The 72,089-nt window shown below is 43.7% G+C and overlaps 1 protein-coding gene across 1 annotated transcript; it reads left to right on the top strand.

Annotated features, from left to right (window-relative positions):
• Positions 1-26,212: 26,212 nt before the first annotated feature.
• On the top strand, positions 26,213-71,446 carry LOC141117611 (photoreceptor outer segment membrane glycoprotein 2-like). Its single transcript, XM_073610548.1, has 4 exons — positions 26,213-26,387; positions 44,210-44,825; positions 61,783-62,029; positions 68,497-71,446. Exons 2-4 carry the CDS (start codon positions 44,245-44,247, stop codon positions 68,761-68,763), a joined length of 1,095 nt encoding a protein of 364 aa, XP_073466649.1. The 5' UTR covers positions 26,213-26,387; positions 44,210-44,244; the 3' UTR covers positions 68,764-71,446.
• The last annotated feature ends 643 nt before the right edge of the window (positions 71,447-72,089 follow it).

Below are 72,089 nucleotides of genomic sequence, written 5' to 3'. Positions count from 1 at the left end.
GAAATCCCATTATGGGTATTTATAGAGGCTTCAGAAAATGACCCTCTATTAATATCAAATTTATTATGGCTTGATCCTAAAGACCGCTTTAAAATTCATAATCCCATAACTAAACACTTCTTATCTCTCTGGGATAAACTAAAAATCAAATATCAGTTACAATCTCCACACAATCCTCTCCTTTCTTTTATCAGAAATCCGGCCTTTTATCCGGCATGGATCTACCCAAATTCTTTTAAAGCTTGGACAACATCAGGCATTCAGACACTAAATGACTTCATAGCATCTAAATCATTCCTTTCATTCCCATCGCTTAGAGAAAAATATGATCTACCAAACTCTGAGATATTTAGATATCTCCAAATCAAAAATTTCTATACACCATTCCTAAAGGGGGATACACCATTATCCCAATTATCCATTTTTGAATCAATCTGTACAAAAGATCCATTTGCTAAAGGTACAATTTCATCACTTTATAATCAATTATATGGAGTAGCAAATCTTAATAGACCCTCTTACGTTCAGAGGTGGGAGGAGGACCTGGGACGAACTTTAGAAGACACGGACTGGTCTAACATATGGCTCACATCTAAGTCATCTTCACCCAACATCTTAGCACTGGAGACAAATTATAAAGTCCTAACTCGCTGGTACCTTGTACCCGCTAGAGTGGCAAAATATTCACCTAATACCTCAGCTCTTTGTTTTTGAGGATGCCCAGAAATAGGCACATATTTACACATATGGTGGACGTGCCCAGTAATCCAAACCTTCTGGAAGGAAGTCTTCGTGATTGCATCTAAAATATTTAACAAAATAATACAACCAGATCCATATTTAACTTTACTTAATCCAAAACCGGAATGGTTAACACTCTCTCAATTCAAACTTATGATCCAACTAATAACGGCTGCAAAACAAACAGTGGCCAAGGCATGGAAATCTCCTACATTGGTACTAGCAGAAACAATTCACAGAATGAATAATACAATGTCCCATGCTAAGATGGTAGCCATCGATCAAAATCAAATTCCAAAATTTGAAAAACTTTGGCATCCTTGGATAAAACAACAGTTCCTGTCAAACTTCAATGACTCTGTCCTGTTGCCATGGTAACAGATTAAATGACTTACAGAGACACCCATTCTAAGGCTTCAAAGAGAACTAAAAAGAATAATAAACTGACGAGCGGGACAACCTTGTGGACCATACCTCTACCTTTCAACCCTTTTTCTTCTTTCTCTTTCCTTTTCTCCACCTTACGATTAAAGCTCATTATCAGAATTTATTTGACCTATATACACTCTACTTGTAAACAATATGTATAGTAGGTATAAATCATTTAAATACCTACAAAAGTAACTAAGGAAATTATATATATCTTTAATTTAGGTTTACGTCAACCCAATGTTTAATATTTGAAATTTCATGATATTTACCTATATAAACCCTACTGTAAAACAATGAGCTTACTTTATAGATCCTTGTAAACTTACTTTATGTATCTTTATAACATTGTATACTCAATAAACTTCTTTTGACAAGGAAATATCTGTAGCCTAGCTTCTGCATATTCTATTGGTGATTTTCTCTTCACATTCTTCCAGATTTGATTTTTTTCCTCCCATCTTTCAAAGCGGACTATTACATATCTTGGTGTTTCCGTTGGGAGCCCTTGGGGTTTTCTTAATCGGTGTGCTCTTTCTATCTTTATTAAATTAGATTCTTCCTTTCCCAATATACCATTGAACATATTGTTCATTTTTCCTATTAGATTTTCTGCTTGTTCAGCTTCGGGGAGACCGCGAATTCTCAGATTTTTCCTTCTTTCTCTGTTTTCTTGGTCCTCTATTTTATAGGCTTGTTCTTGTTGTTCCTTTTTCAATATCTTTATTTCCTTTTTCAGATCTTTTATCATTTTTAGGTGCGAATCTACTTTAGTCTCCACTTCTTCCACTCTTGATAGAATATGTCCCATATCTTTGTGTAATGTTGTCATCTCTGCTTTCAGGGAGTTTTCTAGGGCCGCGAACATTTTTTCCATGTCATATTTTGTTGCAAACTGAAGCGCGTGTTGACCTTTCTCCCTTCCTCTTTCTTCTCCCTCCATTTCCAGTTCCATTCTAGGTTCTGAGAGATGGCCAGTTTCTACTACTGTTTTGTTCTGGCCCTTTTTCTCCTTATTATAATTCTCTCTTATGTCTGTCTGTCGGCCCTTTATGCCAGGTTGCCTTTCTCCTTCTCCGTTTCCTTGCAATATGTATCTGTTCATGGGGCCAGGGCTTGGGCCTAAGTTAGCCCTGGGTGATTTGGCAACTGCTCCCACACTTCTTGATGTTTTTCCCCTCATCCCAGTTAACCAAGGAAACCCCAAGAAACCACTTTTCAAATAAATTCTTTAGGGTAATTTCTGAGAAAAAAATAAAAATAAAAAATCCCAGCTCCTCTAGGTGAACCACAACTTTCAATGGCAAGTTACTCTTTCAACATGTAGTGTCAAACAATGAGATTCAATAGCGTATCTTGAAATAACGACTAAATGTGTATACCACAGTCCTTTTATGACCAGTTATTTCCTTTAGATGTCTTCCATTACCCCCCTCTCTTTTCCTCCTTCCACCTTCCTTTCCTTTCTCCGCCAAGTATTCATCCCCTTTAATATTGCCTAGGTGCAGGGCCAGATAAATGACAGTCTCCTAGTATCTTATAATTTCTTTCTTTTTCAGTTTTCTCCTCCACCTCTCCCTTCTGCCTTCTCTCTTCTTCTTCCTGGGCTCTTTTAGCCACACTTTTTGTCTTATGCCTTTATTTATTCTTTACAGCTTTTTTTTTTTTCCTTTTGTCTTCTGCTCCCACTCCCCACCTTACCTCTCAATTAAATTTTTCTCTCCCTTGTTATATACACATTTTAAACATAGTAAAAAAGTAATCAAAAGTGATACTTAGCAGTCCAGAAGGTTCTGAGAGGTTGGGAGGCACTTGGAGACGCTCAGCGATATTCCGTCGCTTTTTGCGGTCTTGCAGCTTCTTCTGTGTATCAATCGGGTGTTTCCGGATCTGCTCGGGTCTAGTCGGTGCCTTTCGAGTCTCAGGAATGCCCGGCGTCCTCTCGTTCCACTCCGCCAGCTCCCCCTCTGACTACCGAGTGCTTCTCATCACCAACTCTGAAGCCGGCGGCCGCTGACAACGTCTCAGTCCGGCGACCGCCACCCACAGCTACTACCGATGGGACACGAGATTTCCGTCCCTCTTGCTCTCAGGCTCACTCAACACAGGTAAAGTCGTCCAGCTTGTGTTATGGGGTTGTCCGGGGAAGCAACAAGGGGCAGAAGAGAACTGAGGCCGCAGATTCTATAGGGGGGGGATGGACGAGGGAGAGCTGCTAACGCTCACTCATCTGCTTGTCTTCCATCTCTGAGGCAGGGGTGAGACCACGGGATCCTCACGGCGTGCAGCACGGCGCCATTACCAGGCTCCTCCTCTCTTCTTCTTTATAACGTGAGAAGAATTAAGTTGTTTTGCTGCTCATATTCACACTGAGTTCTTACAAACATCTTTCTTTATTGTTTATCATGATTTCATCAATATATTTTGATTTGTCACATCTGACAAAAAAGCAATATGTTTATATTTTTTGGTTTGTATTTTTTTCAAGCCTGATCGTGTTTTTTTTATTTATTTTACTCTAGAATAGTTTTGGGTGTGTTTTGTGTGTCAGGTTACCACAACACGATTATTATCTTGTATTATTTAATCTCAAGGAGGTTGCTTGGTGTTGGTGTCTCTTGTTAATTTCACTTTGTATTTTTAAAATGTACCTGCCTCCTCACAAACTGTCCTTTTTGAATGAAAACACACATAGGCAATTATAATTGAAACAAAAAATCCTTTATTAAGGGATCCGAACCAAACAAAGAGGGAGGCAATGCTGGAGAAACAGCAGAAATTGGCGAAGCCTTTGGCCCCCAGGGCACACATCAATTATTTTACTGCAAAATTGGTGCAGTCTGGTCCAGAAGTCCAAGAGATCATGAAAGCAGCAGATGACATCTGTGTTCCCAGGCTGTGGTCATACAAGAGCCTGCATCTTTTGCCAGACCAGACTGAACCCAGGTCATCACTCTCTGGTCTTCCTTCCACGCTTCTTTCCACGCTGTGGCTCTGGTGGTGGAGTTGTGGCAGGAGGAGGAGGAGGATGGTCCAACTCACACAGGTGGGTTTTGGGTGTGATTTCGCCCCTCACCCCCTTAGTTAAGACTTTATAAAGAGGGTCCTCACACGAGGCGTTGGCCCTCCTGCATGCCCTGCAGTTTGGTGGCAGCCATGCAGGCAAAGGCCTCTTCAGTAGTGGGTAAGGCTCTGAGGGACGCAGAAGCCTCCTTAATCAGCCTGAGCACTGAATCCTGCACGTGACTCCCCTTCCTGGGTCTTTTGGTTGGAAGGTGGAAGGGAGGAACCTGTGATTCGGTCAGGCTCCTACTGGTCCCGGCCTTCTCCTGGCTGCCACTTAGGCCCGCCTCCTCCTGGCTGCCACTTAGCCCCGCCTCCTCCTGGCTGCCACTTACCCCCGCCTCCTCCTGTGTGCCACATTCCAGAGCCTCCTCCTGGCTGAGGTCTTCCTGTGTATGAAAAAGGGACATCGTTTGAGTTTTTTTCTTCATCAATCACACGCAATTTTCACCTCATGACTGTTGCTAATTGAAAGTTAACAAATATAACAGACTATTATTCTGAGCCCAGCATTTTTCATTCTTGTCCCAATTATTTTTGCTCACTACTGTCTATTGATATGTAATACACTTTATTAAAGCAGCAATTAGTGATCAATAATAACATCTAGTAAACATCATACATATATTTATTGACCAGAAATCTGTAGAACAATGCTATACCTGGCTCCAGCTGGGCTCCCCCACTTCTTTGTGGCTGGAAGTCCCAGGTTGGACATCGGAAGCCTCAGCTGGGGTGGAAGATAGGGTGAAAGGAAGAGTGGAAGGAAGAGTGGAGAGGGATTCCCTGACTTCAGCCTGGGGACATAAATGTCATCTGCTGCAGCTCCTGATCTCTGGGAATCCTGGACCTCCCTAAGATAAGTGCTCCTCAGGCCACCAATTTTGGCTTTTAAATAGGGGATGGTTGCCGTGGGGACCACCGTCTTCACCAACTCCAGCAGTTTCTCCAGCGCTGCCTGCCTCTTTTGTTTATTGTTGTATTGGGGGTGTTTTATCTGCCATAGACAGGGCAGCTCCCTGTATTTGTCTATGAACAGGGGGTGGAAGTTGTGGTCATTGAAGCCATCCATTTTATCTGCAAGACACAACACAAGACAAACCCTAATGTCAGGCGAAACTCTCCTAATCTTGTTACAATATAGGCCTCAATCTAGAAGCAGTATAGGCCCAAGTTTAGATCTTACCTTCGTTATCACGATCGGCGCCTCCAATACTCCGTGTTATGCTTTATATACACTGCGCATGCGTGAAACTCTGCCCACCCCTGACGTTCTTTCTAGTCTATTCCCCGCCACTTCGCGTTCGGCACCGTGGGGAAGAGCACATGGCGGAGACACAACAGGTGCGTGCTAATTACAGCAAGGAGGAGGAGGAAAGCCCGGAGCCAGAAACCTCCCGATCCCGGAAGAGATGATTTAAGGCCTTAAATATGTCCTTTGGGGAGATGTTGGAGATGGTGGACATCCTGAAGAGGGCCGACTATGACGGGAAGTATGGACCTTACCCCAACCCCAATGTCAGAAAGGCCAAGATCGTAGCGAAAGTAGTCAAGAGTCTGCAGAAGAATTTCGGGGTATGACGATCCAAGGATCAGCTCAGGAAGCAGTGGTCGGACCTCAAATTAAGGGAGCATGAGCAGTACAGAAGGATCAGGAGAGTGCTGCAAAAAAGTAAGTAGTTGTCCTGTGTTCCTATTCTTTATTCTTCTAACGTTCGTGCTGCTCCATGTGCTTTTCTTTACTGTTGTAAAGTTTAAAATGGCAACTTTCATGTTCATGGGCACATTGTTCGTTCGTATGAAACATTGTTCGTTCGGCATAGAAAACCCCATTGTTTTGGCCATATGCATTTGAATACCTTTTTTCTGGCCTACTTCTCTTAAAATAATTTTGAAGTCTAGATGGGTTTGTAACTAGAATGTAATGCAAACTAGATTCTGTGTAAGGAGAGGACACTCAGCAACAGTTTACACATCTGGACGCTGGAGCACTAGTATGGGACACAAGAACACCCTTTTTATTAGGGGTCCCACACAGGTGCTCCAGTGTATACTATAGGGGTGTCTCCATCTCTGAAGCTTGTACAAAACAGGTAAGTATTCAAGCTTGACAAAGGACAGAAATATTTCTTCATCTTGTAACTCTGCCAAACAGACAATTGTGCCCCACTTCCAAGCAATGTTTCATATTCCTATTTCTGCCATTAAATATCTGTGTGCTAAGTATACCTTTTTTTTTGGACATAGGGGAGAAAAGACTCGGAGGACACCCCTCATCAGAGGAGACCACAGACCTCTGGAAGAAGGGGAAATCCCCCAAAGCCAAGCACAGCAGGAGGAGGAAGAGGTGGTGGAACTAGTCACCACAACAGGTGAGTGTCTGCGACCACAGGCTCAGGTAAGAGATGGATGCCGGCATATTTATAATACATGTTTTTTTTTTGTTTTGTTTTTTTGTAGGTGATCGTGATGTTGTGGATCCAGGTCATGTCACCAGTGAGAGTGCCCAGATCCTGATCGGGGAGATCATGGGGTGTAATAGGGACTTGGAAAACATCCAGAAAATCATCAATGAGGTTAAAAACAAAATGAAGAACATCATTGATGTTTTAGGGAGAGTTTAAAAGACCTCCAAATCCCTGACTTTTTGTGGTATTTGTAATGGATTTGTTACATTTTTTGACATTTTATAGAAAAGCCAAATTTTGAAGATGCACACAGTGTGTCAACATGTGCTATCTGCCATCACGGGAGATCAATGTAGGCGTTTTGGGGGTGCAACCCCTTCCTCAATAATAAAGTAGTTGTGAGGAAGGGGTTGCACCCCCAAAACACGTCTATTGATCCCCCATGATGGCAGCTAGCACATGTTGACATTCGGCAATTTGTGTGCATCTTCAAAATTTGGCTTTTCCAGGGGTGACTTCACCCCATCTGAACGCAATATCAAACACAGTTTCTAAATACTCATGTCTGATATTGCCTTCAATTTCTACAAAAGTTGAACTTTGTAAGTTCCAGATTTGTGTATTTCTTGTTTGTTTTAAACATGCCTGTTTTACCTTAAATGGACATTTCTACTTTTATTAATGTGACCAAAAAAATTGTTATACAAAAATCATGTTGGTTTGTTTTAAAAACCTTTTATAAATGCACATGTGATTGTGCTGGTATTAAAAAGATTGATACTCAAGAATGTGTGGATTATTGTTTCAATGCTCCTTAAATTTTGTGGTGGTAAAATTGTGGTTTTCAGTGACAATGGTGGTTATTTCCTAAGGGCAAATCCACTTTGCACTACAAGTGCAGTTTCAGTGCAGTCTCAAGTGCACTTGTAGTGCAAAGTGGCTTTTCCTTTAGTAAATAAAACCCAACAGTGCTTTTTTATGTTACACAATCACGCCATTTTCAGGACTCCCCACATTTCTGTCAGCTAAAAGAAACACAAGCAGTAAATGTCACCAAAGATTTTAGTAGTTAAAATGCTTTTTTTAATTTGAAAAATGTATCAGACATTGTCTGGCATATTGATGGCCCCCCTACCCGCAAAGTATTCAAGGTATCTAAAACGGACCTCACGGGCACTCAGGGGGGGCAAGCCAGGATGGCCAGACTCAAGCGCCGTCAGGGTTGTTTCAGTTCCAGGAATTCCGGCCTCAGGCCCCACTGAGGCAGCATAGTTGGCAGAATTTTGCCTTCAAAAGTTGTGGAGAACACAGCACGCCAGGATGATATGATTCAGTTTATACTCCGCCATGTGTATAGGTGTAAGAAATAGGCGGAACCGGTTGGCCATGATTCCAAATGTGTTCTCCACCACTCTTCTGGCTCTGGCAAGCCGGTAATTAAAAACCCTCTGGTCCGGGGTGAGGGTCCTCATAGGGAATGGCCGCATAAGATGGTCCTCCAGCGCAAACGCTTCATCCGCAACGAAGACGAATGGGAGTCCTTCCACATTGTCTTCTGGAGGTGGCAAGTCCAAGCTGCCATTCTGGAGACGCCTGTAGAACTCCGTATGGGCGATGACTCCACCATCGGACATCCAGCCATTCTTCCCCATGTCCACATACAGGAACTCATAAGTAGCCGACACCACCGCCAACATCACAATACTATTGAACCCCTTGTAGTTGTAATAGTATGACCCCAAGTTGGGTGGTGGGACGATGTGGACGTGTTTCCCATCAATTGCCCCTCCGCAGTTAGGAAAGTCCCACCGCTGGGCAAAGTGAGAGGCCACAGTCTGCCATTCCTGTGGCGTGGAAGGAAACTGTGGAGTCAAACAAGAAAATAAAATTAATCATTTTGCACATAAACATGGAAAGCAGATTAGACACAAACATACTTGGCCAACATCAGTATAAAATGTATTTTAGGGAGTATTTAAAGACAATGGTATAAGTTCCACCAATCAGATCCCCCCCCCCGTCTCATGAGCCATTTGCAAAATTTTATGGGGGGGGGGGATGTGTTTGGGACAGGTAACCCTCTCCACTTCATTGAGAGATGAATGCCTAAATAATGTGTATTACTCTGGCCAGCCCCTCCTTACTTACACTATTGGCAGCCCACTGGACAGGTAAGAAGTGTCATATTACAAAGAGATAAATACAGACTGTACAAATGGAAGCACATTTTTACATTCTGCTATTACCTACCAAGATAATAATAGGATACAAAAACTTGAAACAGTACCATTTGTAAGTATTCAGGCAGGCCCTTGCACTACATGCTTTGGGGAATTCATCCATAAATATGACCACTAAAGAGGTGGGTATAGTGTGTATGTGTTTGCCAAATTCAGTAGATAGAGGATTGGTATCAGCTGAGTTAGCAGTTAAGGGGGGAAAGGAGGGTTCCAAATGATTTTGGGACCCAAAAAAAAGCCTCTGGCAGAATTTCAAACACACATCACAATTTTCTACATTTTAGGGGGTATTTAGGGTAAAGCACTACTATGGAGCTGACAAAATACATTTTTAATGTTTTAATTTTAAGGTGAATATAGGCCCAGGAGAGCATGCTGGGGAAGTAAGTGAAGGCAAATATGTAAGGACAAAAAAAAACTAAAATTCCAGCATGCATGAGGACAAAGGGGACATTCACAGCATATTACAATCATGGTAATTAGGCAATGAGGAAAGAAATACAATATATTAACAAACATTATAGACAATAAAATGTGATATTAAAGGATAAAAAAAAAATCTTACCTTAATATAATCCTTCTGCAGGACCTGGATGATGGCAGAACAGGTCTCTGGGATAATGATCCCCAGAGCCTGGGGGGGAGATGCCTGTCGAGAACTTGAGGTCCTGCATGCTTCTCCCCGTCGCCAAGTACCGCAGGATGGTGACTAGCTTCTGCTCCGGGGTGATGGCTTGCCTCATGCAGGTATCCTGCCTGCTGATATAGGGGGTCAGCAAAGCCAACAAACGGTGAAATATGGGGTCCGTCATCCGGAGAAAGTTCCTGAAATCATCAGGATTATTCTCACGGAGCAAAGGCATGTGACAGAACTGGTCTCGCTGGAGCAACCAATTCTTGGTCCATGAACTCCTCCCCACCCTGTTCATGGACTGGACTTGTGTCAAGGTAAGGACCCCAATACCAAGCCCCCGCACAGCACGAACTCTACGACGAGAACGTATAAGCAACATGGCTAGAAAACGGTCGGCTGCTCAGAACGAAGTAACAGAACGCACTGAAGAACAGCAAGGCCTGTGAAGAGCCACCTGAAAAACAGTAACGAACGAACAAGAACACAATGACAAAGTCACGCGTAACTCGCTGCACGCACTGAAGACCAGATACAAACCCACAAGCACAAACTGAACAGCAGAAAACGATCTGAAAACCACGAGTCTGAAAAAGCGCGAATCGTCTCTCACCAAACTTTTACTAACACGAGATTAGCAAAAGGAGCCCAAAGGGTGCCGAGCTTGGTTCTGAACTGCCCTTTTATAGTATCGTCGTACGTGGTGTACGTGACCGCGTTCTTGGCGATCGGAAATTCCGACAACTTTGTGCGACCATGTGTATGCAAAACAAGTTTGAGCCAACATCCGTCGGAAAAAATCCATGGATGTCCGATCAATGTCCGACCGTGTGTACGGGGCATAAGTTATGTCCATTGTGTGGATTTTCTTTTTTCTTTTTTTTTTTTATGATTTCAATTTTTTTACATTTTAGGTAAACTTATGCCCTGTACATGGGCGGACTTTTCGGCAACAAAGGTCCGACAGTCCTTCCGACGGACTTTTGACGGACTTTCGAACCAACGGACTTGCCTACACACGATCACACCAAAGTCCGACGGATTCGTACGTGATGACGTACGACCGGACTAAAATATGGAAGATCATAACCAGTAGCCAATAGTTGCCCTAGCGTCGGTTTTCGTCCGTCGGACTAGCATACAGACGAGCGGATTTTTCGATAGGAACTGGGTCCGGTGGAGTTCCGACGTAAAGATTTGAAACATGTTCCAAATCTAAAGTCCGTCAGATTTTTGACAGAAACAGTCTGCTGAAGACCACACACGGTCGTATTGTCCGCAGGATTCGGTCCGTCGGACCAGTCCGGTCGAAAAGTCTGCTCGTGTGTACAGGGCATTAGGCTTTAAAAACTGTAGATACTAAAAGATGACCATTTAATATATCTTTGTATTCAATAATAATTAAAAAAAAGTAGGAGAGTTAAAATTGCTCTCACATTTTTTTTTTACTATCTGTGTCTCATTGGGAGCTATCCCTTCACTTTTTGTCCTATAGACTCAATAGGAAATTAAAGAATATCTTTCCAATATGGGAAAAATTACCTCTCAGGCCTGTTTTACATGGGCTTCAGTTCTTCAGCTTGTCTAAGAGCAGTGTGAACAACAATCTTTGACAACGCATTTGCAGAGCATTCAGTAAGCTTTGTTGACAAGGCATTTGCAGAGCATTCAGTAAGCTTTGTTGAAGCTTTTAAAGGCTAAGTTCACTTTAAGAAAAAGTTACATGTTCCACCCTTAATACGAATTCCAGCTCCTTCATCCTCTCTTTCCTATCCCCCCTCCCTGTGACAGCAAGCGGGATCCTCTCCCCACTGTTACAATTTAAAAACAGCTCGGCCATACAGGACTCCACACACGTGATCTGTTAACGAATGAACTAAAACTACTGTTTTGCACTGCAGCCGACGACTTGCAGTTCTCAATGAACTGGTGCTGGTGAGCATCCTCGTAGTTCATTGATTTAAACAGCAATTCAATAACTGCCTGCCCATATCGGAGCATATTTACTGAGCGTCTGCAGCAGCCTGGCATAGGATTGCTTTACAGGCTCCAGTATAAATAAATACAAATACATTTTTTTACCTGCTAAATGATATGCATTATTTTTTTGTTATAAAAGGGGAACGTTTAAAGTACCATTCAGGTCCAGTTTGTAACTGAACACAGATCTTAAAGGGAGTGTTGAATGCCATTTTAACCACTTGCTTACATAAACCCCCCTCCTATGCAGACCAATTTTCAGCTTTCTGCGCTGACGCACTTTGAATGACAATTGCGTGGTCATACAACACTGTACCCAAATGAAATTTTTATCATTTTTTCACCACAAATAGAGCTTTCTTTTGGTGGTATTTGATCACCTCTGCAGTTTTTACTTTTTTGTTAAAAAAATGTAAAAAACTGAATTTAAAAAAAAAAATTTTTTTAATTTTTTTATATTTTGTTATAAAAAATTTAAAACGGGTCATTTTTCTCCTTCATTGATGTACGCTGATGAGGCGGCAGTGATGGGCACTGATAGGCGGCAGTGATGGGCACTGATGGGTGGCAGTGATGGGCAGCACTGCCAGGTGGCACTGATTGGCACTACAGGTGGGCATTGATAGGTGGCACTGTGGGCACTGTTAGGTAGCACTGTGGGCACTGTTAGGTAGCACCGTGGGCACTGTTAGGTGGCACTATTTGGTGGCACTGATGAGGCAGATGTGCCTCTTCCACTTGGGGACCGATGTCCCTTACATCCGAGCCGGTGATCGGCTTTTTTTTCTACTCACGCTGTAAGCGTGAGTAGAAAAGAGAAACGATTACCGATCTTTTGTTTACATCATGTGATCAGCTGTCATTGGCTGACAGCTGATCACATGGTAGGGGGCCGGGACCGGCTCCTTACTTGGATCGGTGATCAGCCGAGTCTCAGTGACTCGGTGATCACAGCGCGCCTGGCGCGCGCGCCCTGCAGGAAGCGTGCACAGGGGAGGCCGTCATATGACGGCCTCCTGGGAATTCAGGTCCGCGCTGTGGCCATCATTCGGCCATAGCGCGGATGTGTAGCGGTTAAACAAGATACTAGCAGGCTTCAGTACTTCTTGAAGCTTGTTGAAAGGCTGCTAGCAGCTTGCTTAACCAGTTCCGGACTATCCGCTGTAGCTGTACGTCAGTCGCGCGCAATCACTGTACTGGTGTCATTTGTGACAATAATCAGTGTTAGGGTACTTAGTAGTAGCCCCAGATAGGTCTAGGGACCCCCCTAAACCCCCCTAATAAAGGTTTAACCCCTTGATCACCCCCCAGTTAATCCTTTCACTTTCTGTCACCAGTGATCACTGTATTAGTGTTACGGGTGAAGCTGGTTAGTTTTTTTTTTTATAGCGTCAGGGTACCCGCCGTATATTACCTGAATACATTTTTAACCCCCTGATCACCCGGCAGGTGACATCAGTTAGGTTTTAGTGTCAGTTAGGGTCTGCGTTGCCCCATTCAGCGTCAGATTAGTGCCAGTAGCGCTAACACCCATGCACGCACCATACAACTCCTTTAGTAGTATAGTGTCTGAACGGATCGATATCTTTAATCTGATCAGAACTATATTAGCGTCCCCAATAGTTTAGGGTTTCCAAAAAAGCAGCGTTAGTGGGATCAGCCCAGATACCTGCTAGCACCTGCGTTTAGCCCCTCTGCCCAGCCCACCCAAGGGCAGTATCAATCAATAATTGCCACTTACAAAACACTAAACACACAACTACAGCATTTGCAGAGTCAGGCCTGATCCCTGCAAACGCTAACAGTTTTTTTGGTAGAATTTGAAGCAGTGTACCAGTAAATTTAGAGGCCAAAATGTCCAATCGAAGGTACACTAGTGAAGAGGCGTACACATTTCTGAGCCTGACAGATGAGAGTGAAAAGGAAGTCACCCATCTGTCCGATTCAGGCTCAGAATACGAACCAGTAGACAGCAGCGGCACCCTGACAGATAGCTCTGTAATAGTAGTGGTCCTTGTCAAGGTACCTGACCCCGTTCTTCTGCTGTTGTTGAGGTGCAAGAACCGCAGGGCTCTCGTATGGAGCAGAGAGCCAGTACTAGTGCCGCTCATCCTCCTGGTGACCTGGCAAGCACCAGCGGCCTAGTACATCCTGGTCGTACATCCAGCACTGCAGTAACACTTGGTGACGTGGTGAGTCCCATAAGTGCAATTCAAGCTGTTGAGGTGGCTAACACAAGTAGAGTCCCGCAACCACCAAGAAGAAAAACACTGCCCCGTCGAGCCCATAGTGCCCTTCCTGCTGCATTTGCCAATCCGAATTGGGAGCCCACCACTTCTGCAGCACCCGTACTTCCCCCATTTACTGGCCAACCCGGAATTCAGGTGGAAACAGTTGATTTTACGTCACTTGATTTTCATTCGCTGTTTTCCACGGAAGATCTCTATAGATCTGTTGTGGACCAAAGCAATTTGTATGCCGGTCAATTCATCGCCGCTAATCCCCAGTAGACCCATGCCAGAGATTGGAAACCTATTACGGTTTCCGAATTTAAGACCTTCCTGGGCCTATCCCTCCTCATGGGCATAACTAAAAAAAAGTGAGTTGCGGTCATATTGGTCCACTGATCCAATTCACCATATGCCCGTATTCTCTGCCTCCATGACTCTGCCTCTCCTGTCCCAACAGGGAACCCGAGAATGCAGCCAGTGGTTCCGCCAGCTGACCATAGAACTGATTGGAGACCAGAACGGCTTCAATCATCACTATGGCCTAAGAAACCAGAAGCTACGATTTTATGACTTTCACCGGATATAAACAGCGCCATTGGGAAATTGGGAAAGCATTTTATCACACCGATCTTGGTGTAGTCAGATGCTTTGAGGGCAGAGGAGAGATCTAGGGTCTAATAGACCCCAATTTTTTCAAAAAAGAGCACCTCTCACTACCTATTGCTATCATAGGGGATATTTACATTCCCTGAGATAACAAAAATGATAAAAAAAATTTTAAAAAATGAAAGGATCAGTTTAAAAATAAAAAAGCAAAATAAAATAAGCACCCCTTCCCCCCGTGCTCACGCACAAAGGTGAAGCGTCGGTCTGGTGTCGTATGTAAACAGCAATTGCACCATGCATGTGAGGTATCACCGTGAAGGTCAAATAGAGGGCAGAAATTTTAACAGTACACCTCCTCGGTAAATCTAAAGTGGTAACCTGTAAAGGATTTTAAAGGCTTTTAAAAATGTATGTAGTTTGTCGGCGCTGCACGTCTGTGCGCAATTTTAAAGCATGTCGTGTTTGGTATCCATGTACTCGGCATAAGATCATCTTTTTTATTTCATCAAACATTTGGGCAATATAGTGCGTTTTAGTGCATTAAAATTAAAAAATAGTGTTTTTTTACAAAAAAAATTGCAAATGCTGTGTTTTTTTTGCACAAAGTTGTCACTAAATGATATACTGCTCAAACGTGCCATGGGCATATTTGGAATTACACCCCAAAATACATCCTGCTGCTTCTCCTGAGTATGGGTATACCACATGTGAGACTTTTTGGGAGCCTAGCCGTGTACAGGACTCCCAAAAACCAATCACCACCTTCAGGCTTTCTAAGGGCGTAAAATGGTGATTTCACTTCCTCACTACCTATCACAGTTACGCCCTGAAATGTCCAGATAGCACAACCCCCCCTCAAATGACCCAATTTTGGAAAATAGACACCCCAAGGTATTTGCTAAGAGGCATGGTGAGTATTTTGCAGCTCTCATTTGTTTTTTGAAAATGAAGAAAGAAAAGAAAAATGTATTTTTTTTTTCTTTTTTCAATTTTCAAAACTTTGTGACAAAAAGCAAATAGCTTGGGGTGTCTTCTTTCCAAAATGGGGTCATGTGTGTGTGTGTGTGTGTGTGTGTGTGTGGGGGGGGGTTGTGCTATCTGGGCATTTCATGGCTTCCGAAACTGTGCTAGGCAGTGAGGAGTGAAATCAAAAATTTATGCCCTTAGAAAGCCTGAAGGTGGTGATTGGTTTTCGGGTTCCTGTACGCGGTTAGACTGCCAAAAAAAAAGTCCCACACATGTGATATCCCCATACTCAGGAGAAGCAGAAGAATGTATTTTTGGGTGTATTTCCACATATAACCATGCCATGTTTGAACAATATGTCATTTAGTGACAACTTTGTGTAAAAAAATAAATAAATAAATTTCCCGCAACTTGTGGCAAAATATAAAATATTCCACAGACTCAACATGCCTCTCAGCAAATAGCTTGGGGTGTCTACTTTCCAAAATGGGGTCATGGGGGGGGGGGGGGGGTTGTGCTATCTTGGCATTTTATGGCCTTCAAAACTGTGATAGGTAGTGAGGACCGAAATCAAAAATTAAGTCCTTAGAAATCCTGAAGGCGGTGCTTGGTTTTCGGGGTCCTGTACGCGGCTAGGCTCCCGAAGCCTCACACATGTCATATCCCCATACTCAGGAGAAGCAGCAGAATGTATTTTGGGGTGTAATTCCACATATAACCATGGCATGTGTGAGCAATATATCATTTAGTGACAACTTTGTGTAATTTTTTTTTTTGTAATTTTTCAATCACTTGTGACAAATAAATGAAATATTCAATGGGCTCAACATGCCTCTCAGCAATTTCCTTGGGGTGTCTACATTCTAACATGGGGTAATTTGGGGGGGGGGGGGGTGTACTGCCCTGCCATTTTATCACCTCAAGAAATAAGATCATAAACTAAAAGCTGAGTAAATTCCAGAAAATGTACCCTAGTTTGTAGAAGCTATAACTTAACCAATAAATATAGGCTTACTGACATTTTTTTACCAGACATGTGGCTGAATACATTTTGGCCTAAATGTATGACTAAAATTGTGTTTATTGGATTTTTTTATAACAAAAAGTAGAAAATATCATTTTTTTTTCAAAATTTTCGGTCTTTTTCTGATTATATCGCAAAAAATAAAGTTGTAAGGGCAATCAAATACCATCAAAAGAAATCTCTATTTGTGGGAAAAAAAGGGCACAAATTTCATTTGGGTACAGCATTGTATGACCGCGCAATTACCAGTTAAAGCAGTGCAGTACCAAATTGTAAAAAGTGCTCTGGTCACTGAGGGGCCAATTCTTCTGGGGCTGAAGTGGTTAAGGTGGCAATCAACACTCCCATTAGGATCTCTTTTCAACATTTACAAACTGAAGTTGAATAGTACTTTATAAGTTTCAACAAAGCTTGCTGAAAGCTTTGCAAATGCTTTGTCAAAGCTTGTTGTTCACACTGCTCTTATATAAGCTGAAGCCTGTGTGAAACAGGCCGTAGGGCTTCTTTACAATTGCTTTTTTTAAAGCACTCTGAATGCCATTCAAAGCTCCTGTTACTAAATAAAATGGTTTGCTTACAGTCCTGTTCACACATTGTGTTTGCTTTGCCCCATGTCACTTTCTTGGTGCTTCGAAATGTCTCCAAAGTCTCCTAATGCCCCGTACACACGGTCGGACTTTGTTCGGACATTCCGACAACAAAATCCTAGGATTTTTTCCGACGGATGTTGGCTCAAACTTGTCTTGCATACACACGGTCACACAAAGTTGTCGGAAAATCCGATCGTTCTAAACACGGTGACGTAAAACACGTACGTCGGGACTATAAACGGGGCAGTGGCCAATAGCTTTCATCTCTTTATTTATTCTGAGCATGCGTGGCACTTTGTCCGTCGGATTTGTGTACACACGATCGGAATTTCCGACAATGGATTTTGTTGTCGGAAAATTTTATCTCCTGCTCTCCAACTTTGTGTGTCGGAAAATCCGATGGAAAATGTCCGATGGAGCCCACACACGGTCGGAATTTCCGACAACACGCTCCGATCGGACATTTTCCATCGGAAAATCCGACCGTGTGTACGGGGCATTAGAAGTCTATGACAAAACTCGCTTACGGCACATGAAGTTTTTGAGGGGCTTTTACTCAGTTTTGGCTTTGCTTTTTTTTTTTTGCTTTTCGAGGTATGAAATAACCCAGGAAGCACCAGGAAACCAACAAGCAAACCAGAAAGACATCATCAGAAGTCACTTTCGAATCATGTGTATATATTCTGAAACTGTCTGGTGCATACATCACAGATGAGCGGGGTCCAAACTGGAGCGGAGAAAGTAGCAGACAGCACATGTGGTAATACATGGGAATGCTATAGCGGAAGGTGAATGGACTAGAGAGTGAAGACTGAGCAGCAAAAGATCAGTAGAGCTGAGGGGGGATCGGAGCAGGAGAAACTAGCAGATGTTACATGTGGTGCGCAGCATGAGAACAATATAGCAGGAGGTGAGTGAGGACCAGAGAGAGAGGAGGATCAGAAAACCAGAGAATCAGCAGAGCTTGGGGTTACTACTAAGTGGGGGGATCAGCAGAGCTGGGGGTTACTACTGAGTGGGGTATCAGTGGAGCTTGGAGTTACTACTGAGTGGGGCATTAGCAGAGCTGGGGATACTACTGAGCAAGGGATCTGTTGAATGGGGTAGTAAAAAGCTGAGGATCTGCTGAACAGGGGTACTAATGAGATGGGGATCTTCTGCATAGGGATACTAATGAGCTGGGGTTCTACTGTGGGCCCTTTTAAAACAAATACACACTAGCATCACCAAAGCACCACTAAAGCATCAAAAACACATAAAAAAATCATGTTGAATTGGTAGGTGCTTTAATGTGTGTTAAAGTGGAAGCAAGTATAAATGAGCCCTTAGACAGGTATTAGAGGAACAGGTTTACTCTTTGGAAGAGTTCCTTTTTTTCCTGTTCCGATAGCAACTCAAAATGTTGTACTTACCCTCAATTTCATTCCCAGGTGTCAATAAAAAAAAACTGACATTGGTTCTAACACCACTCTATTCAAATCCCCAAAAATGTTTTGTCTTGTATAGTTATACTTTAAATGTACAGTGCCTAGCAAAAGAGTATTCACCCCTCTTAGCTTTTTACCTATTTTGTTACATTACAGCCTTTAGTTCAAGTTCAGTTTAGTTCAGCCCTTAGCCCGGCCTCACTTCTCTTACTTCACACCCGTCTCCTACTCCTTCTCCACTCTACTACTGTCTTATCCAATTTCCACCCCTCTCACCCTATCTAGTAATCACCGTCTAACAGCCTCAGGACCTCAGGACTAATTACTCCACACTTCGGCAGCTCTCAATGAACATTTGTACTCTACCCATTTCCTCCATTTCTGCTCAAAGACTTCCATTCCCATCCCATCGCTAAACCTGAGATACTCTAGGCCTTGAATTTCGTTAATTTTATTGAACCAATCCCGCATCGTGGGTCTACCTTTCACTTGCCAGAATCTAGGTATAAGTCTTTTGGCCGCGTCAGTAAGCTGTGGTATTAGCGTTTTCAGGTATGTCTTCATGGGCAATTCGCTCTTATGGAATAGGCACTCCCAAGGATCATCTGGGATATCGATATTAGTGATCTCTTTGATTATTCCCCTTACCTCCCCCAGAATTTTTTGATTACTGGACACTGCCACCAAATATGCGCCATTGTCCCTATTTCTTTACATCCCCGCCAACATAATTGTGAAGTTCCCCTCTGAAATTTATGTACTCTGTCGGGGGTCATATACATTCTCGCCAGACACTTATAATTCAACTCCAATAACTTGCAGTTGACCGAAGTGGCATTGACCCTTCTCAGTATCTGCCACACTTCTAGTTCGTTGAGTTTACTATCCAATTCCTTCTCCCACTTCTTAATAAATGGTGGGACCTCCGTGTTCCCCAGTTCCATTAGTACTCTATAAGTCTTAGAGAACTCCCCCTGCCTTTTTTTCTCCAGGAATTTTTTCTCTAATGGGAGTAGGTTTTCGGCCGATTTAATTGGCTGCGGGAGTAACTCAATAAAGTGCCTCAATTGATTGTACCGCCATGGGTCTATAACTAGCAGATTGTCCTTATCTTTAAGTTCTTGGTATGTGCATATTTTATCCTGACTCATAACGTTCTTTCATTGGGCGTCCTCCTCCAGAATCCACTTCCCAAACAAATTCTCCATCCCCGGTACAAAGTATTCTGTATCTTTAAGTGGTATTAAGGGAGAATTATACTCCCAATGCTCCCTTATGTGCAGATTATCCCAAATTTCAAGTGCATGTCTTGTGATGTCCTGTGTTTCAACACTCCATTTTCTTAAGTGTGGTGGAATCCATATTATCCTATTCAACGTGGTTTCAGTAATTGTATTTTCTATTTTAACCCATTGTTTTTTTTTATTCTTTTTAACCCATTCTATTACCTGTGCTAAGGCATTTGCCTCATAATACTTTCTAATGTCTGGTGCTCCCCACCCCCCCTTCAACTTATCTTTAGTCAACTGTGTAAAGTTTAATCAGGGTTTTTTCCCTATCTATATAAATCTTATGAACATTGCATGTAAACTTTTGAGGTAAGCTTGTGGAAGTGGTATTGGAAGCATCCGCATTTTATATATAATTTTGGGTAATATTACCATCTTATATAAGTTAATTCTTCCTCCCCAGGATAACTGACCTTGTGAGATTCTATTCAGCTCGTTCTTAATCTCATTAAGAAGTGGCATAAAATTAGCCTGGAATAAGGTCTCTTTTTATGTAGTTATTTTGACTCCTAAGTAATTAAGTTTTTTTTCCCCCCATATAAATGAGAAGTGTTTTTGGTATGTATAATCTCTATGTTTGTTTTTGTTAATGTCTAACGTTTCCGTCTTGGCTGGATTAACCCTAAAATTAGAGAGCTTCTCGTATTCCGTTAGAGTAAATATCAGATTCGGGAGGGTAATCCTCGGGCGAGTGACATAAAACAAAATGTCATCCGCAAAGGCAGACAATTTGTACTCATCTTTCCCGATTTTTAACCCGCTGATATCCGGGTTTTGCCTTATCTTAGAGAGGAGGGGTTCAAGGGCCAGCACAAATAACAATGGGGAAAGAGAGCACCCCTGTCTAGTGCCATTAAATATCTCAAATGGCTCCGAGAGTAAGCCGTTTACCTACACTCTCGCTGTGGGTCGGGAGTATAATGCCCTTATCCATCTGAGGATTCTATCCCCAAGTCCAATCTCCTCCAATGTGCACATCATGAAGCCCCAGTCCACTCTGTCAAACGCTTTTTCCGCATCAATCGACAGAAGTAGACCTGGGGCACCACTGTCTTTGATTTTTTGCACCGCCAATAGTGTTTTAATACCATTATCTCGTCCCTCTCTACCTGGTATAAACCCAACCTGATCTGGGTGTATGATCTCATTTATTATTTGTTTCAATCTTTCAGCTAACACTTTGGCAAACAATTTTGTGTCTGCATTAAGGAGAGATATAGGCCTATAGCTAGAGCAAAGTGTACTGTCCTTATCTTCTTTCAAGATAACGACTATGTTGGCTTCTAACGCTTCCCTCCTCATCTCCCATTTATGCCCGATACCATTCATGTAAGAGCACTTTTGGGGATTAAGTGATCCTAATATTTTTTGTAGTATAGGACTCTGAGCCCGTCGGGGCCAGGACTTTTGACCACTGGCGTTTCCTTTAGTGCTTTTCTTAACTCCTCCTCTGATATAGGGGCCTCTAAGACTCTTTGTTCGGATTTCGCAAATTTTAGCTAGTCCGATATCTTTTAAATAATTTTTAATTTTTTCCCGTTTTTGTTCCTGGGTGTCATTTTTGTTAATTGCGTAAATCCCCTCATAATATTCTTGAAATTATGTCGCGATGTCACTATTTTTATGTCTGATATCTCCTGCCCTTATTTTTATTTTCTCAATATAATTGGCATTTTTCTTTTTTCTCAAAACCTTTGCCAAGAATTTGCCCGGCTTGTTTCCACCTATGTATCTTTCTTTTTTCACTAAATTATATACCTTATAGGTTTCATATTCCATTAGGTCCCTCATTGCCTCTCTTTTTCTAAAAAGTTTACCATAACCTCCCCATCACCCGTTATCTTATGTTGTTGTTCTAGATCATGAATTTCTTTTAACAGGGCTAGCTTATCTTTCTCCTTTCTTTTTTTTTTTTCGGAACCCAACATCATTAAAATACCTCTGATATATGCTTTATAGGCCTCCCAAACTGTGGCTTCTGATATCTCGCCTGGCACGTTTATTTTAAAATACAATTCTAACTCTTCTTTGATTCGCTTATCAATTTCTTTGTCGTAGAGAAGGTCCTCATTAAGTCTCCAACTATTTCCCGGATTTTGACGCTCCACTATTTTCAGGTGCAGACTCACAGGCGCATGGTCTGCGAAGGTCATTGTTCCAATATTTGTACCAACAACCTCCTTGAGTAACCAATGCTCCACAAGAAAGAAATCTAGTCTAGAGTACGTCACATGCACGGGGGGAGTAGAATAAATCTACAAGTTGATATTGATGCAACTTCTTTTTCAGTTTGTTCATCCATATCCCTCTGGTCCCCGATGCAAGGGACGTACTATCTATCTCTGGTTCCAAACAGAGATTGAAGTCTCCTCCTATTATGGCCCACCCCTTCTTAAATTCCTCGAACTTCGCTAGAATTCCCAATAGATACCTATATGAATTCTTATTCGGGCCATATATATTTGCCAAAGTGCATTCCACTCCATTTAGTTTCCCTCTTAGGAAAAGAAAACGCCCCTCTGGATTGGTCATTCTCTCTCCTAACTTGAAGTTTACTTCCTTAGCAAACCCTATAGCAATACCTTTTGCGCCACTGATCGGAGAGTCTCCATAGAACCAAACTGGAAAATCCCTGGAAAAAATGTTTTGACTTCTACCAAGAAAGAGGTGCGTCTCCTGCAACAAGACCATGCCCGCTTTCAGAAATTTCAATTCCCCCAATACGTTAGCACGTTTTATGGGGGAGTTCAGACCTCTTACGTTATATGAAATTAAATTTAAGCTAGACATCTATTCTTACAGTAGAAGGGGGTTTACAGATCCAATCCAGCCAAAGGAGCAGGAGACGATAAGGTGAATGCACTACTCTATCCCACCTCCCCCCCCTCCCACCCCAATCTCCTTTCCCTCCCCCTCCCTCACTCCCCCCCTCCCTTTTGGGGTACAAAGGCCTCCCCGGGGCCCCCCTTACTCCTCCTAATCCCACGGTTACCCCCCTGGTGGTTGAACTCGGCCTGGTCACCATCAGAGCCGCTGTTTCCCCCACGGCCCCCTCCCCTCCCGCCCACCCACCCCACAGCAGCCCACTCTCCTCCAGCCTCTACTGGCACACTTTTACAACTCTGAACTAAGTTAAGAAAGTCCTCTGAGCTTTTACTTCTTACTACCTTCTGGTCTTTTCGGTTTGAGGACCAGATACCATGCTTGAGATATTTCATGACCAGCTGTATTTTCAATTCTCTCCCACCAGCCCGGAATTTCTATTAATGGCACATTTAAGCGGCTACAAAAAATTTGGTGTGTCCTCTGGAAATCTTAGAACTGCTAAACAGCCATCTTTGCGTCCTGTTAAGCAAGCCGTGAAACCCCGTGAGTATTGCACATTATGTGCTTTAAGCTGGATCAACAGGGGTTTCAGGGTTCTTCTCCTAGCCAAGGTCTCAGCTGATAGGTCTGGGAAGACCTGCAGTGTTGTCTCTCCGTATGTCATCGGTTGATTGTTTTTCAGGCATATCCTTATCTGTTCTTTATCTTGATAGTTATGAAATCTTGCAATAACATCTCTTGGAGCATCCCCAGCAATCTCAGCAGGTTTTCTGATCCAATGTATTCTTTCAAACTTGATTTTATTGGTTGTGCTCGATGTCTTTATCATATGCCCAAAGATTTTATCCATTTTCTCCTGCAGTTTCTCCTTTTCCCCTTGTATCTCCGAGAGACCTCTAATCCTGATATTCTTCCTTCTGTTCCGGTTCTCTTGATCTTCGATTCTATATAATATCTGTCTCTGGTCTTTCTGTATCTCATTTAGTTTTACATTAAGGTTTTTGATCTCCTCACCCTGCGAGTCCAGCCTGACTTCAGTGTCTTCCACCCTTCTAACAATATGATTCATATCTTCATGAAGGGTTGCCAATTCCCCCTTTATGAATGTTTCTAATCTTGCAAACATTTCTGCCATTTCACTCTTGGTTGGTAGCTGTTTTTATGTTTGGGATCCATTCTGGCCTCCTCCTCTACTGCCACGGGTACCTCACTGCCCGCTAAACTGGCATCTATGTCTTCAAACTCTCTTCTTACGCCAGTCTTTTGGGTTCCCTCTGTTTTATTTTTAGCCACTGCTTGTTTACTCGGGCTTTCTTTGCTCCCTTCTTGTACCATATATTTTTTAATAGTACCTGGACTTGCACTCAACCTGGGGGATTGGGAGGGGGGATTCCCTGTAGCCCCCTTCACTGATTTACCTCTCATTTCACTTTAAAACCGGTGTTTCCGTCTGAGTGGTTCCAGCAGGTAGAGCAATATTCATTCTTCCCACCCTGTGGGATCTCTGTATCGTCCAACAGCTTTGCTTGGTTTCGACGTACGTATAACTTACCAGTGAACATCCCCTAGTGACAGGGGTTCTAGGCAAATATTGATTTTTGTGGTCCTCTGCACACCTCTATCTGAGAGGAAGAAAATTTTTTTTTAAACGTAAACTAATCTCGCTGGTCTTTGTACTATCCGAAATAATCCGTTCTTTATGTTACTATGTAGATGCCTTTACTCCTTTCTCTCCCCCCATACAATTCAAACAGTCACCATATACGTAACAGGTGTACCTGGTTGGTGTTGTTGTGGTATCACATGGTTTATTTTGCGGTCATCATATCTACAAATCAGCAAGGTGATCTGTAAACTTCCAGTCTTATATCAAACGATTTGGAATCCTAGATTCAACTTACACCCGCCCGTCTCGGACAGTCTCATATCTACAAATCAGCAAGGTGATCTGTAAACTTCCAGTCTTATATCAAACGATTTGGAATCCTAGATTCAACGTACACCCGCCCGTCTCGGACAGTCTTATATACGACAATAAGCCATATGTTCCAAAGAGTTGCGCCTTATGGCAGAGTGGCCAGAAGAAAGACATTACTTTCAGCAAAAAACAAAATGGCACGTTTTGAGTTTGCGAAAAGGCATGTGGGAGACTCCCAAAATGTATGGAGAAAGGTGCTCTGGTCTAATGAGACTAAAATTGAACTTTTTGGCCATCAAAGAAAACGCCATGTCTGGCGCAAACCCAACACATCACCCAAAGAACACCATCCCCACAGTGAAACATGGTGGTGGAGGCATCATGCTGTGGAGATGTTTTTCAGCAGTCGGGACTGGGAAACTGGTCAGAGTTGAGGGAAAGATGGATGGTGTTAAATACAGGGATATTCTTGAGCAAAAACCTGTACCACTGTGTGTGATCTCAGGCTAGGACGGAGGTTCACCTTCCAGCGTGACAATGACCCCAAACACCCTGCTAAAGCAACACTTGAGTGGTTTAAGAGGAAACATGTAAATGTGTTGTAATGGCCTAGTCAAAGCCCAGACCTCAATCCAATAGAAAATCTGTGGTCAGACAAAGATTGCTGTTCACAAGCGCAAACTATCCAACTTGAAGGAGCCGGAGCAGTTTTGCAAGGAGGAATGGGCAAAAATCCCAGTGGTAAGATGTGGCAAGCTCATAAAGACTTATCCAAAGTGACCTGAAGCTGTGATAGCCGCAAAAGTTGGCTCTACAAAGTATTGACTTTAGGGGGGTGAATAGTTATGCACATCGACTTTTTCTGCTATTTTGTCCTATTTGTTGTTTGCTTCACAATAATAAAAAAAAATCTTCAAAGTCGTGGGCGGGCATGTTCTGTAAATGAATTGATGCAAATCCTCAAACAATCCATGTTAATTCCAGGTTGTGAGGCAACAAAACACGAAAAATGCCAAGGGGGTTGAATACTTTTGCAAGGCACTGTATTTATAAATACAGCTAGAGTATTTTTTTATTATTTTATTTGCACATGGTTGAGTAGTCTTTGCAAAATGAATTTTAACCTTATTCACTAAGCTATATAGATTTGACAGAGGTTCTAACCCCCTACTACTGTATCCAAATCTAAAAAAGATGTTGTCTTTGGTTGAACTTTAAAACGGCCCAAAATTATTTCCAGGAAGCAGTCATCATTCATAAGCAGGTAGTTTCTAAAATCATCAGAGTTCTCTCGCAGAAGAGACATATGTGAGTTTTTGTCACGATTACGCAGCCATTGCGTGCACCATGTCCTGCGCTTCATCTTCTTTGGCAGGACATTCTGGATGGCTAATACTCCAAGGATAGCAATTGGCACTGTAGACTCTTGCATGTCTTCTGTAAAGAACTTCCTTTTGAAGATGCCAGCATTGGATACGAAAGAAGCTACCTGCAGAAGCAGAAGAATCTACAAAAATGCCACTTATGGTGTGGCAAGCAGAGGGGTCACACGTACATTAAATCACTTCTAATTCAACGCTGCTAGGAAGTTACAACAGGATCATACAAGAATTTTGGTAAAAAATAGTAGCGCTCTCGCATTCAATATTAGAATAGTATGCAAAAAAAATTGAATGATCCTTCATCTGATTTTGTACCAGGCTTAAGTTTCCTTCTTCTCTTGGCCTTCAGAAAAGCAGGCACACTGTCACAGCCCAATATATATCCTATTTAGCAAAGTGCTTTGCAGCATCTAACATAAGGGGCACAATTAAATCTGTAAGCCATAATTAGACCAGCAGGGATTAGTGCAGCAAGACTCTCAGACTGTTCACTCAACAAATCCTCTTCTTTGTGTCTTCTACAGCCAAAAGGATCACAATCAGCTCCCAAAATCACAGCTACTCCCCAGGAATACCAATGCAGCTGATCTACCTGTGATGTGAAATAGGGAGGCAAGCCAAAGAGAGGGAATAAAGGTACTTTCTTCTAACATTTACATACCTTGATCTTATCTGCAGCAAAATTCTTGCTACACTCCACATACCCCATCAAAAGGACCACCTTTCATTTTAATTATTTCACTTTTTTAAAGCTGTTTTTTTAATCTCTTATTAATTGTTCTACTTTTCTCCTATAAATGTTTTCATGGATGATACTAATGATCCTTCTTTAGGCTGTTTACACTTTCAGTTTTGCTAAAGTGTCAAATCATCAGCTTTGATCCATGATTTTGAAAGTGATAATACTATGAATATTTCTGTTATATCGGATTAGGACATCAAACAAGCTATATATCACTATGCTTAGACACAACTGTCCAGCTTTTGAGTGGTGGTGCTTTGGGCTAGTGATAGGGCACTCAGACAGAAAATAATGCACTATGGGGCACAGCAAAAGCAGGTTTTCTTCCAATATATCCTGGAATACCGATATTTGGAAAGGCTGGCATGTGGATTTTTACTATATGGCTTCATGTTATTTTGAGCTGTGTTCCATTTAATGAGCATGGTATTATTACAAGTCTACTTTGATATGAGGTTCTCAAAAACAAAAGCAAGATGGTTCAGGTTTTCCACACTGCTTTTGAACAGAATGGCATCCACCAGTCCACCATTAGATTCAAAGCGATAGTTTATAAAAGATGTGTGTGTGTGTGTATGTGTGTGTGTATGTAGAGGGGGTGCACGGAGGACCTCCATGATCCTCCCTTTGGCTGTATTGAGTGAGAATTTTAACTTTAAATGTATTTGAAGATACTTTAAAAAAGTGTGGGCATCTTAGTGTCTATTGTGGCACAAGAGTGTATTAAATGGCCTAACCTCTATAAATATGATTGGAACAAACTGTCTTAACTGAAAGCTTTGCAGAGAAGATACTGTAAAAAGTCATTCTGAATTAATGGTTTTAATAACAACTCTAGTATTGCTCATATACAGTTTCACAATCATTATGTGTTTGTTCCTGTTTTTAAAATTTTGTACAGCATTAAACATATACAGTTTACTATAACTAGCAAAACAAATCATATGACTAGCTCATTAGTACACGGGAGGTTATCTGTTTTGAGGTAATATTAATATTACTAGTAATAGAATATTAATAGAAATCAATGTTCCTCGGGACATCTAGTCTAGTGGGAAAAGGTAATGGAAGCTAATGGAGTAGTGGGGGAGCTGAATAATAGATGAGATAGGTAAATGGGCTAATATGGGGGCATTAGGTGTAGTGAGATACAAGAGGGGGAGGAAGAGAAACAAAATGTAGAAGGATAGAGAGAAAATAAGAAGGGAAGAGAAGAGAGAAAAAAAATGTAATGATGAGGGCGAGAAGTTAAAGTGTTACTAAACTCACAACAGTAAAATCAGTCTGTATATGTAGTAAACCATGCTTGCTATACTCACTGTGGAACCTAAGGGGTTAATTCTCCACATTGTGTAAAAAAAGGCTGTTTGATCCTGTCTTCTCTGATCCTCCCCTTCTTCCACTGTCCCCAATCCATCTCCTGATAGTACAGAGCATTTGGAGTCACTCTGCACATGCTTAGTTTGGTGTATATTGCTAGAGAGTTTGTTTTTTTTCTTGGGAGGGTGCATGTGATCAGCACAGGGACAATCAGCACTGTCCAGACGGGGTCAGGAGTCCTGCAGCCTCATAGGACAGTCAGAGAATGAAACCTCCTTCTACAAGCTTTAACCAGACACTGATAGAAGTCACAAGACTGCTATATACTGCAGATGAGAAAACATATTTAGCAGTTTATATTTACTAAAATAATTGCATTTCTGTGTACTGTGGGATACCAGATATAGTGAATGCAGAGTCCTGGGTTTAGTTACACTTTAAGGAGAAAGTACACTGCAGTTGGCCCAAGACCTCGTAGCTCAAGAAATTAAGGTTTCCAATTGTTAGGAGGGAGTAGTCAAAGTGATCCTGGTTTCCCAGATTATAAAGAATTCTCAAAAGTCATGCAGAGGTTAACAGGGGATTTAAGTTCTTTGAAAGGAATTGCCTGTTTTTTTTCCAGGCTCTGGCAATCGCCTGCTTTGCAGCAGCAAAGGCATGGGTAAATAGGCAGAGATATAATCCATTTTTAAGTGCTTTCACAAGGTTCTTTTGGATAGGTCTGTTCAGAAGAGTGTAGATTAATTGGTAGGTATGTTACCAAAAATTTGCCGTTTATTATTCACCTGCAGCATCTAAACCTATAAAGCAGGGGTCTCAAACTGGCGGCCCTCCAGTCAGCTTCTGCGGGTGATTCCTCCCCCCTCCCTCTGCTCGCTGACACTGCATAATGTGAGGGCTCACACAACCACACTATCTGCTCCTTCCCCTGCATCCTCATTGGCAGGGAGAAGAGCGAGTTGCAGGAAGGACTCCATGAGGACTCTTAGTTACTGAAAAAACAGACTGATTTCTCCCGTCCTTAGGACAGGAGAACCAGCCTGTAAATTCCAAGAGATGCCAGACCAATGCTGTCAATAGCAGGGGCAGGACAGCAAGTGGAGGCTGGGGAATCTCACAGTGGCAGAACACCAGGGCCCGGTGGCAAGACAACCTTTGCAACCCTGATAGTTCTCCCACTGCTTTGGACCCTTATATTTTCTTGGTATGCTGGTGACATATATCTCTTGTTTTCTGCCACCCTGGGGGGCCCCAATACAGTAGGAAGGGAGCTCACTACAGAACTTGTGAAAGGGCCCGTTGTGGGATCGTAGCAAAGGGCCCCAGGATATATATATATATTATATATTTGCATTTTATAGTTGCCCCCCTACTTTTGTCCCTGTCCCCCCATGTGCCCCCCTAAATATGAAAGCTGGAGACGCCACTGCCAGGTTCCCATCACACCAGTTTTTTTCCCCCATATTATCAAAATATTGTGTGAGCACCAGAGGATGCAAAAGTGGCCATACAAATGGAATTCAAATATATGTACCACAAGCTGTGCACTGCCCAAGAAAAGGTTATGATTTCCTGGAATAGCACAGGGTTATGCTGTGTGGCTATTTTAAAAAAACAATTTGTTGCAAAGTGCTTCGACATTCTGTTGTCTGTTTCTACCCTTTTGGTCTCAGGGAACCCCTGCAACTAATTACTATATCTATGTCATCAGTGTGATGGTCAAGCGGAAGAATGTTCCATACACTTGGGGTCAGTAGGAAGAATCCCCTCCTTTAGGCCCCTTTCACACTGACGGACCAATTGGGCCCGCCTGTCAGTTCTTCAGGTGGATCTGATCGGACCATCCACATCTCTCTATGGAGCGGCAGATGTCAAAAGACGTGTCCCGCTGACACCCACCGACATCTCAGGTTTCTGGGAGATAATCTAAAGGGAAGTGAAAGTTGATAGAATCTACAGAAAGTGATGGAATCTGAAAATCAGTTCAAACATTCAAATACACTGACAAGAGTTGAAACCTTCTGCAGAAAAGTCAGCCATGACACCACTTAAAACATCTAAAAGATCCTAGAGGAGCTTATGTTCCTTTAAGACAAGTGTGGTGAAACATCCCCATTGGACACCTGTTCAAGATTATTTTGAAAATTGCGCTTTTGACCTTCCTTTGCAGGGGTCCACACCTGATGGTAAGAAGCAGTGTGATCGGGTGATGGCTTTGTCTTTTCTCTGGAGCACCCGGTTTTGTGCCTTTGCAACTACATCTCTCGAGTTACCTTTGAAACGATTATGGAAATAATTTTTAAGCAACTTCATTATGGCTTTTTGTGTTTAAAAATTGGATGTTATAATCTGATTATAGTTTTAGCTCTGCACCTTTAGTTTACTTATGTACCCCATACTCATTCACATGGGGGTCCGAGATCTAGGGGTCCCCTTGTTGAAGGGGGCCCCCAGATACTGATAAGCCCCCACCTGCAGACCCTCACAACCAACAACCAACATAGGGACAAGGTGCCCCTGCCCCAAAGCACCCCCCCCCCATGTTGAGGGCATGTGGCCTGGTATGGTCCAGAAAGGGGGGTGCTCGCTCGACCCCTCTCTTTCCTTTTTTTTTTTTAATATTGTTGTGGGATTTCCCTCAAAATCCATACCAGACCGAAGGGACTGGTATGGATTAGGGGGGACCCCACAACATTATTTTCCCAAATTTTTTTATTGCCGGAAATTCTTGTTTTTACATTTAGCTGTCAGCGGGGAACCCCGCTGACAGATGATGACTCATCGGTTGTTAAGGACATGGTGGCCAGCTTCCTGGCCCATTCCCTAACAACTGGCTATTCACAGTATGTTAAAGAGAAAAAAAAAGAAAAACACATGAAAATGCATGCAAAAATGCATCAAAATTGCATGTTCTAAAATGCAAAATGTACCACAAAACGCACCAGAAATCGCATCAACTGCAACCGCATAGGTGTGAACCTAGGGTAACTGAACAAACTGAAGATAGAAGCTGATTGGTTGCTGCACACAGCTGCTCCAAATTTTGGTTGCTCTAGCCTTGATAAATCTTGCCCCCCCCCCCCCCCCAGTTAATATTACAAAGTAGAAAACAGTCTGTGCATGCAGTGTCTCCGTAATACATGTTATAACAAAACATACACAGAGACAGGGTTTTTTAAAGCAAACACTAATGTGAATGAATAGGCAATTTGCAGAAATAGTATGAAGTCACAAAGGACTGAAGGTGTCAAACAAATTTGCTTTCTTTCTATAAGTAACTGGCAGTCACTGTAATTTCAGTGGTCCTATTGCTAATGTGGCTAAACTTCTTGTATACCTGTATTTTTACTATTTTTGTACTGCTGCTTCTCCTAATAAAGGAATTAAAAAAAAAATATTGGAAAGCTGGACACCTTCCTAAATGCACAAAAAATAACTGGGTAATCTCTGGGTTATGGATAATAACACCAGAGATTTTTGATCCAGGGAAAATCTGATTTCCTACTGGGGGTCAAAAAAGAAATTACTTTTTCCCCGCTGGAGCAAAAGTTTTTAGCCTAATCTATACAGTCTTTTCAAAGCATGTTAATTTTTTTAAAGACCAGACTATCCCTTTAACAATAATACAAATAATTTCGAAAGCAATTATTTATTTAAAAAAAAACCCCCAACAAACAAAAATAGAAAGTTGTGGCACTCCGCCAGGAACCAAACAACATAATCCTATGCCATTTTAGAAAATATATTACCTTTTCTGTGATAAAGTGATGTTCACATAAAGACACCTTACTGACTGGAATGGTACCAACTGATTGGAGTAACGTAAATGTGGTACCAATATTCAAAAAAGGCTCAAAATGTATGCCGGAAAACTACAGACAAGTCAGGTTAACATCATAAGTATTACAATATTTGAGGAACTGGTAAGGGCCAATATTTGAGAATTTGTTTGTGATAATAGTATAAAATGTAACAACCAGTACTGATTTATACAATTCATTAAACTGTTCTTGTCGGAACAACCTGTTACATTTCATGAGGGAGTAGAAAGACAGAGAAAGACCAGGGATGTAGTATATCTGAACTTTGCTAAGGCATTCAGCATTGTACCTCAAACTTTTCATTTGCAAATAATATCTACTTGTGTAGAAACTATATGTACATGGATAGAAAACCAAGTTACAGTAATGTATTCACAAAAGAGTGATAAATGACTCTGGGAGTAATGCACCCCAGAGCTCGGTCTTGGTCCAATGCTGTTTAACTCATTTATTAATGACATTGCAGATGGAATTAAGAGTTGCAGTGTCTCCTGAAAATACCAAATTATGTAGGGTAAATAGGAATCTTAAGGAATGTAAGGAAGATAGGGGGCGCTAGATACCATATTATTCAAGTGCTCTAAATAAATAAATCTCCTGCATTACCAAAAAAATGGAAATGTAAGAAAGCTAGGGGGCGCTAGATACCATACTAATCAAGTGCTTTAAATAATTAAATCTCCTGCATTACCAAAAAAATGAAAAACATAATAATGACAAATCATAATTAGATTACACATTGAAGTGCCCACAATAGTGAAAAAAATATATAGTGATTGATTGTCCACATAAAAAAGTGATTTGAAGTGGTTGAAGTGATATCTTTCAATATTATCCCAATCTTGTTGCTGTAAACAAAAGGTTTTCCATCACCAAAGGAAAATAAGAAAAGGAAAACACCTCAAAATAGTAGATATCTGCTTACCAGATACCAATGACTCCTTTAGTTAAAAAGAGTCACTAGCGCTTGTGCAGGGTTGTGCCTGCTCACATGGATGGCCGGACTGTGGTTGGTATTATAGGCATGGATCGTTCCCGTCAAGCTCATTCAAGATAGGATAAGGATACATAGGAAACAAAAACAGTCTCCATAGCATAAAACCATTTATTAAAAAAGTAAACAAATTAAAAAGCCAAATGGCCGCTTACATTGGTGGGTGCCTACCCGGCACTGGGGCTGCTTGCATGTCAGGGTGACTTCGCAGTCAGAAAAAGCCTTTCATGTCTCCTCCACGCTGGCGTGCGTTCCAGCTTACACAGGGGGGCAGCCAAAGGATCCGGATGTTGTTGGGTGATAGGACATGTGACCACATGTCCTATCACCCAACAACATGTGACCACATGTCCTATCACCCAACAACATCCGGATCCTTTGGCTGCCCCCCTGTGTAAGCTGGAACGCACGCCAGCGTGGAGGAGACATGAAAGGCTTTTTCTGACTGCGAAGTCACCCTGACATGCAAGCAGCCCCAGTGCCAGGTAGGCACCCACCAATGTAAGCGGCCATTTGGCTTTTTAATTTGTTTACTTTTTTAATAAATGGTTTTATGCTATGGAGACTGTTTTTGTTTCCTATGTATCCTTATCCTATCTTGAATGAGCTTGACGGGAACGATCCATGCCTATAATACCAACCACAGTCCGGCCATCCATGTGAGCAGGCACAACCCTGCACAAGCGCTAGTGACTCTCTTTTTAACTAAAGGAGTCATTGGTATCTGGTAAGCAGATATCTACTATTTCGAGGTGTTTTCCTTTTCTTATTTTCCTTTGGTGATGGAAAACCTTTTGTTTACAGCAACAAGATTGGGATAATATTGAAAGATATCACTTCAACCACTTCAAATCACTTTTTTATGTGGACAATCAATCACTATATATTTTTTTCACTATTGTGGGCACTTCAATGTGTAATCTAATTATGATTTGTCATTATTATGTTTTTCATTTTTTTGGTAATGCAGGAGATTTATTTATTTAAAGCACTTGATTAGTATGGTATCTAGCGCCCCCTAGCTTTCTTACATTTCCATTTTTTTGGTAATGCAGGAGATTTATTTATTTAGAGCACTTGAATAATATGGTATCTAGCGCCCCCTATCTTCCTTACATTCCTTTTTTTGATTATCTATTTTTTTGATTATTCAAAAATTGGGGAGCAGCTTACACTGATTGTTTATATATTTCCACAAATTTTCTTTATTGTTGGGAATGTTTTCTTACTAGATGTATCACCAGTATATGTAATTCATATATATTATCTGCTATCGACACCACTGGCGCGAAGGTTTTTACTATTTTCTAAATAGGAATCTTGACTTGTAAATTCCTTATCTTCATGTACAGTACAGGACTGATATTCATAGACCATAGTTATGCAGTCTACCTTTTGATGATTTGGAAATTTGCTAGGGCAACCCCTAGAGAGAACTCATTAAACCCTGCTCACTCTATGAGAATCCAGCTTCTAGGAATTTTAGGAGTTCAATAAAGAGTGATCAAGACACTGAGGTGAAGGACCTGTGTCCTGTAGTGTACTACAAGATAAGGCATTTACAGGTAGGTCAAAATTCCTATTATCTTAGTCATACAGTACAGGACTGGTATTTGTAGAGCATGGGACATCCCCAAGCAAGAACTGAGGGGTGGGCAACAACACAGAAAACATACCTGCCAACCAACCTACAGAAAACACATGGATTAAAGAACCTGAAAAAACACTTATAACAGCTTGAAGCACTCTGAGGCTGAAGCTCCCATCAGCCAAGGCCTGAACTTCCACCTGGTAGAACTGAGTGTATACAGTGGACCTTGTGGCGGCTTTGCAAATCTGACATACAGATGCTTGATGCTGAAAAGCACAAGAGATAACAACAGATCTGCTAGAATGAGCTTGGATAGGGAAATTAGGAACCCTTTCCAAAAGTGTGTAAGCCTTGGAAATAAGCGCTCTGATTCACATGGTAATAGTGGATTGGGAAACAATATGTCCTCTACAAGGAGCCCCAGGCAAAACAGCTGGTCTTTCCAGCAGAGGCTATGGCTGCCAAAAAGTCCCTGACAGCCCTGATCTCATCCTATTCATGTCAGGACAAAGGGAAGGGAAGACAATGTCCTCAATATAGTAGAAAGAAGAGACCACCTTAGGTAAAAATAAGGTTTTGGTCCCAAAACCACATTGTACAAAGCAAGAAACAAAAAAGCTGCCAAATTGGAAACACACCTAACAGACATAATGGCCACCAAGAAGGCAACTTTACAAGTGAGGTTGTAAGTGGGATCTCTGAAGGACAGAGAGCACCGGGTTGAGATCTGAAGTTGATACAGGAGATATAATTGGGAGATTTATAGGAGCAACTCCCTAAAGTTGATCAGGAGGAAAAAGGCATTTGGAAGAGAATAGATAAGCCATAAACCTTCCATGTGCAATGGTAAATATATTGTGAGTTGGGATTTCTTGCTCTGAGTCAGAAATACCTCTATACTTTAGGATTTGAGTTTCAACAGCCTACCATTAAATCCAGGGACTAAGAGGCAGGATGGAACAGGGGGACTTTCAATTAGACTAGACTAAGTCTAGTCTGTTTGGAAGACATCAAGGCTCGTACAACAGAAGTCCGAGTATGTTTATGTACCATGTCCATCCGGCCCAATTTGTGGGATAAGGATGACCGGAGCCTTTTCCTCTTCTTTCTTGCACAGTAATTAAGGAAGGCTCTTCATAAGAGGAAATGCATGAACCAGTTTTAACTGAATCCAAGGAATAACCTGGGCATCTACTGCAAAGGTCTTGGCTACATATTTGTTGAGCTTTTTGTTGAACTTGGAGGCCAGCATATCCACATCTTGTATTCCCTACTTTTGACAGAGTTTTAAAAATCTTGGGGTGCAGAGACCACTCCCAGGGGTCTAGGCATTGGAGGCTTAGGGAGCGTGTCTGTCAATGATCAACTCCAGGGATGTGGATGACAGAGAGCTGGAATGTAAATTCCTGCCCAGGAGAGTAGCAGACTGCTAGTGCCCCACTGACGGTGTATGTGGGACACTGCTGTGACATTGTCTGAATGTACTCTGACTGGGTAAATGTACTTTGACTGGGTATTGGTGCATTGTTGCAGCGACAATTTGATGGCTCTCTAGTTCTAGAATGTTGATGGGGAGCTTCAAAAACAGAAAGCACTGATGTGAGGGAAGGTTATTATTATCATGCAGGATTTATATAGCTCCAACAGTTTGTGCAGCGCTTTACAATATAAAAGGGACACAGTACAGTTACAATACAATACAAGAGGGATAAGAGGGCCCTGATCATAAGAGCTTACAATCTAATAGGGATATATGTTTACTTGGAACTAGAAATTCCAGTTGTCTGAGAGAAGTAATGATAGATCTCTTTGATTCCATGTGGAATTTTGGTACACAAAGAAATCGGTTTAGAGAAGTACAGTATTGGTTGGATTTCCCCATTTGGTTTTGGGACTGTAAATAGATTTGAACAGAAACCTCTCTTCTAAAGGAACTGGAACAATCAGTCTTTGTGCCTGAAGTTGGTGAAAGGTGGTTATTACATCTGCTTTTTGGTAGGAAGCCAGCAGATTGTTTGGCAAAAAAACAGAAAAAACAGCAGAGGGCAGAGATAGAAATCTATTTTGCACCCCTATGAAATGACAGATTGGATCCAGAGGTCTGGGATGTCTCAGAACCATACTGGCGTAAACACTAACAGATGTTCCCCCACTCTGAGAGAGACCAGAGTTAGAGGAGGGAACTGGTGTCATAATAACGTTGCTCTGGAACAGGGGGACAGCTATCACCCCAAGTTTTGCATTTCCTGTGGCCTATCTGCAGAATGGATGTTATGTGCCCATTTGTCCCAGTTCTCTTGCTTTTGTGATCCACCGTTGCTATGTGAGGGGATCCCCAGTGGATGATTAAAGTGAAGAAATGTCATCAGCACACCAAGGATTCCTAGAAAAGGTTTAAAACTTTATTTTTGTGGTCACATAATAAACATACGGCAACGTTTCAGAGCCACGCAGGGACACTTCATCAGGCAAGTGACAATCACTGAAATATGACTTTATGTGGACTTTTGATGGAAATTTTAGCGTGATTAATTTACTTCACAGCCAACACCGGTTGTTTTTATTATTTACCTTTTGATTTAGTTTAATTTTTACTCTGATTTATTAATCATTTTCTTTTTTTTTTTAAATTTTTTTCATTGTGGTTTAGATCGCGCCGCTATTTAACAGTTTTTTTATGGCAAATTTATTGAGTGTCTTTATATCATAACAGTTAATGTCCTGGAAAATATTGTGTTCCTGCAATTTTAAAAGAAGTACAATACTGTATATAAAACGGTAGCCTGGTATAGCCATTGTCCATGAAATACAAGCCTGTGTCCTTTACCATACAGTTAAAGCGGTTGTAAACTGTTGTTGTTTTTTTGTCTTACCTGCAAGGCAAAGGCATAATGTGCTAGTATGCATCGAATACTAGCACATTATGTGAAACTTACCTGAAAACGAAGTCTTCCAGTGATGCAATGTCATTGCTAGTGACAACTTCCATCTTCACCTGTCTTGCTTCCGGGTTTGCGGACTCCGGCTCTGTGACTGGCTGGAGCCGTGATGACGAGATTGTGCCTTTATTGAGGCCAGGCAGGTCACTTTTTGAAGTCTTGACCTACCCATCCTGGGAACACCTGAACCTTGAGGTCCTGTCATGGACAGACCTTAGGTGGTGTTGTGTCGTCCCCAGTTAGCCAGAAGGATAAGCCTCTGGTTTTGGTCACCCATTCTTGGGCTAAGTCATCTATCGAGATACAGGCTCTAATCGACTCTGGGGCTGCAGGCCTGTTCATTGATGCTGCCTTCGTATCAAAGCACTCAATTCCACTGCAGCTGCGTGACACTCCACTTGCCATTGAGGCTCTTGACGGGAGACCTCTACAGCCTGCCCATGTGACTCATGAGACGGTTCCGTTGTCTATGGCCGTAGGGGCTCTTCACCATGACATGATCCAATTCCAAGTGATTTCCTCTCCTAAGTTTCCGCTGGTTATTGGTTATCCTTCGTTACAGAGGCACAACCCCTCTTGATTGGCTCCGTGCTGAGGTTCTCTCCTGGTCACCACAATGCAGTGAAACATGCTCCTGGAAGGTAGCCAAGGTCCTGTGTACCTCTTCACTCTCCTCCCTGCCAGAGGAGTACCGTGATTTTAGCGATGTCTTTGACAATGGTCAAGCCGGTAGTTTGCCTCCACCACACCGGCCGTATGATTGCACAATTTACCTTCAACCTGGTGCTACTCCCCCTCGTGGCCAGGTTTACCCTTTGTCGGTCTTGGAGGATAAAGCCATGGAGGAGTATGTTGCAGAAGCACTTTCTCTGGGTTTCTTCCGCAAATCCTCATATCCTGCTGGTGCTGGTTTCTTCTTTGTGAAGAAGAGGAGCGTTGAACTGAGACCTTGTATTGACTATAGGGGTCTCAATCGTTTCACGATTAGGAATGCCTACCCGATCCCATTGATTAGAGTTATTTGCCTGCCTCAAGGGAGCAATGGTTTTCACTAAGCTTAATCTGAGAGGGGCTTACAATCTCATGAGGATTAAGGAAGGCGACGAGTGGAAAACTGCGCTTAATACCAGAACAGGCCATTATGAGTAATTGTAATGCCTTTAGGCCTTTGTAACGCCTTGGCAGTTTTCCAGGAATTTATTAACGATGTCCTCCGAGATTTGTTGCAGTTATGTGTGGTGGTTTATCTCGATGATATCCTCATATTTTCCAAGTCCCTGGAGAGCCATCACACAGATGTCTGTCGTGTGCTTCAGAAATTAAGAGAAAAATCTCTATTGTAAACTGGAGAAGTGTGAGTTCCATCGGGAACAGGTTAAATTCCAGGGGTATGTCATTTCCACAGCTGGTTTTTCGATAAACCCAGAGAAACTTTTGGCAGTCCTACAGTGGCCTCGACCCGTGGGGTTACGTCCTCTGCAGTGTTTCCTGGGTTTTGCCAACTATTATCGGAAGTTTATTCGTAACTTCTCGTCTCTGGTAAAGCTCCTGACCGATATGACCAGGAGCAGAAACAAAGGCTGCCTTTGATTCTGCTCCTGTGTTGGCACATCCTGATCCTACGTTACCTTTTATCCTTGAAGTTGATGCTTCTGAGACTGGTATTGGCGCCCTTCTGTCTCAACATCCTACCTCTGAGAGTGCTATGCATCCTTGTGGCTACTTTTCCAAGAAATTGTCACCTGCCGAGTGCAATTACGAGATTGGTGACAGAGAGCTGTTGGCAATCATTTTAGCCCTGAAAGAATGGAGACATCTCCTCGAAGGTACCACTGTGCCAGTTCTCATTCTTACTGACCATAAGAATATCATATTCTTGTCTGAGGCTAAGCGCCTCTCTCCCAGGAGGGCGCGATGGGCTCTTTTGTTGTCGAGTTTTAATTATATTGTCTCATTCTTACCCGGTACTAAGAATGTAAGGGCTGACGTCTTGTCACAACAATTTTCCTCCACTTCCAAGATGGAGTCGGTTCCGGTTCCTGTGATTCCTCCTGATCGTATTCTGGCTACGGTTCGCCCCAGTCTTACTTCTCCTTTGGGTGACAAAATTCTTGCTGCTCAGGTTGATGCTCCTCCTGAGAAACCTTGTGACCGCTGCTTTGTTCTCAGAGTGTATCCGTACTGCCGTGCTCCAGACTTACCATTCTCCCAAGGCTGCTGGCCACCCTGGGAAGAATCAACTCTTTTGGGCCATTTCCCAAGAATTCTGGTGGCCTAGTCTATGTGCTGATGTAACCACCTTCATAGCTGCCTGTTCCGTGTGTGTGCTCAGAGTAAGACTCCACGACACCTTCCAGTGGGCCTCCTACAACCCATACCCAATGGAGAGAGGCCCTGGACCCACCTGTCTATGGATTCATTGTGGAGTTACCCAACTCCCAGGGCAACACAGTTATCCTTATGGTGGTTGACCGATTCTCGAAAATGTTGCATTGTATTCCACTCAAGAAGTTGCCTACTTCTAAGGAACTGGCTTCTATTTTTGCTCTGGAGATCTTCCGCTTACATGAGCTACCCAAGGTGATTGTCTCAGACAGGGGTAGTCAGTTTGTGTCCCAGTTCTGGCGAGCCTTTTGTGCACAGTTGGGTATTCAGCTTGCTTTCTCCTCTGCGTATCACCCGCAGTCTAATGGGGCCGCAGAACGAGCCAATCAGTCCTTGGAGCAATTCCTATGTTGCTATATTTCTGCCCATTATAACAACTGGTCAGACCTCTTACCATGGGCGGAGTTTGCTCACAATAATGCCTTGAATTCAGCTTCCTGTTTATCCTCATTTATGGCGAACTATGGTTTCCAACCTTCCTTGTTGCCTGCCTCGTTTGTTCCACAGAGTATTCCTGCATTAGAGGAGCATCTCCGTCGCCTTCGTTCCACTTAGGCACAAGTCCAGGATTCTTTTTGCGACATGCTAATGATAGGTACAGACTCCATGCTGACCGCAGACGTCTGCCTGCACCTTCCTACCAGGTTGGGGACAGAGTCTGGCTGTCGTCTCGCAACCTCCGACTTCGTGTTACTTCTTTGAAGTTCGCACCTCAGTTTATTGGGCCTTTCCGTATCCTTCGCAGGATTAACCCAGTGGCTTACGCGTTGGACCTTCCTCCTAGTATGCGCATCTCTAATGTGTTTCATGTCTCCTTATTGAAACCTTTGGTCTGCAACCGCTTTACCACCTCGGTGCCACATTCTCACCCTATACAGGTTGAGAACCATGAGGAGTATGAAGTACAATCCATTGTTGACTCCCATAGGTTCTGTGGGCGCATACAGTACCTGGTGCATTGGAAGGGGTACAGTCCGGAGGGACACTCTTGGGTCTCATCCTCGGACGTACATGCCCCTGTCCTCCTCTGTGATTTCCATAGAAGTTTTCCCCTCAAGCCCAGTGGTCCTCCGAGGGGGAGGGGTCGTTGAGGAGGGGGTACTGTCAGGGCTGGCTCAGCCCTTCCTTCTCTGAGCTGGCCGCTCAGCTGTCGGCTAATTGCCAGCTCCTTTCTCTCCACAGTGACTCAGCTGTTGATGATCTGCTCGTCAGTCCTGGCTACTTAAAACCGTCCAGCTCACTTGATCTCTGCCTTTGCCTTTGGTCACATCACAGAGACTTTCTCCTGCGTTCCTGTTGAAGACTTGCTCGGCTGACGTCCCTTCTGGCTCCTGATCCTGCTTGCTGTACTACTACGTTGATCTCTGGCTCTCTGACATTGGCATTGGCTGACAACCGAATCTGATTACCGAGCTCTGGCTATGTATTGACTGCGCTTACTCTGTTTACCTTTTTATTATTATTAAACAAGTGTCATTAACTGTACTTCTGCCTCGTTCTGATTCATGGCTTCTGACATTAACCCAGTGGCTTACGCATTGGACCTTCCTCCTAGTATGCGCATCTCAAATGTGTTTCATGTCTCCTTATTGAAACCGTTGGTCTGCAACTGGTTTACCACCTCGGTGCCATGTCCTCACCCTATACAGGTTGAGAGCCATGAGGAGTATGAGGTACAATCCATTCTGGACTCCCGTAGGCGCATACAGTACCTGGTGCATTAGAAGGGGTATGGTCCGGAGGAACGCTCCTGGGTCTCATCCTCAGACATTCATGCTCCTGCCCTCCTCCGTGATTTCCATAGACGTTTTCCCCTCAAGCCCAGTGGTCCTCCGAGGGGGAGGGGTTGTTGAGGAGGGGGGTACTGTCAGGGCTGGCTCAGCCCTTCCTTCTCTGAGCTGGCTGCTCAGCTGTCGGCTAATTGCCAGATATCATCTCTCTCCACAGTTAACCACCTGTGGTGGATCTGCTCGTCAGTCCTGCCTACTTAAAGATCTCCAGCTCACTTCATTCCTGCCTTCACATTGGTCACATCACAAGAAACTATCTCCTGCATTCCTGTTTAAAGACTGGCTTTGCTGACATCCCTTCTGGCTCCTTAACCTGCTTGGTGTTCCTCTACCTGGATCCCTGACTTCTGGCCTGGCTGATTACCCGATCTGGTTACTGAACTCTGACTTGGCTGACTACCCGATCCGGTTACTGGACTCTGGCTAAGCTTTGACTACACTTACTCTATTTACCTTTTTATTTTTATTAACCAGTGTGATTTTACTGTACTTCTATCTCGGTCTGGTTCATGGTTTCTGACAACAGCTCCCCATCCAAATAACACCATTCCTACAGTAAAGCATGGAGGTGGTAATATCCTGTTATGGGGCGTTTCTCTGCAGCAGGGACTGGAGCACTTGTCAGGTTAGGAGAAAAGGATGGGGCAAAATACCATCAAATTCTTGAAGAAAATTTGTTGCCCTCTGCCAGAAAGTGGTCAATGGGAAGAAGGATTACCTTCCAACATGACAATGACCCAAAGCACACAGCAAAAATCACCACACAGTGGTTGAAGGAGAAAAAAAGGTGAATGTCCTTGCATGGTCTAGTCAGAGCCCAGACCTAAACCCCATTGAAAATGTGTAGAACGACTTGAAGACTGCAGTCCACAAACAGTCACCATCAAATTTAACTGAACTTGAGCAGTTCTGCAAAGAAGAGTGGGCATATATTGGAAAGTCTAGATGTGCAAAATCAGTAGAGACATATACCAACAAACCAAAGGCTGTATCTAAAGCAAAAATGTGGTTCAACAAAAATACTGACACAAAGGGGTGATCCTTCCAACTCATTGATTCAGTTTTTGATTTTTATTTCTGACATGTTGGTATTATATCTTTCACTTGGATGTTATAAGTTGCACTTAGTAGATACAGATGAATAAAACAAAAACTGTGTGTCTTAATTTCAGGCTGCAAAGCAACAAAATGTGATTATTTTAAAGGGGGTGATTCTTTTCTATACCCACTGTATTTTAATTACAGTGACTTCTAATTCTGTGTAGCCAACATGTGATTTATAACTGTCCACCACACTGCATAACCATACAAGCTTTATTTCCAATTTTGTATGCCCCCACCCACCCACCCTTAATTTAGCAGTGTGCCCAGAGTTGCACATACAGTAACTTTTAGTTCCCTACAAGCACAACCCCTTGTCAGTCTTATAGTCATCTGTCCCCTATGCAGTGGGAGCATGACTGTGCAGCTTTTCTGTAGACACCACCCACTTGTGAAAAATTTCCTGGCCAGTATAGACAGTATCTCACAAAAGTGAGTACACCCCTCACATTTGCGTAAATAGTTTATTATATCTTTTCATGTGACGACACTGAAGAAATTACACTTTGCTACAATGTAAAGTATTGAGTAGTGAGTCTCATCAGACCACAGGACATGGTTTCAGTAATCCATGTCCTTAGTCTGCTTGTCTTCAGCAAACTGTTTGCGGGCTTTCTTGTGCATCATCTTTAGAAGAGGCTTCCTTCTGGGACAACAGCCATGCATACCAATTTAATGCAGTGTGTGGCATATGGTTGGAGCACTGACAGGCTGACCCCCCATCCCTTCAACCTCTGTAGCAATGCTGGCAGCACTCATACATCTATTTCCCAAAGACAACCTCTGGATATGACGCTGAGCATGTGCACTCAACTTCTTTGGCGACCATGGCGAGGCCTGTTCTGAGTGGAACCTGTCCTGTTAAACTGCTGTATGGTCTTGGCCACCGTGCTGCAGCTCAGTTTCTGGTCTTGGCAATCTTTTTATAGCCTAGGCCAACTTTATGTAGAGCAACCAATTCTTTTTTTTCAGATCCTCAGAGAGTTCTTTGCCATGAGATGCCATGTTGAGCTTCCAGTGACCAGTATGAGAGAGTGAGAATGAGAGCGATAACACCAAATTTAAACACACCTGAGACCTTGTAACACTACCGAGTCACATGACACTGGGGAGGGAAAAGGGCTAATGGGCCCAATTTGGACATTTTCACTTAGGGGTGTACTCACTTTTGTTGCCAGCTGTTTAGAGATTAATGGCTGTGTGTTGAGTTTTTTTGAGGGGACAGCAAATTTACACTGTTATACAAGCTGTACACTCACTACTTTACATTGTAGCAAAGTGTCATTTCTTCAGTGTTGTCACATGAATAGATATAATAAAATATTTACAAAAATGTGAGGGGTATACTCACTTTTGTGAGATACTGTATACCCCGCTTTCTATTCAGTCCTATGGAGGATTCATACTCACTTTAAATTGTATTTTAAGTCCTTAGTTATGGTGGCTTCATTAGTTTTCATGCCATGCCATGGCAGGATAGGAAATGTACTATTTACACTTAGGACCAGGTAAAAATGAAGGGAAAAAGAGCCTGAAAAAAAATGAATGCAGCCTCCACATCTAAGGACCGGGAAGCTGCAATATATTTTTGGTTTTAGATACCATTTCAGCCTCACCCTATTAGTTACCCTGACATAGCTTGTAAAAGTGATAGAGCAACTTTTAAAACAATAACTTGAAATGTATCCACTTACAAATTTAAAGGCTATTAATAACATAAAATTGGTTTAGGTAAATTTAAAAATATTTTCTTTCCCAATGTTTTCCTTCCATAGAGATTTCATCACTTATTTTTTAAGAAGAAAAGAAAATGGCCGTTCTCAAAGTGAAGTTCACCAAGACACGGAGGGGAAAACTAGCTCAAGTTCTATGGATTTTAAACTGGGTGTCTGTTGTGACTGGACTAATTATTTTCAGTTTGGGGCTCTATCTGAAAATTGAAATTAAGAAACGAAGTGAGCTGATGATAAGTAAAGACCTTCAGACAGTTCCCAACATGCTTATTGCTGTGGGCACAATTGCTTGTGTCATCAATTTCTTTGGTGGAAAGATCTGTTATGATTGCTCAGATGCCAATAAATTCTCCAGATGGAAGCTGTTCATGCTGCCCTATATCATCTGCACCTTCTTCTTTACATTCTGTGTGTTTGCTGGAGCCATCATGTGTTATACTATGAGGAATGAGCTGGAATCTGCTCTGTACCGTGGACTTAAAGATGCTTTAAAATACTACAAGGACACAGATATCCCCGGTCGTTGCTTCCTAAAATCTACCGTTGACATGCTACAGATTGAGTTCCACTGCTGTGGAAACAATGGATTTAGGGACTGGTTTGAGATCCAGTGGATGTCTGCTCGTTATTTGGACATGAGCTCCAAGGAGGTCATTGAGTAAGTACATTAGTTTACAAAAAATTAAAGTGTAACTATGCATTTGTCCATCTTCCTTACCAAATTCACCCATATAGGTTCAGGCCTCAGATGCAGACATTGAGTTTTTGCAGCTTTAGTCTACCCAGATTCAGTAAGGGTTTTCATTCGGTTGTGGGCATATGCTGTATATGCCAAACTTCAACATAGAAGATTTTTGGGATTAGAATATACCTGTAGGTAGCTCTACCACATAACTACCCACTAGCCAACATATTACAAGGCAGTCTTGAGTTCGGTTTCCTTATTTTGAAGTTTTTATTTCTATTATAGCCCTGATGAAGAACGTGTTCTTAACCCCCAAAACACGTTGGTTGTTTTTATCCTGTGTTATTCTGTTTTCGATTTAAAGCGGGGTTCCACCCAAATTTTGAACATTATCTCTATGCATTCTCTTCCTTGCCTAGATGCTGACATGCTGTGTAAAAAAATTTAAATCGCCGTAATTACCTTTTTTTTTCTAATCTTCTTTGCACTTCCTGATTTTCCTCCCATGGGAGTAGGCGTGTTTCTAGCCTCTCCCAGACCTCCCACAGTCCCTGGGAGCTAGTCTCAGGCTTCCCAGCATGCATTGTGCAACAGCGTCATCACAACATCTCTGCTCCCAGCATTCACCGCATCCAGGAAATACATCCTTGTGGGCTTCAAATGCCCACAATGAAGATGGAAACTGCCTTCAGTGAATTTTATAAGTTATTCTTTACAATGAAATCGGACACAGGCGGACTTATTACACAGAACATGTGAGTAGATAATCATGAGAAGAAAAGTTTGTGAATGAACTCAAAAAAAAAAAAAAACGATAGATAGGTGGACCCCCGCTTTAAAAAGAAAATCATTTTTGTCTCTAAAACTAGTGGTTTTGTGTAATCATTAATTTCCTTTTCTTAGTACTCCATTCAGGATGTCCCTGATTGATGTGAGCTTCCTAACCAAAGCAATTGAGCTCCAGCAATCAGATGGAGTTAAAATACACTATATTACCAAAAGTATTGGGTTGCCTGCCTTATCACGCACATGAACTTTAATAGGAACCCCGTAAAAGTCCATAGGGTTCAATATTGAGTTGGCCCCACCCTGACCTCAACCCAATAGAACACCTTTGGGATGAATTAGAGCAGAGGCTGCAAGCCAGGCCTTCTCATCCACATCAGTGCCTGACCTCACAAATGCACTTCTGGAAGAATGGTCAAGCATTCCCATAGACAGACACATTCCTAAACCTTGTGGACAGCCTTTCTAGAAGAGTTGAACATGTTATAGCTGCAAAGAGTGGGCCAACTCAAGTTTATGTAAAGGCAGGCGTCCCAATACTTTTGTTAATATAGTATATATTAGTGTGTACCCAATATTCAGTGCCTTTTATCTAGATTAGGAGTGTCAAACTTAATTTTATCTCAGGCTGCATCAGCATTATGGTTGCCCTCAAGGAGCCGGTTGTATCTGTTAGACTAGATGTCCAGAGCACCCCACCACCCCCTTGCATCAGATGTAAAGAGCCCCCCCACCATTAGAAGTCAACAGTCCCCCACCCTCCCTTACATCACAGTGCACCCTCCCCCTTACCCTATGTTGCAACCAGGAAGAAGCTGGGGAAAGAGCTGGAAAGCAGAGAGTGTAGAGTCTGGAGGAGGATCAGAGGAGGGTTGGAGTCAGCTGAATGCTGAGACGAGGGGAGGTGGAGACAAAGGGGTGCTGCAGCTACACAGTGAGCCGCAGAATTTGTAAGAGGGGTTCTGTACTCCTTTTTGCTGCTGACTTCTGAAACAAGGTGGAGACAAGGGGGGCACCGCAGCTGCAGGAGAGGTGCGAGGGCCATATGAAATGGCCTGGAGGGCCTGATTTGGTCTGCTGTCCTTGTGTTTGACACATGTGATCTAGATGATTTCATGGCCATCAGGGCCGGTGATAAATAGATTTTAGATAGCTGGTCTTGCCTAGGGTGCAAAATCTATGTGCACCCCCCCAAAAAAATAAAAATAAAGGCTGTGCTTTCTCACCTCTCAACTGCTTGCTAACGCTAGCTCTGTGTGGAGAATGACTGGGGAGCTGGGAGCAAGTGATGTTGCGCACAGCATGGCTTGCGTGGCACCTCATTGGCTAGATACCCTCTTCTTCATGGATTGGCTGAAGTTTGCAGGAGACAGCTTTGTCTCCAGCTAACATCATCCAATCCTGCAGTGGTATGCGGAACGTGGGCGCTGTGTGTGTTTAACAGGGCAACCATCATTCATTTTGGGTCCCCACAGCTTTAGGCCTGGGCCCCCAAGGCCTGACCCCATTACATCAGGGTCCCCAGAGTCTCCCCCTACATCAGGGTCCCCCTTTCATTAGGATCCCCAAAGACTTTGGGCCAAAGTCACCTGCCTTACATCAGGGTCCCCAGAGCCCCCTTACCTCAGGATCCCTAGACCCTCCTTACATCAGGGTCCCTAAAGCGCCCTTACATCAGTGTCCCCAAAACCCACCTTACATCAAGTCCCTAGAGTCCTTTTCCTTTGAATAGGGTCCCCAAAGTTAGAAGGGAAGAGAAGAATGGTGTAAGGAGAGTGGAGAGGTTTAAGACAATAGTTGGGGTAGTAGAAGGGGAGGGATTGTTATGATCCCAGCTTACATCAGGATACATTCCTTCTCATTGCAGCAGTCGGCTACAGAACAGGTGGAGGCTGGAAGGCTAGGCACTGGGACTGGATAGATTTGGTGGAGGAACTTCCTCCTCCTCTCAATGCTAGGGCATGAGGGAGGGGCAAGCACGTAGTTGGTTTATAGGACATGGGCGGTCTTAGCAACCAAACCCTAGTACTGAGAACAGCGGGCAGTGGCATCAGTGGATGCTGTCAGCCACCGTACATTCAGGGACAGCTCTGATTACTGCAAAGCCTGTGCTGTTTCTGAGGAGTGCAGCTGTGGCAGCAGATACACTGGCTGTGTATTTGGGCAGGACGCTCTGTGGGGATTTGGACCCAGCAACAACTGGCTGTGGCTGCGCCCTAGGCGGCTACCTAGTGGTAGCACCGGCCCTGATGGCCATAGAAGATAGCAGCCATGATGGGCAAATGAGCTGAGCCATGGAGGTAAATGACCATTATTCTCTAGGACAAGGCTTAGCACAAACAGTTCGAAGGTCCACCAGCAAGCTGAAGAATAAAAGTAGGCCCTGGCTTCAGGTAAACATGGACAGTAATTACTTGGCATTGTCTGTATGTGAGCTCTGTACTTCATTTATTTAAATATAAATGTTATTACAACTTTTTTTTTATGGGTACAATACTATAAGGCATTTGTATTACAGTCTTCTCATGGGAATAGGCAAACGATCAGGTAAATTACAATCTCAAAAAATGTTGTCACCATAGATAAGGCCAAAAGTTACCTTTCTTGGGTAACTATCTGGTCAACATTATCTGGGAAAATAATCTTCGAGATCACCAGTTAGGCTATATTAGAAGCCTGTGGCTATTGGATAATAAGCAAAAGCCTATACATTTGTTCTATTAAAATGTTCCAAGAGGTACTGTGGTCTGAAGCAACCAAAAGATAAAATGAGAATAAAAGAAAGTAAAAGAGAAGAAGAGGCTGGGGATGTTAGACTAAAGTGAACAGGTAAAAGATGTAGTGAAAGGGAGGACAGAGGTGAGTAAAGCTGGGTATACACATACCCAAAGTTGGCCAGTTCAGTAGGAACTGGCCGACTTTTGGTACTTGTGTACCGTTGTCTGTTCAACAGAAGCCAGTCTAATGATTGGATTCTGTCGAATGGTTATGCTGGAAAACCAACATTCAGCGTTTACAGCCAATGGCTCCAGAACCAAAAATAAAGATGTAGTGTAAAATAAAGGTGTTCATTACATATACATACAACTCTTTTAGATATGTTTGCACTTGTCAGTGCAGGATATTGGAGTCAGAATATGGATCTATAGAGTAGGGAAGAGTGAAAGGGCACAACAAACATTAAAGTTATGGTGAGTTGGACCAAAATGACCCGATTTGCACTTCACTGGAATACTGTGAGATGTACCAAATGCCTGGCTTTTACTGCTCTGTGTTGTGGTGAAACGTTGATCCCCAAGTCCTGTTGAAAAGTAGTCATATTTCCATATCAAGCTAAAAACAGCTATAAGGATGTCGGATAAATGTGTTCAAGTGTGATCATGGATGTAATGCTCAAGCTCCTGCAGACTATTCCTCTTGCCCAGGTCGGAATCATTTGTTACAATGCTTGAGGACATACCAATGGACTGCAAGTGCAGTGATGTTACTGCACTTGTGCTCCATTGAGAACTATGAGTCCCTCTGGCTACAATGATGGGGTTGTGTGGGTGGAGCTAAGCATAGATGTTCCAAATTAAAAAATACACACACACTCCAGTGAGTGGAACCCCCAGACTCAGTTGAATAACTATATTTTATGTTACACTCTAAATATGGGTGTAAAATGAAACATCGTCAGACTCACTCATCCAGCCAGCAAGGAAACAACACATGCAAGCAGGTGCATAATTCAGCAGATTCCTGCTTAGTCCTCCTTCCTACTGTAGATTTCTCAGCAGCAACAGAAATGCTACTCTGACATTAGCCCTAAGGTGGACACACAAAGAAAAGGTAATACGTCTGCTATTTAATGTCATTAGGTTTCTTATAATGTGAGCTGGAAGCCCTATGTTTGTTTTTGTAGTGGCATTTGACTTATTTTGACTATTTTTCAGGGTTACGATTTTCACCTTCTGACCTGACCTTGGCTTGAGAGATCTGCCTGTTTCCTATTCCCTGACTTGGCAGGACATCTTGATCCAGACCATGTTTTCAGTTATCTCCCTGGTAGCTTTCCCATTACGTCATTCGGATTACAGACACCAGGGCATAAGCCAGTAGGCACATCATGCATTAAAGGAACACACTAAGTGAATTAAAAAGTCACTTAGTAAGAACCCACCACAATTTTAGTCAATCATTTTTGTGTTAAAAGTTATATACATGTGTGTATATATATATATATATATATATATACACACACACACACACACACACACACACAGTATCTCACTAAAGGGAGTACACCCCTCACATTTTTGTGAATATTTTATTATACCTTTTCATGTGACAACACTGAAGAAATGTCTCTTTGCTACAATGTAAAGTAGTGAGTGTACAGCTTGTACAACAATGTAAATTTGCTGTCCCCTCAAAATAACTCAACACACAGCCATTAATGTCTAAACCGCTGACAACAAAAGTGAGTACACCGCTAAGTGAAAATGTCCAAATTGGGTCCAATTAGCCATTTTCCCTCACCGGTGTCATGTGTCTCTTTAGTGTTACAAGGTTTCAGGTGTGAATAGGGAGCAGGTGTGTTAAATTTGGCGTTATTGCTCTCGCTCTCTCATACTGGTCACTGGAACTTCAACATGGAACCTCATGGCAAAGAACTCTCTGAGGATCCAAAAAAAAAAAAAAAAGAATTGCTGCTCTATATAAAGATGGCCTAGGCTATAAGAAGATTGCCAAGACCCTGAAACTGAGCTGCAACACGGTGGCCAAGACCATACAGCGGTTTAACAGGACAGATTCCACTCAGAACAGGCCTCGCCATGGTCAATTAAAGAAGTTGAGTGCACGTGCTTAAGGTCATATCCAGAGGTGATCTTTGGGAAATAGACGTATGAGTGCTGCCAGCATTGCTGCAGAGGTTGAAGGGGTGGAGGGTCAGCCCGTCAGTGCTCAGACCATACGCCACACACATTTTCTAAAGATTATGCACAAGAAAGCCTGCAGTTTGCTGAAGACAAGCAGACTAAGGACATGGATTACTAGAACCATGTCCTGTGGTCTGATGAGACCAAGAAAAACTTATTTGGTTCAGATGGTGTCAAGTGTGTGGCGGCAACCAGGTGAGGAGTACAAAGACAAGTGTTTCTTGTCTACAGTCAAGCATGGTGGTAGGAGTGTCATGATCTGGGGCTGCATGAGTGCTGCTGGCACTGGGGAGCTACAGTTCATTGAGGGAACCATGAATGCCAACATGTACTGTGACATATTGAAGCAGAGCATGATGATCTTTGGAGACTGTGCGGCAGGGCAGTATTCCAAAATGATAACGACCCCAAATACAACTCCAAGACGACCACTGCCTTGCTAAAAGTTGTGGGTAAAGGTAATGGACCGGCCAAGCATGTCTCCAGACCCAAACCCTATTGAGCCACTGTGGGGCATCCTCAAACGGAAGTTGGAGGAACGCAAGGTCTCTAACATCCACCAGCTCCATGATGTCGTCATGGAGGAGTGGAAGAGCACTCCAGTGGCAACCTGTGAAGCTCTGGTGAACTCCATGCCCAAGAGGGTTAAGGCAGTGCTGGAAAATAATGGTGGCCACTAGGGGTGCAACAGATCGTCAACGATCCGTGATCCGATCCGCGGAGGTTGATCCGTACGGGACACCCGCGATCCGCTCTGTGGCCTCGGCCATAGGAAAGGCCGCGGCTTTGGCCTAGCTCCGGAGCGGCGGCCATCTTGGTACACCCGGCGGCCGTTTAGCACGTGATCGCTCCGTCAAATGACGAAGCGATCACTTGTAACAAACCGGCGTCATGTCATGACGCCTGTTCTTCTCTCCCTTCTGTGTACTGATCTGTACAGTGGAGGGGAGAGATCGGATGGCAGCAGTGCCAATACTCTGCAATGCCCTGCCAATACTCTGCAATGCCCTGTCAATACTCTGCAATGCCCTGTCAATACTCTGCAATGCCCTGCAAATACTCTGCAATGCCCTGACAATACTCTTCCATACCCTGCAATACTCTGCCATACCCTGCCAATACTCTGCCATACCCTGCCAATACCCTGCCAACATAGGCGTCCTTAAGGGGGGGCTATTGAGGCTTGAGCCCCGAAGTGGCCCCAGCTGCAAGATCTAGAGCGGCGCATTCCGATTCCCGTGCGTGCCGCCATCAGTGTTATATTACATACAGCCTGTACGAGCGCTTAGCTGGGCAGCGGGCGCTCCCTGATTGGCTGTGCAGGAGGAAGACATAAGGGTCTGTGATCGGCCCGGTGGAGCTGCTGACTGGTCACATGTGGAGGCGGGTAGGGGCTTGACTGTGGGTGATCGCGGCTGCCCGGAGCCCCGCTTCCCTGCCTGGCGTGCGCTGTGTCTCCTCCTGATGGAGGCGGGGAGGGGCTGGACTGTGGGTGATCGCGGCCGCCCGGAGCCCCGCCTCCCTGTCTGGCGCGCGCTGTGTCTCCACCTGACTGAGGTCTCTCTGTTATCTGCCCTTCCACTAGTCTGTCAGCGTGCCACTCTCTGTAAGCCCACCCCTCTGTCATCCCGCCCCTTTGTGTAAGCCCACCCCTTTCTGTCACTGCCCCCCTCTCTGTCAGTGCACCCCTCCTCTGTCAGCACCCTCCCTCTGTGTCAGCACACCCCCCTCTGTCAGCACCCCCCTCACTGTCAGCCCACCCCCCTTACTGTCAGCCCACCCCCCTCACTGTCAGCACCACCCCCTCTGTCAGCACCACCCCCCCTCTGTCAGTACCACCCCCCCTCTGTCAGCACCACCCCCCCTCTGTCAGCACCACCCCCCCCCGTCAGCCCCCCCTCTCTGTCAGCAGTGCACCCCCCTCTCTGTCAGCCCACACCCTCTCTCTCAGCGACCCCCCTCTCTCAGCACCCCCCACCCACACCCTGTCAGCACCCCCCCACTCTGTCAGCACCCCCCCTCTCTGTCAGCACCACCCCCTCTCTGTCAGCACCTCCCCTCTCTGTCAGCACCCCCCCTCTCTGTCAGCACCCCCCCTCTCTGTCAGCACTCCCCCTCTCTGTCAGCACCCCCCCCTCTCTGTCAGCACTCCACCTCTCTGTCAGCCCACCCCCCCTGTCAGCACCCCCCCTCTGTCAGCACCACCCCCTCTCTGTCAGCACCACCCCCTCTCTGTCAGCCCACCCCCCCCTGTCAGCCCCCCTCTCTGTCAGCACCACCCCCTCTCTGTCAGCCCACCCCCCCTGTCAGCACCCCCCTCTGTCAGCACCCCCCCGTCAGCCCACACTCTGTCAGCACTCCCCCACTCTGTCAGCACTCCCCCACTCTGTCAGCACTCCCCCACTCTGTCAGCACTCCCCCACTCTGTCAGCACCCCCCCCTCTCTGTCAGCACCCCCCCTCTCTGTCAGCACCACCCCCTCTCTGTCAGCCCACCCCCCCTGTCAGCCCCCCCTCTCTGTCAGCAGTGCACCCCCCTCTCTGTCAGCCCACACCCTCTCTATCAGCGACCTCCTCTCTCTCAGCGACCCCCCTCTCTCAGCACCCCCCCGTCAGCCCACACCCTGTCAGCACCCCCCCTCTCTGTCAGCACCCCCCCTCTGTCAGCACTCCCCCTCTCTGTCAGCACACCCCCTCTCTGTCAGCCCACCCCCGTCAGCACCCCCCTCTCTGTCAGCCCACACCGTCTCTGTCAACACCCCCCCTCTGTCAGCACCACCCCCCCTCTGTCAGCACCACCCCCCCTCTGTCAGCACCACCCTCCCTCTGTCAGCACCACCCCCCATCAGCCCCCCCCTCTCTGTCAGCAGTGCACCCCCCTCTCTGTCAGCCCACACCCTCTCTATCAGCGCTCCCCTCTCTCTCAGCGTCCCCCCTCTCTCAGCACCCCCCCGTCAGCCCACACCCTGTCAGCACCCCCCCTCTCTGTCAGCACCCCCCTCTCTGTCAGCACCCCCCCTCTCTGTCAGCACCCCCCCTCTCTGTCAGCACCCCCCCTCTCTGTCAGCACTCCCCCTCTCTGTCAGCACTCCCCCTCTCTGTCAGCACCACCCCCTCTCTGTCAGCATCCCCCTCTCTGTCAGCCCACACCCTCTCTATCAGCGTCCCCCCTCTCTCTCAGCACCCCCCCTCCGTCAGCTCACACCCTCTCTGTCAGCCCACACCCTCTCTGTCAGCACCCCCCTCTCTGTCAGCCCACACCCTCTCTGTCAGCCCACACCCTCTCTCTCAGCACCCCCCCTCCGTCAGCTCACACCCTCTCTGTCAGCCCACACCCTCTCTGTCAGCACCCCCCTCTCTGTCAGCCCACACCCTCTCTCTCAGCGTCCCCCCTCTCTCTGCGTCCCCCCTCTCTCTCAGTGTCCCCCCTCTCTCTCAGCATCCCCCCTCTCTCTCAGCACCCCCCTCCGTCAGCACCACCACCTCTCTGTCAGCACCACCCCCTCTCTGTCAGCACCACCCCCTCTCTGTCAGCACCCCCCTCTCTGTCAGCCCACACCCTCTCTCTCAGCGTCCCCCCTCTCTCTCAGCGTCCCCCCTCTCTCTCAGCATCCCCCCTGTCAGCCCACACCCTCTCTGTCAGAACCCCCCCCTCTCTGTCAGCACCCTCCCTCTGTCAGCACCCCCTCTCTGTCAGCAGTGCACCCCCCCTCTGTCAACACCCCCCTCTGTCAGCACCCCCCTTTCTGTCAGCACCCCCCCGCCTCTGTGTCAGCCACCCCCTCTCTCTCCTGCCTCCTCCCCCCTTTCACTCACCCCCCTTACCTCCTTCTCTCTCACCTCCCCTTTCACACCTCCCTTCCCCCACCTCTTTCCCCCCCTCAGGGGGTGGAGGCCCCATGATTCCCAACAGCGGCCCTGTGAGTGAGTGTACCAGTTCAAATGTGTCTTGCCGACAATGGAAGGAAAATGGCACTACAGAAGAGCAGCTTCGCTCCACCCCCAAACTCCGGCTTCCACACTTCCTGACTCTAAATGGCTCTCGGTAAAGCAGTCTAATGGGGGTCTTAAGGGGCAGGGGACACTGATGGGGGGAGGGGTCACTGATCTAATAGAGATCTCTAAGGGGGGTGCTGATGTAAGGGGACTCTGAGCTAATGTAGAGGGGGTGCTGACTGCTGGTGACCCATTAGATCAGCAGTCAGTGCGTGTCAGGTAGGTCAGTGTATGTCAGCCAGGTAGGTCAGTGCGTGTCAGGTAGGTAACACCCCCCCTCCATACAACCCCACCGCCCGCCACCCCATCATCCCCCCGGTGCCGGGCTCTGACTTCGGGCTGAAGCCCCTGGTCTTTTTGCCACCTAGCAACGCCCCTGCCTGCCAATATACCCGCCAATACCCTGCCAATAGGGAGATTGTGGATATTACAGTGGAAGATTTTTTTTTTTGTTGATCCGAAAATGATCCGAACCGTGACTCCTGATCCGAGGAACGATCCGAACCGTGAGTTTTTTGATCCGTTGCACCCCTAGTGGCCACACAAAATATTGACACTTTGGGCCCAATTTGGACATTTTCACTTAGGGGTGTACTCACTTTTATTGCCAGTGGTTTAGACATTAATGGCTGTGTGTTGAGTTATTTTGAGGGGATGGCAAATTTACACTGTTATACAAGCTGTACTCTCACTACTTTACACTGTAGCAAAGTGTAATTTCTTCAGTGTTGTCACATGAAAAGATATAATAAAATATTTACAAAAATGTGAGGGGTGTACTGACTTTTGTGAGATAATATATATATATATATATATATATATATATATATATATATATATATATATACATACACATACACAGTGTATATAATAAGTCTAGATAAAGATAATTCATTTCAGAACTTTTTCCACCTTTTTTTTTGTAAATTCTTTTTATTAAAGAACTTTTTCCACCTTTAATGTGACCTATATAAACTGTACAACTCAATTGAAAAACAAACTGAAAACTTTTAGGGAAGTGAAATAAAAATAAAAAAATAAAATAATGTGGTTGCATAAGTGTGCACACCCTCGTATAACTAGGGATGTAGCTGTGTTCAGAATTAAGCAACCATTCAAACTCATGTTAAATATGAGTCAGTACACACCTGCCTTCATTTATAGTGCCTTTGATTACCCCAAATAAAGTTCAGCTGTTTTAGCAGGTCTTTCCTGACATTTTCTTAGTCACATCCTACAGCAAAAGCCACTGTCCACAGAGAGCTTCCAAAGCATCAGAGGGATCTCACTGTTAAAAGCTATCAGTCGGGAGAAGGGTACAAAAAAAAATTCCAAGGCATTAGATATACCACGGAATACAGTCATCATCAAATGGAGAAAATATGGCACGACAGTGACATTACCAAGAACTGGACGTCCCTCCAAAATTGATGAAAAAACGAGAAGAAAAAAATGGTCAGGGAGGTTGCCAAGAGGCCTACAGCAACATTAAAGGAGCTGCAGGAATATCTGGCTGTGTTGTACATGCAACAACGATCTCCCGTATTCTTGATATGTCTGGGCTATGGGCAAGTGTGGCAAGTCGGAAGCATTTTCTTACAAAGAAAAACATCCAAGCCCGGCTAAATTTTGCAAAAACACATCTGAAGTCTCCCAAAAGCATGTGGGAAAAGGTGTTATGGTCTGATGAAACCAATGTTGAACTTTTTGGCCATAATTCCAAAAGATATGTTAGGCACAAAAACAACACTGCACATCACCAAAACAACACCATACCCACAGTGAAGCATGGTGGTGGCAGCATCATGCTTTAGGGCTGTTTTTCTTGAGCTGGAACAGGGGCCTTAGTCAAGGTAGAGGTGTAGCGCTACCCCCGCAGGAGCGCGCTGATTAAGTTTGTTCTTCCCGTTACTCTGCCTTTCAACCCCAAGAATGGGACAGTGGCACACCTGGCAATGTGATTAATAGAATACCACAGTAAGGCTACTTTCACACTGAGGCGTCGGCTGTAAAGCTCCGTTATTTTTAGCAGCACTTTACCATCATTTTAGCTGCACTATTCGGCCGCTAGCGGGACGCTTTTTAACCCCCGCAAGCAGCCGGAAAAAGGCAAATACCACCCGCAAAGCACCGCTTTGCTGGCGGTTTGACAGCGCTGCCCCATTGATTTCAATGGGCAGGATTTCAATGGGCAGGGGCGCTTTAGGAGCGGTGTATACACCGCTCCTACAGCACTGCAAAGATGCTGCTTGCAGGACTTTTTTTTACCATCCTGCAAGCGCACCGCTCCAGTGTGAAAGCACTCGGGCTTTCACACTGGAAAGAAAGGAGAGGCTGTTTACAGGCGCTATTTTTAGCACTGTAGCGCCTCAGTGTGAAAGTAGCCTAATGACACACTGACAGTTCAACGATTAATGTTTTCTTCAATTTACTTAGGCAGCAAGAAACTCAAAATTGTATTGGTCAGCCAAATCCCAGACAAACATCCAGGATTTAGTTGAAGAGATTCTTATAGTGCTCAAATTTATAAAATATGCAAATAGACAGCATAAATATACACAGTGACAGATAATCAGTAAATACCTTCTTCAGAACTATTGGGTACTTTTAGATATTACCAATACTAAAGGGGAACCCCAGGCCGGCCTATAATACCTTAAGGTCTATTGAAAATAATATACTATAAGTATCAGTAACGTTACCCCTTTAAGAGCAGTAAATAACAATGTCCTAAAAGTGAGGCCTTCCACTATCTTCACCGGCACATTGGAGCTCTAAGAACAAGGGTCCCTTGATGTAACAGAGTGATAAGGAACAGGGTAAGATAGCCGTTTTGTAATATAACACTCCTCTATGCGATCCGGGTAACAGAAGTCTGTGCACAGTGTTCAAATCTGGAATTTATGAAAGGCAATACGATTCCTGGGCAAGAGCCCCCTCACCAATCCTGTACACGTTCAGTGGTCCTCTGAAGGGCGATCAAACGACTCTCCTAATTGCAGATGTGTTGCGGTGGTGTTCAGTCTGCTGACCCGGTGAATCAGCCAATTCCGTGTTGTTCAGGATTGCTTCAGAGTGTCCTTCTGGAAGCAGGTGGCGTCCTGACCCTCTGTATTGAAGCTGTAGGCTGTGTGCCCCTTGGTAGGCCGCAAATCCCCTCTCACAGGGACAAGATGGCGTCCACATGAAGGGATCCAGGAAGCAAAGAGACTTGGGCCTAGTCCACCCTGTACTTTTATAGTCTCTCCCACATTACTCTTGACTCTCTGCAGTGCAGCCTGGGATTTGCAGTCCTGCCACCTTAAGTCAGTCAGGCTGCTTTGTGCTGGGACTTCATATCCCACAATTCTCTGCTGCTGCTCCCTGATGATTGGCTCTCAGTCTCTGCCAATAGGGAGGCAGGGGAAAGAGCAGAGCAGGTGGACACCTGTGTGTGAGTGCCGCTCTGCACACAGAGAAAACAAGAGGGAGAGGGGAGAAAGACCACGCAGGGGCTGACAGGCGCGTCAATGCCTGTGTCAGTCAGTGCCCGGCGGCCGCCGTCTGGGGTAACAGGAGGCGCGGGAGCCGCGGGTGGTAGAGCAGACCCCCGCTACAGAGGGAATTATGAACAGTTCCAAATACCAGTCAATATTGGCACAAAACCTTCAGGCTTCTGCTAGAAAGCTGAACATGAATAGGAACTTCATCTTTCGGTATGACAACGACCCAAAGCATACATCCAAATCAACAAAGGAATGGCCCAGCCAGAGCCCGGACCTGAATCCGATTGAAAATCTGTGGGGTGATCTGAAGAGGGCTGTGCACAGGAGATGCCCTCGCAATCTGACAGCTTTGGAGTGTTTTTACAAAGAAGAGTTGGCAGATTTTGCCAAGCTGAAAGACTCATACCCATACTGAGTGCTGTAATGAAATCAAAAGTTGCTTCAAAGTATTAGTTTAAGGGTGTGCACACTTATGCAACTATATTATTTTAGTTTCACTTTCCCCCACCTACAAGATTTCAGTTTGTTGTTCAATTGAGTTGTACAGTTTATAGGTCACATTCAAAGGTGGAAAAAGTTCTGAAATTATTTATCTTTGTCTCACTTTTTACATCACAGAAACCTGACCTGTGTAGACTTTTTATTTCCACTGCGTGTGTGTATATATATATATATATATATATATATATATATATATATATATATACATATATACACACACACATATATATTTAGGTCTCAGAGATAAATTTGCTGCCAAGTCACACATCCCAAAACTCAAAAAATTTGGGGATCATGAATCAGACCACTCACTGGTAGAAATCAAGGATTCAAGTAGACATATCAATGAAAAAAACACAATGGAGTACCCTGGTCTGGTACCTTCCCACCCTTTCTATTTTTTTCCTTACCTTCTTCTGCTTTCCAACAACCTAAACAGTTTAAGTTACCTTTTTGGTTCAACAGGGCTCTTACCAAACTGTTTCCTATAGAGAATAAGCAAAGCCCATATCTAGAGGACAGCCCTTTATGCAACTTCCTTGCTAACAACCATACTGTATGTTTCTCCTTACAACTACCTACCTTCCTTATTGAATGTGCTTCTATAGAAAACCACACACCTCCTTCAAGTAGAACCATGGCCTCCCATAAAAAAGAAAAAAAGAAAAAGCACATGTCTTACAAAGTCTCACAAATACTTATCGACACTATCAGTTTAAGCCCACTTAGTGCCGCTTCCTGCAATGCTGTGGCAGTGATGTTGTACTGCTCCTGAATTCAGAACAGAGTTAAAAGCCTAATTGCAGGGAGCGTGGCTATCAGCATTGCCTGTTGATTCACAAGTCTGTAACTTGTCAATCAACACCTGACCACACCTAATCCCACTCACTGCTTTCTGGATTGGCAGAACTGACTGTGTTCTCGAAGCTCTGCCGATGTGAGCTGCAGTGTTTGGAAAGGAGGAACTGCAACTTGCACGTTTGGAAAGGAGGAGCATATGAGCGATAAATTAAGGATTTGTCTCAGTCAGGCAAAGTAAAGGAAGTTTTTTTTTTGTAAAATTTATGAGGCTTGCAGAACAAATAGTAACTGGATACGGTACTTGTTTATCGTGCAAGAGCCTTTAGTTGTACTTCAAAAAGATTCAGAACATTTTTATATCTAATAGAGTTAAAAAAAAAAAAAAACTTTTTGAAGAACCCTCGTACTTTAACTACAGATAATGTATAATGAAGACTCAATATTAGCTTGTTTCTACCTACTATATTCTCACAAAAGTAAGTACACCCCTCACATTTTTGTAATTATTTTATTTTATATATATATATATAATTTGCTGTCCCCTCAAAAAAACTCAACACACAACCAATAATGTCTAAACCGCTGGCAACAAAAGTGAGTACAACCCTAAGTGAACATGTCCAAATTGGGCCCAAAGTGTCAATATTTTGTGTGGCCACCATTATTTTCCAGCACTGCCATAACCCTCTTGGGCATGGAGTTCACCAGAGATTCACAGGTTGCCACTGGAGTCCTTTTCCACTCTTCCATGATGACATAACAGAGTTGGTGGATGTTAGAGATCTTGTGCTCCTCCACCTTCCGTCTGAGGATGCCCCACAGATGCTCAATAGGGTTTAGGTCTGGAGACATGCTTGGCCAGTCCATCACCTTTACCCTCAACTTCTTTAGCAAGGCAGTGGTCGTCTTGGAGGTGTGTTTGGGGTCGTTATGTTGGAATACTGCCCTGCGGCCCAGTCTCCGAAGTGAGGGGATCATGCTCTGCTTCAGTATGTCACAGTACATGTTGGCATTCATGGTTCCCTCAATGAACTGTAGCTCCCCAGTGCCGGAAGCTCTCATGCAGCCCCAGACCATGACATTCCCACCACCATGCTTGACTGTAGGCAAGACACACTTGTCTTTGTACTCCTCACCTGGTTGCCGCCCCACACCATCTGAACCAAATAAGTTTATCTTGGTCTCACCAGTAATCCATGTCCTTAGTCTACTTGTCTTCAGCAAACTGTTTGCGGGCTTTCTTGTGCATCATCTTTAGAAGAGGCTTCCTTCTGGGATGACAGCCATGCAGGACAATTTGATGCAGTGTGCGGCGTATTATCTGAGCACTGACAGGCTGAACCCCCACCCCTTCAACCTCTGCAGCAATGCTGGCAACACTCCTACGTCTATTTCCCAAAGACCACCTCTGCATATGAAGCTGAGGATGTGCACTCAACTTCTTTGGTTGACCATGGCGTGGCCTGTTCTGAGTGGAACCTGTCCTGTTAAACCGATGTATGGTCTTTGCCACCGTGCTGCAGCTCAGTTTAGGGTCTTGGCAATATTCTTATAGCCTAGGCCATCCTTATGTAGTACAACAATTCTTTTTTCAGATCCTCAGAGTTCTTTGACATGAGGTGCCATGTTGAACTTCCAGTGACCAGTATGAGAGAGTGAGAGCAATAACACCAAATTTAACACACCTGCTTCCCATTCACACCTGAGACCTTGTAACACTAACGATTCACATGACACTGGGGAGGGAAAATGGCTAATTGGGCCCAATTTGGAAGCAAAGTGTCAATTCTTCAGTGTTGTCACATGAAAAGATATAATAAAATATTTATAAAAATGTGAGGGGTGTACTCCCTTTTGTGGGATACTGTACATACACCGTATGCAATAATCTACTTGATGGCCCCAATACTGGTGCTTGTTTTTTTAAAAACCCAATAAAAAATACTGACACAGAAAATGCTTTACAAGGAGGAATGCCTATTTTTTCCTGCGTTGCTGGTTTATATCTATGCACTACAGATTTGGTGTATTTTTAAAGGGAAACAGCATGGGCCTACACCTAGCATGTACGTTACTAAACACACTGCAATGCAACAGAAACAGCATGAATACAGTCTAAAAGATGAGCTTCGATAATAGTCAATGACACTGCCCATCACATTGAAGAACTAGTGATGAAACAGTAAGTAGGTCATGCTGAAAATGAGAGATTTCCCACTATAAAAGAATCTACTGCTTTGAATTTGATCTACAACCATAAACAACGAACAGGTAAAAATGTGAATCACAAAAAAAATTCAGTTTAAATGTGTGCACTAAAAAGGTTTACTCACTAAAACTTGAGATGTCCAAATAAAAGAATCAGTGACTGATATAATTAATTTGTTCATTTAGCAATAATGTATCTATTATAATCTGTGACCAATTTTCTTTTTTGCAGTCGTTTTAAAAGCAATGTGGATGGAAAATATTTACTTGATGGAGTTCCTTTCAGCTGCTGCAACCCCAGTTCTCCCCGTCCCTGCATCCAGTATCAGATTACCAACAATACTGCTCACTACAATTATGACTACCTAGTGGAAGAGCTGAACATCTGGCTCCGCGGCTGTAGGGAGGCTCTACTGGACTACTACGACCAGCTCATGCAGACTATCGGCCTCACTGTCCTCCTTGTATGGCTCTTTGAAGTAAGTCTGCTCTGCCATCCATAACAGATTTCATTTTGATGCAAACTATTAAAAAAAAGCAGAATTTAATAAATTCTAAAAGTGATTTACTATGAGCATTCCTCTTTAAAATGTATTTTTTTCCCAAAAGCTTCCCTTGATCTTATTTAGATATTTTGAGAAAGAAAAAAAATCAGTACCGGAACAAAGTCCCACACAGGGTGGGAGATGGTTTCCCTTTAATTTGCAATAATTTCCCTGTGTCCCTGCTAGGTAGATTAACCACTTTGCATTTGTCCTGGCATTACTAAGACAAAAAAAAAGTGTTAGAAAATCCAACATTTTAGAGTTGTCACAAGAACAAAAGGTAGGATTTAAAGCGGTAGTAAACTTAGTAAACAAAAAAAGAAAAAAAAAGTTCTCCCCGCAAGTCAATGTCATAATGTGCTAGTATTTCTCTCAGTGATTGGCTGTCATGGTAGTCCCATTATTGGAAGCTCCCAATTGCAAATATGCATCGGTAGCTACCTGTGACATTTTAGTTACTGTGCTGGGAGTGTGCTTTCAGTACGCAAAAAGCTGTTCACCATAGACAACTACACGATATTACCAAAAGTGCACACGGCAAGGTCCATAAAGACATGGATGAAGGAGTTTGAGGTGGAGGAACTTGATTGGCTTGCACAGAATCCTGACCTCAACCCAATAGAACACCTTTGGGATGAATTTGAGCGGAGACTGCAGGCCAGGCCTTCTTGTCCACATCGGTGTCTGATCTTACAAATGTGCTTCTGGAAGAATGGTCAAACATTCCAATAGACATGCTCCTAAACCTTGTGGACAGCCGTCTCAGAAGAGTTGAAGGGTGGGCCAACTTAATATTGAACCCTACGAACTAAGACTGGGATGCCATTAAAGTTCATGCAGGCGTCCTAATACATTTGGTAATAAAGTGTATATAAGTATGGCTGGTGGGAACAGGTTGAAAGTTACCTTTGACACATTTGAGATGCAAGATCCACAAAAAAAAAAAAAAAAAAGAAAAACAGAAGGGATGGACAGGAAAGATTAAAATAATATAGTATAAAAGAAATAAAACTACCCATTTAACTAGAAGCCAGTCTAAATTATTGTTTTCCTTAATTGGCCCAAGAAAGCACCAAGACAGACTACTTACTGCAGAGGCTCCGAGCGTTGCTCAATAAGTGCTAAAAGGCCACAGGTTGAGCACCAGGGATATAGAGTAAGGCCCGGTTCACACTGGTGCGATGCGAGAACCCTGCGAATTCACTGCGGGTTCCCGCATTGCACTGACTCGCATGGCAGTTCACACTGCCATATGCGAACTGCTGGGGAGTGTCAATACATTGTTAACGACACCCCCAGTTCAGCTTGCGTATCGCACTGCAAACTGACAGTTCGGACATGAATCGGATCGCATGTGTGTGAACAAATCTGGTCCTAACAGAAAAAAGGGTCCTGTGCGTGTTTGGACCGAATGCGGTGCGATATCAGCCATACTATCTGTATGGCTGAAATCGCACTGCACAGGCATGTCTTGTAATGTGAACAGCAGTGCGCTGCGAATTACATGCAATGTCTGGCATCGCACAAGTGTGAACCGGGCCTCAAGCTTAAATTCGAACTGTGAGTGGCTCTGTCAACACCACCCAGCTAGACAAAAGATGATTTTTCAATTAACTTTTGCCAAGTAGGCTGGGTGGAAAATTGATGGTTGAACATTAACTACATTTAGCAGATGCAGTCACTGGGTGTATTGATAGCCCCTTGTCCCAGCTGTCAAAATACAACAGCTGTCAGGGAAAATTCTTTTATCCACACGCTTTCACCTGGCTGGAGAAATCTATAGGTGTATGGCTAGCCTAAGGAACTGACACCTTTGTCTTTTCATTTACAAAGTCCAGAATACCGAATAATCCAAAGTTAAGTGTAAAATAAAAACAAAACCACTATCTGCAAATACATCCTGTATGAATATGCATATGGGTAACAATGCTGCATCCAGTGAGGAGTTATGGCTTTGGATTACATTAAGGCCAACATTTTTTCTCAGCACGATCACCAATTATACATATAGTATCATTTCAGTTGAGTACTATTCATACTTTGCAGTTGCACCCATTTTGGGTGAGACAATCCCAATACAGTAAAACCTTGGATTGCGAGCATAACTCATTCCGGAAACATGTTTGTAATCCAAAGCACTCGTATAGCAAAGCAAATTTCGCCATAAGAAATAATAGAAACTCTGATGATTCATTCCACACCCATTTTATTCATAAGTCCTTCAGTTTATAGTCCATTCAAAAAGATTATAGCAATGTGATAGGTTGTGTAACCATAAAATATCCATCCACAAATGGCAGCCTTCACAAGGGGATTAGAAGCAAAATCCAGCAAGAGAAGAGAGGTGCCTCTAAGAGTAGCAATATGGTTACATTTAATGAAGGTACAACATTTATTGACTCACATGGTGGATGATTAAAAGAGGCACATCTAAGTATGTAGGTATCCGGGGTAAAGCTGTCCACATAGACCTTCCTCTGCACCCCCGGCTCTCACCACTGTCAGTCTGCAATCATGACGGGGAAGACTACCCTGTAGTAGAGCAATTTGAAAGCGAGGCTTAAAGCGCTCGTGGAGCACAGCGTGGAAGGGATGATGTTGATGGCGGTGTGGAGGATGGTCTATGTGGACAGCTTTATCCCGGATAGCATGATTGGAGAGGGTGGCAGTGGAAGGCAGTATGGGGGGACAGTATGATGGCAGTGGGGTAGTGGAGGGCAGTATGAGGGGACAGCATGATGGGAGGGGGGATAGTGGAGGGCAGTATGGGGGGTAGTGGAGGGCAGTATGGGGGGGACAGTATGATGGGAGGGGGATAGTGGAGGGCAGTATGAGAGACAGCATGACTGGAGGGGGGCAGTATGTGAAGGAGAAGAGTGACAGTCAGTAAGACACCTGGAACACTATTACTCGCTGGGCAATGTATGCTTTTACACTGTGTTGTGACAGTTTGCGGTTTACCAGGAGTGGCCTCAGGGCAGGAAGAATTTATCCTACTGTTCAGGTGGCAGAAACAGCCTTGAGGCAAGAAGCGGGAGCCAGAGCTGGTAGTCCTAGGTACAGATGACTGCTTGCCTCTTGACTCTATACTCTGGAAGCAGCTAGTACCAGGCTGGATAGGAGGGTCTGGTGGGGTGGCATATAGGAGAACCGATCCTGCCCCTGAAGCCCTGCAGGAGCCAGGAGGAGAATAGAGGAGATTGGTTCCTGGCCCTCCTATCCAGCCTGGTGCTAGCTGCATCCAGAGTGTAGAGTCAAGAGGAAAGCAGCCATTCCGTACCTCGGACCTTCAGCCTGGTGCCGGGTCACGATGCGACCCCTATAGTTACGTCTCTGCAGGGCCGGACTGGGAATAAAAACCAGCCCTGGAAATAATTTCATACCAGCCCCAGGGGCGTAGCGTGGGTTGTCAGCACCCAAGGTAAGGCAAGTAAATTGCACCCTAAGCGGCGGACATTTAGCGCTCCCTGAGTCTCTTCCACTCATACTGTATTAAACCCCTTATGGTACATTTTAGGATGTACCACTCCTTCTCTTTGTTCTTTCTTTCCCCTTTATTTCTCTCTATCATAATTTCTTGTTTTTTTCCCCATCTCTCTCTCTCTCTATCCATCTTTCTTGTTCTCTCTCTTATTATGTCTCTCCCCTTTTCTTTGTTCCTCCCCCTCTTTTCCATGCATTCTCTCTTTTTTCCCTCTCTCATTTCCTTTCTTGCCCCCTTTCCGGAAAGTAAATGGCTACATGCCCATTTATTGCATAAAATGATATATATATATATATATATATATATATATATATATATATATATATATATATATACACACACACACACACAATGTGAGTTCTGTATGTGTAAAAAAACAAAATCATACTTGGGGGGGCACACCCTAAAAATGCATTTACATTCAAGATGGTGCTGATAAGACCAACAAACAGTAAAAATATTACAGCGCACACATACAAAAATGACATTTAAATCCTGCAAGGATATTTAAAAAAACCCGAACATATTAAAAAAAAAATGGGGATTTGGTCACACTATATGGCAGCCCACTTACTGCATCAAAGTACCCCTTAATTAGTGGGTCCTACACTAATAAAAGAATGAAAGATTCTGCGTCTCAACCATTGGAGATACACTCCTCTTTATGGGAGAACTCCACCCCCCCGCCCCTCCCATTAGCTCTTATTAGTGTCCACCAGTTCATAGGAGGAGTCCCTTCAGTTCTCCCATAAAAGAGGAGTGTATCTCCAATGGTTGGGACACAGGACCTTTCATTCTTTTACTAGTGTAGGACCCACTAATTAAGGGGTACTTTGATGCAGTAAGTGGGCTGCCATATAGTGTGACCAAATCCCCATATTTTTTGAATATGTTCAGGTGTTTTTTAAATAGCCATTTTTTAAATGTCATTTTTGTATGTGTGTAAGACACACTACAATAGATGGTCAGAGATTGTGAACATGATACAAGAGATGGTCAGAGACTGCAGACATGATACAGGAGATGGTCAGAGACTGCAGACATGATACAGGAGATGGTCAGGGAATGCATGTATGGCTGAACTCAGTGTAAAAGCATCTAGTAGGGTTGCGCCACTCTACTTAAATCAGTTCTTCAAGATCAAGTTAGTAATCCTCCTTTTAAAGTACAACTAAGTGCCAGAAGACAGCAACACATCCAATTTCCAAAATTCTAATTGTCTTACAGTGAACTGGTCAGGATTAGTGGAGAACTTTAAACAGTAAGACCCCTTTCACACTGGGGCGGTTTGCAGGCGGTATTGCGCTAAAAATACCGCCTGCAAACCGCCCCTAAACAGCCTCCGCTGTTTGTTCAGTGTGAAAGCCCGAGGGCTTTCACACTGAAGCGGTGCGCAGGCAGGACGGTAAAAAAAGTCCTGCAAACCGCTTTTTTGGAGCGGTGAAGGAGCGGTGTATTCACCGCTCCTGCCCATTGAAATCAATGGGACAGCGCGGCTATACCGCGGCAATACCGCGCTGTACGAGGGATTTTAACCCTTTTTCGGCCGCCAGTGGGGGTTAAAACCGCACCGTTAGCGGCCGAATACCGCTGCAAGAACGACGGTACAGCAGCGCTAAAAATAGCGCTGTTGTACCGCCGACGCCCCCACCGCCCCAGTGTGAAAGGGGCCTTAATGAGTCTGTGAAGCTTCCAGCCTGAATCAGCAATAAATCATCCAAAAAACATCAAACTGTGCAGAACACACAGAGCTCTGGCTAAATAGCTGAGCTGAAATGGTTAACAGATAGCCATGTGTGACCTGTCACTGGACACAGAATGCTGCTGGCTGCAGTCTCCCAGAGATCTTATCAGTGTGCAGGTTAGGAAGCTAAAAAAAACAACAAGTACAGAGCCAGACAAGAGGGAGGGGAGGCTGATAGTAACCTGCACACTGCCCGAAGGCAGAGATTTCTGAATGACACCAGCTGGCCAGCATTACATATGACATTGCTCCAGACGATCTTGTTTCCATTCAGCCAGAGCTCTGTGTATGCAGGATTCATTTGGCTGTGGCTGTGGTCATACCTTCTCTCTATCTCCTCGGCTTCAGGTACTGTATATCTCCCTCCTGACGGCTCCATTCATCCCCGATCCAGCACCTCGGCACATTTAAATGTGGCGGGCTGGAGAGGGAGGGGGAGGTTACACTGCCTGCTGCACGATAGTCACTTGCTCCTCGGGCCCTCGCTGCTACACATTTCCTCAGCCAGCCCCGCCTCCCGTTCACAGCACAGCCGCTTCTCTCTCAGCTGTTCTTTAAAAATAAAAAAAAAAGTTACAAAGCTCCTAGCTGACAGCGGCCTCGGAGCAGGCAGCCTACCGGGATATTTCCCGCTATCCTGGTAGGCCAGTCCGGCCCTGCGTCTCTGTCATCAACCACATGAGTTGCTAAATGTTGTACCTTCATTAAATGTAACCATATTGCTACACTTGGAGATGCCACTCTTCTCTTTTATACCCAGTTGTGACATGACGCTAGACATTGCTCGTTTATCAAGTCAAAATTTATAAAAAAAAATGTTGCTTGTCTTTTGCAAAACACTCTCAAACCAAGTTACTCCCAATCCAAGGTTTTACTGTATATAGTTGCTTGAAATGTAGAGATTCTTGGCAGTGGACTAGGCTCAAATGAATGTCTTTGGTCAGATCATGAATACATTTGGTCAGATTGGGAACAGGGATTACATTAGCTCAATTTTGCAGTTGAAAATATCTAGGTCTGACTGCAGTCTTTTCAATGAGTATATTTGGCAACATCCAAACAATATTTACCTGCTACTCTGGCTTAGCACCAATATATCTGATTTATGTTATTATAATAGTGTTAGCAACTGTACATTTGCTGTGCATCTAAGACTCTTTTTGTCTTCTACAGCTCTCAGTACTCACTGGTGTACGTTACCTTCAGACTGCCATGGAAAATGTGCTGATACTGGGAGACCCAGAAAGTGAATCCCATGGATGGTTACTTGAGAACAGCTGTATGGAAACTGCTAAACAAAATATCAAAATTATGAAGAACCTGGGTAAATTCAACCAGATCTCTACCCTTTCTGGGAAATCTGATCCAAATGTGGATATACCAATAGCGGATTATGGCCCAGATAACGTTCCACCAGGCTCCATCCCCACAGTTAGCTGACCGCAGGATGTGTGATGCTAACTGCAGCCCATAAAACTGTTTATATTTTGCACTGCAACAGCTATTTTTATGAAGTTGTAACATCATTTGTGGTCCCTGTACATGACTGGAAAACATTTACAAAAGTACTAAATTAAGGAACTTGGAGTGGATGTGCTTGAAGCAACAGGCATAAGACTGATGTATTCATGTAATACAGTGAGACGGTTTGTTGGATGATCTTAGAATTAATTTGTAGGGGAACTCTACAAGATTCACATGAAATGAATGTAAATCTTACAGTAAGTAAATAAAAATATCTAACTCATGTAATGAAAGTTAATATTAGTAGTTATGTTTTCTATAACTGATATTTTAGGATTGCAAAGGTTAAAATTGTGTGTGTGAGATACATTGCACATATGGTCTACAGAAAGCAGATTCTACAAATTTATATTTAATAGACAGCCATGAAAATTCTAAACATCTATCTGCTAACAATGTGAAAACTATATAAACATTTTCAAAAATGTGTTTGCTTGATGTTTGTGTATAACACTAATGTGTGTTCAAATTTAAACTTTAAAGAAAAAAATTTGTCTAAAAAGGTAAACACGACAATTTACCCGTTTTAACCTTTATTAAAGTATATATATATATATGCTGTTTGTACAACTCCAAAAAGTTGGGAACCTGTGTAAAATCTGCATAAAAACCCATATTTTTTCATAATAGAAAATATAAAACATATCAAATGTTTAAAAGTAGAAAAAAAAGAAAAAAAAGGAGGAAATGTTGAAATTGATGTTAGCAACAGGTGTCAGAAATGTTTGGACAACATAAAAGGCAACAAAAAGCTGGCAAAGTGGTAATAAAAATGGAAGATCTGGAAGAACATTTTGCTAATTAGCAATAAGAAGCCATATCTGAACATGATCCAGAAATGCTGCTGTCTTCTCTGGGCCAAAGCACATTTAAAATGGTCTGTTGCAAAGTGGAAAACTGTTCTGTGGTCAGACAAACTGAAATTTGACATTCTTCTTGGCAACCATGGGTGCCGTGTCCTCTGGACAAAAGAGGAAAGCTGTCTTCCGACTTGTTATCAGCACGCAGTTCCAATGCTGAAAGATATATCCAGATTTTAGAGCAGCACATGCTCCCATCCAGTCGAGGTCTTTTTCAGGGAAGGCCTTGCATATTTCAGCGGGACAACGTTAAACCACATACTGCATCTATGATAACAGCATGGCTTTGTAGTAGGAGTCTGGGTGCTTAACTGGCCTGCCTGCAGTCCAGACTTTCACAACTTGAAAATATTTGGCACATCTTGAAATTAAAATTACGATATAGAAGACCTAGGACTGTTTTCTTCATCGTCACATAGACAATTTTTTTTTTTATCAATGAAAAGCTTACTAGCATTCACTAGATACAAAAGAAATGCCAAAAAAACTGAATTCTGTGGATACAATATGCCCACCCCTCCATGCCCCCTGAAAGCTACACACTGCTATAGGCACTTAATGCCCTGGGGTTTTGGCTGGAGGGTCCCCGACTTCCTTCTTTTGTTCTCCCCTTCTTTCCATTCTTTTCTCTCTCCCTTTCTTTGTCTTCTCTCAGTCACCTGTTCTGGGAGGCCCTGACTACTTTGTCTCTTAACGTTTTTTTTGTGCAAGGCCCGACTCTCATACCTACTCAGAGAGTGTCTCCCGGTTTATGGTCATTATACGTTTGCCCTCCTTCCCTTTCCCCCCACCTCGCCTATCCCCATAGCTCATAATATGTGTTTTGTTACTGTAAACCTAGCTTATATTATGCCATACTTATTGATCTGCAGTATCATAACCGTTACGGTTTTCTATGGCTCACAGCAGCACTCGGTACCTCTTTACAACGTTGATTACCTTTGAACATTTGTACAGGTTATATCATGTAGCTTTCAAAACTTTAACCACTTCAATACTGGCCACTGTCACCCCTTCCTGCTCAAGCCAATTTTCAGCTCGGTTGCATCTTGAATGAAAATTGCGCAGTCTTGCAATGCTGTACCCAAACAGCATTTTTATCATTTTTTGAGACAGATAAAAGCTTTCTTTTGATGGTATTTACTCACCGCTGAGTTTTTTATTTTTTGCTAAACAAATGAAAAAAAAGACCAAAAATTTTGAAAAAAAAAACAAAAACAAAAAAAAAAGCTTTCTTAGTTTGTTACAAAATTTTGTAAATAAATAATGTATCTCCTTCACTGATGTGCGCTGATTAGGCTGCACTGACGGGTAATGATGAGGAGGCACGAATATGGAGCACTGATTGGCACCACTGGTGGGCATCGCTGATGGGACTGTACTGATAATCAATGCACTGATTATCAGTGTAGACCCCCCCCCCCCCCGTCAGTGATTGGACACAGCTGATCACGTGGTAAAGAGCCTACTTCATAGGCTCTTCACCGTGATCGGATATGCTGTGTGTCCGAGCGACACACTGCACCACCCAGGGGCGCTTACAAGCTGCTCATAGGAGGTCCAGTCAGGACAATGGAACCCCCGCCCGGCCTATAACAGGTGTTACTAAAGACCTATTGAAAGGAAAGACCTAGGACTGTTGAGCAGTTAGAATCCTATATCAGGCAAGAAAGGGACAACATTCCTCTCCCAAAACTCCAGCAACCGGTCTTCTGAGTTCCCAGATGTTTACAGAGTGCTGTTAAAAGAGGTGATGCTAGACCTTGGTAAACATAGCCTGTTTCAACATTTTTAAGACCTGTTGCTGCCATCAATTTCAAAATTACCCTTTTTCCCCCTAAAATGGTGCATTTTCTCATAGGGATGCACCGATGTCAGTTTTTTAAGACAGAGTACAAGTACTGGTACTTTTGCTCAAGTACTTGCAGATACCAATTACCGACACCTGGGGAAAAAAAAATCACTCCACTAATGTGGCTAAACATTGGAATAAGTGCCATGCCAAGAATGTATCTGGTTTGTCTATACAGGGGGTCAAAATAGTTTTGTTATCAAAGAGAGGTGGGGACAGGTTCAGGATGTTATGCAAGAAGGAAGTCTTCTGGAATTTTAGTTTAAATACCAGAAAACCTGTGGGTCTCAACTTTAAATGGGATGATTCCCATTATTATGAATAGGGGGAGCATCCCATTCTGATCTCCAGATCTATGGAGCACAGTGTAATAATAAAATATAACAAAATAGATGTTTACACTATGTTGCTGATAGCTCAGAGTTTAATGATATAACATGATGTAATACCTCTTTTTATGTGCTATTTTCATCCATTTTTGTATAGGCTGTTTTTCTATTGGTCTTTTGTCCTTTTTTCTAGAGGTCTGT

The sequence above is a fragment of the Aquarana catesbeiana genome, linkage group LG13 (assembly GCF_042186555.1).
Source record: "Aquarana catesbeiana isolate 2022-GZ linkage group LG13, ASM4218655v1, whole genome shotgun sequence".
Lineage (NCBI taxonomy): Eukaryota > Metazoa > Chordata > Amphibia > Anura > Ranidae > Aquarana > Aquarana catesbeiana.
This window is presented reverse-complemented; position numbering and strand designations above follow the sequence as displayed.

Coding starts and splice junctions, on each gene's coding strand:
- LOC141117611 (XM_073610548.1), top strand. CDS start 44,245: ATGGCCGTTCTCAAAGTGAAGTTCACCAAGACACGGAGGGGAAAACTA. Junction 44,826..61,782: donor AGCTCCAAGGAGGTCATTGA/GTAAGTACATTA, acceptor TCTTTTTTGCAG/TCGTTTTAAAAGCAATGTGG. Junction 62,030..68,496: donor TCCTTGTATGGCTCTTTGAA/GTAAGTCTGCTC, acceptor TGTCTTCTACAG/CTCTCAGTACTCACTGGTGT.